Source organism: Panicum hallii, chromosome 5 (genome assembly GCF_002211085.1).
Source record: "Panicum hallii strain FIL2 chromosome 5, PHallii_v3.1, whole genome shotgun sequence".
Taxonomy (NCBI): Eukaryota; Viridiplantae; Streptophyta; class Magnoliopsida; order Poales; family Poaceae; genus Panicum; species Panicum hallii.
Genome location: NC_038046.1, coordinates 47102175 through 47167973, shown reverse-complemented (window position 1 = coordinate 47167973; position 65799 = coordinate 47102175). Strand labels below are relative to the sequence as shown.

General features: G+C 46.1%; 3 protein-coding genes and 2 long non-coding RNA genes across 8 annotated transcripts in view; all 5 read left to right on the top strand.

Moving 5' to 3' along the window:
- The first annotated feature begins 21242 nt into the window (after positions 1 to 21242).
- LOC112894264 lies at positions 21243 to 26735 on the top strand. Of its 2 annotated transcripts, none has more exons than XM_025961913.1 (7): positions 21243 to 21415; positions 22919 to 23057; positions 23154 to 23224; positions 23348 to 23839; positions 24664 to 25191; positions 25272 to 25484; positions 25690 to 26735. In XM_025961913.1, the coding sequence occupies exons 2-7, from the start codon at positions 22970 to 22972 to the stop codon at positions 26401 to 26403; spliced, it is 2106 nt and encodes a 701-aa protein (XP_025817698.1). In that variant the 5' UTR covers positions 21243 to 21415; positions 22919 to 22969; the 3' UTR covers positions 26404 to 26735. The 2 variants fall into 2 exon arrangements, with proteins under 2 accessions (XP_025817698.1, XP_025817697.1); XM_025961912.1 differs by having other exon boundaries at positions 23151 to 23224.
- Positions 26736 to 28062: 1327 nt separating this feature from the next.
- Positions 28063 to 30981, top strand: LOC112895841 (GDSL esterase/lipase At1g09390-like). Its single transcript, XM_025963840.1, has 4 exons — positions 28063 to 28954; positions 29514 to 29699; positions 29782 to 29936; positions 30079 to 30981. Exons 1-4 carry the CDS (start codon positions 28573 to 28575, stop codon positions 30607 to 30609), a joined length of 1254 nt encoding a protein of 417 aa, XP_025819625.1. The 5' UTR covers positions 28063 to 28572; the 3' UTR covers positions 30610 to 30981.
- A 13929-nt stretch (positions 30982 to 44910) lies between these two features.
- On the top strand, positions 44911 to 45606 carry LOC112895094. The gene is made up of 2 exons (XR_003229135.1): positions 44911 to 45108; positions 45193 to 45606. It is a non-coding gene; the product is annotated as an uncharacterized LOC112895094 (long non-coding RNA).
- A 12735-nt stretch (positions 45607 to 58341) lies between these two features.
- LOC112892675 (GDSL esterase/lipase LIP-4-like) lies at positions 58342 to 62544 on the top strand. Its single transcript, XM_025959808.1, has 6 exons — positions 58342 to 58346; positions 58436 to 58893; positions 60913 to 61098; positions 61239 to 61396; positions 61624 to 61894; positions 62004 to 62544. Exons 1-6 carry the CDS (start codon positions 58342 to 58344, stop codon positions 62234 to 62236), a joined length of 1311 nt encoding a protein of 436 aa, XP_025815593.1. The 3' UTR covers positions 62237 to 62544.
- Positions 62545 to 64161: 1617 nt separating this feature from the next.
- The window catches only part of LOC112895780, a 2125-nt gene continuing 487 nt past the window's right edge, over positions 64162 to 65799 (top strand). The window contains exons 1-4 of one of the 3 annotated variants that reach the window (XR_003229268.1): positions 64162 to 64402; positions 64971 to 65025; positions 65116 to 65597; positions 65682 to 65799. The exon at positions 65682 to 65799 is cut by the window's right edge and continues 13 nt beyond it. This is a non-coding gene — a long non-coding RNA (uncharacterized LOC112895780). Of the gene's footprint in view, positions 64403 to 64970; positions 65598 to 65681 lie in introns of all 3 variants that reach the window. The other 2 variants (XR_003229269.1, XR_003229267.1) reach the window with 2 other exon arrangements.

Here is a 65799-nt window from a genome sequence, read left to right as displayed (position 1 = left end):
CGGCTGTGAGCCTGGTTCCGACTCTCACCCACACGCTCTTCCCTGATGGTGGAAGCTGGATTTTATTGATTCAACTGGATCCAGGCCCTCTACGCGTAAAGGAGTGCTTGGCGCACGTCCGGATCGTGGCTGCGCTCAAGGATGGCCGTAACCCTGGCAATGTTAGCCACCGGGGTACTGAAACCCCGTTCACTTACGGCGACAAACTCAGGGTCAAGCTCGCGATACATAGATCGCCTACGCTCGTTGGTCCTCCTTCGACGGATCGCGCGGGCCCTGTTCCTGACCCTCCGCGCCTCGCGATCAGCGTCGTTCTCTTCGCCAGCGTTGGCAGTGGCCTCATCTTCAGAGACCGCTTCGAAGTCGACGGCAGGAAAACCGCCATCATCCTTGCCTTCTTCCGCCATTAACACCTGGCGGGAGGTGAGCTCGTGAGAGCTCGTGTCGACTAGTTCAGTCGACCCCTCCGCCGCAGTAGCCAATAGCCTGCCCTCTTGAAAGGGCAGAGGCTCAAGGTGAGCCACAAGTTGACCTTCTGCCTCGAGTAGATTGGAGAGCGCCATGCCCCTCCAATGCACAATGCGCCCCTCCGGCATAGAGGTGATCACCAGATCACTGCGCCAAAACAACCCAAAGCCCCCCGACACGCGGTGGCTTCGAGCCTTCCGTCCTGGAGCAGAAAGTCCAGGTCCTTCTCTAGCATGGAGAGGGACCCAGAGACGTTGGCCTCCTGGAGATCAGTGGCCAATTTGCATGAACTGAGTTGGGATCGGTTATGCGGGTCCCTAGATTGGAACGAGTCCAACCTAGGGGAAGTTGCTGCGACGCTGGAAGAAGTCAAGCGTGGAGCAGACTCCATCTCGATCTTTGTTGTAGAAGCACAGGTTGACAAGTTGTCGAGATCATCAACGAACTTGTCGAGGTCGCTGTGAAGATCCGCAGTGGAAGTCTTTGGCTTCATGTCGACGAGGAATCGCCGAAAATCGCCCACACCATCTGCGATGCAGACCCACGAGCCAAAAACGAATGTCGTGCCCTGAGAGGGAACTGACCTGGAGAATCTGAAAGTCGCCATCGAGCTCGCCGATGGATCTTCGACGCGTTCCCCTACCTGGCGCGCCAGCTGTCGGTGTTTAACCGGCTGCCCACTGAGGGGTATACCCAAGGTGGTAGATTTTGGGTTAGGGAACGCCGAGATCAGGAACTCGAAGGTACAAGAAACACAAAGCTTAGACAGGTTCGGGCCGCTAGGTGCGTAATACCCTACGTCCTGTAGTGGTTTGTATTGCCTTAGGTGTAGAATGATCCAAGGATCACGTTTTGAGAGGGGTCCTTCCTCCCTTATATATCTGAGAGGTCAGGGTTATAAAGATACTAACTAACACCAGCCAGGGAATCGTACCAGAGCATATCTCGAATAAATTCCCTCTGTACCGGTTAGCTCTATCTCCTACTTAAACGGGATAAATAAGAGATAAACGAGATAAATAAGAGATAAGACGGACTTAATCTCTTTAACTACACTATGTACACAGCCCCGTTGCCCCAAGTCTGACAGTTAGTTTGGACTTTAGAACATCAAATAAAACTACATCGGAAGCTTGTCAACTTACGGGCTCAACGCAATGAAGCATGAGGCCCACAACGTGAAAAAGGTCCATCAGTTTGATTGAAGAGACAATAATCCTATTTGGCAATAGCAGAGCCTCTTCAGGGTTACAGAGGGCTCCGACCCCTCTTGTTATGGATAAATTTTTAAAGATTCTACGGTTCAGTAATTTATATTTGACACGTACATCAGCAGCAGATCATGCATAACCTATATTTACTGCATGCGCACTACTCCCGCGCATCTACGTGACTGCATGCACGTATATATATAGGTTGTTTGGATGCAGACACTAATTTTTAGTCCGAGTCACATCGGATGTTTGGATGCCAATTAGAAGACTAGATATAAGCTAATTATAAAACTAATTTCATAAATGGAGACTAATTTACGAGATAAATCTATTAAGCCTAATTACTCCATCATTATCATATGTTTGTTGTAGTACAGCATTGCCAAATTATAGACTAATCAGGTTTAATGAATTCATCTCACGAATTAGTCTCCATTTATAGAATTAGTTTTATAATTAGCCTACGTTTAATACTTCTAATTGGTATCAAACATCCGATGTGACGGAACTAAAAAAATTAGTCCGGAGGATCCAAAGGGCCCAATATTCTCCTATGCATTTTGACTTCCATCAAATAGTTCATTTGCTAATTTGGATATTAATACCACCGCATTCCAGCTAGTCCATATTAGCATCAGTTAGTTAATCATCAGTTTTGTCTGCTTCTCAACTGTAGTTCAGATTTGCTTCTTTATTTTTTTCTTGCTTCTAAAGTTTAAACCTCGAGAGCTACTTCCTTAAAAATCATCTATTTCCTAATTTGTACAATTTTTATTAGGCGTTAATACTAGACAATAGGCACGGTATATTGTAGCAATCAGTTCCCCCTTGGATTGACTGCTAGCTCCGCCACTGCTATTCGGTACTCCTTCTGTTCCAAAATATAGTTCGTTTTGGCTTTTATAAATTTATAGATTTTGCTATGCACTTAGGCATACATTATATCTTTTCTTTTTAAGAAAAAAATATAGATTATATCTAGATGTATAGTAAATACTATGAATATAGAAAAGTCATAACAAACTACATTTTCAAACGGATGAAGTATTATTTACTTATTGCAACTGGCGACGTCGTGACAGCTGCTACAAAATTGCACCAACCAATAGCATAATACTACAGGAGAAGTTGAAGCAAACAGTTCTATGGGAGAATGAAAGTCAGAACACCATAAAAAAGGGCATTTATATAACTGGACTAGGCCTGAGGCTCAAAGCGGAGCGGGACACTTTCACAATTCTTTGTATGCCAAGTCTAAAGGTTGAGGTATCTCTGTACTAGACTGGCAAATCTTGATGAAGTCATCATATATGTCTCGATGTCGCCAATACGTCACATACCACATAAAAAAGAGTGCTAATTCCTATAATTAATTCAGAAAAATATGAGCATCCTGCCAAGTGGGGTCGAGTGAGGATTGAGAACTCGAATTCGGATAGATATGGTCCAATCACAAGGATAATCTGAACTATTCTCAATTCACTCAGGTTTTCTTTGAAAATATTGTTGTTGTTGAACACACCATTTACAATTTAACTGCTTAATAGCTTCCAAATGGATTTACTGTGGATAGTAGTATAATACTATGTATTTATAAGAGGTTAAATATGTACTAACAACAAAATCTAGTTAAGGTTAAACACTAAGATTAATCCCCGTCGCTTATATAGTGTCATTCTTTTAAGGTTACCATATTATATCTTTACCTATTTTTAAAGGGCGCAATGTTTCTTACAGAAAATTTGGTTTGGTTCAACGGTGTTACCTATGAGCGGGTCCAAGCATATATATTAGGAATCGAACAACAATGTTATATATAACCTAAACAACTCGAATACAATAATAAGCTAAATGACTCGAATACAATAACAACATGAAAACACAACAAAAATGTGTTAAAGAAAATCCATCATAGGAAAAAATATCAACCACCATACTCCCATGAACTTCGACCGTGGCAACATATAGACATATTTGCTAGTATCTATGAGGATGATACAACTTACAAGACACATATGTTGGTTAATTGTTGCATGTGTAATATCTATGATAATGGATCCATAACAATTGCATGTATAAGTTTTGTTAGTCCAGGATATTGAGCCCTTAAAACTGCTTTCTTATCTCCTTTTTAAATTCTATACCATGTCAGTAAAAAAATGTTTTATATGGAGCTCATTAAATAAGCCCGATGTTGTGAACTGTTTAGTCTAAAAATGGAATGATGACAAGTATTTAGAAAGAGGGAATATAATTTTATGCATTATCATCGTGCTTTTGGAGTTATGTTTAGATGTTTCTAGACCCTAATTTCTCGATCTAAGAGTTTGCTTGGTTACCGGCCACAACTCACCACAATACTTGCATAGCCCGTGGCGGGTGTGGTGTTTAGAATTAGGGCATGTTTGGTTGTATGTCTAAAGTGGTAAAAATTATTTTCTGCCACACCTGGCTAAGGTTAGGCACTGAAATTCTGCACCACACCTTGGCATGCCTAAGGGAATCTTGCCACACTTTTACAAGTTATTGACGAGTGGGACCTACACAGTAGAAGAAAAAAATCTTGCCACGAATGTGGATACAAACCAAACGTATATCTAACTCGGTCAAACTTGCCTAACCTTAGACGTGACAAACTGTGGCAACTGAGACAGCGAACCAAATATACCCTTAGACTAACTCCAACAATGATATGCAATTTTGAGAGGTAAATCAGGGTTGCCTCACGTGTACAGTAAATGCAACACGCATGTATTTAGTGACATCTCCAACAGCCATAGCATTTCCCGCTCTCCCGGCAGTATCAGTTTCATTTCCCGCCAACTCCCGGAACTGAAGAGGCATGGCCTGGCGATTTCAACAGCTCGGCGACTGAGCAGCATCGATCCTTGACTGCTCCTGTTGCTGGCCGGCGGTTTCGGCGGCTCCGCGACTGAGCAGCGTCGGTCTTGGACTGCTCCTGTTGCTGGCTGGCGATTTCAGCGGCTCCGCGACTGAGCAGCGTCGGCCCTTGACTGCTCCTGCGCTGCTTCACCAGAGCTCATGGTGATGGCCAAATCTTAGATTTGTGATTTGTCGGCAGAGGCTCGTGCTCCTTCCCGGCGCCAAGTAACACTTCTTCTTAGGATCCGGTCTGCATATTAATTTTCCTCATTTATATAATGTTTGTCATTGGATATGTGGCTGTGATTTTAGGGATGGCGATGAGGTATATTAAGCTTTCAAACTGTGGAACGGCTGCCAGTCAGGGGAGAGATGCCGATGATGTTGAGATGGCTACAACAGTTCTCGTTGTTGGGACAAAATGTCGATGGGGAGGTTCAACACCGGGTCACAAGACATACAAGCGCGACCGTGAAGGTGCTAACAAAATATTGAATGCTCAATATTTTGTTGAACATCCAATTTACAACCCAGATCATTTCCGCAGGAGGTGTGTACGTGAGCTGAAACATAACTTTTACTATATTGTCAACCAAATATGCAGTAACTAATATAAATTGGGTGGTAGGTACCGAATGCGGGAGAGTTTGTTCCTTTGGATTGTCGATAAGGTTACTGAAGCGGACTCCTACTTCAAACAAAAACGAAATTGTGCTGGTCAACGAGGATTTTCCCCCATCCACAAATGCACGATTGCAATTAGAATGCTAGCTTATGGTAGCATTGCTGATTCATTGGACGAGTATCTTCAGATGGGTGAGAGCACTGTATTGGAGACATTGAAGTATTTTGTCAGAACAATAGTAAATGTTTTCGGGGAAGAATGGATTAGGCCACCAACAGAACTGGAGTTACAGCATATACTAAAGGTTAATGAGGCAAGAGGATTTCCTGGAATGGTTGGCAGCATAGACTGTATGCATTAGGAGTGGTCTAGTTGCCCCACTGCTTTGCACGGGATGTACAAGGGCCACAAAGGGAAGCCAACTATGATTCTAGAGGCTGTGGTGACTGAGGACCTCAGGTTTTGGCATGCATACTTTGGATTACCTGGATCCCATAATGATATTAATGTGCTGCAGCGATCACCGGTCTTTGATGATTTAGCTAATGGCAGAGCACCTCCGGTTGAGTTCAATGTGAATGGCAACATTTACAATATTGGTTATTACCTAGCTGATGGGATATATCCAGATTGGGCTACCTTAATCAAGACAATTAGTGCACCCATAAGTAACAAGCACAAGGTGTATGCAGAGCGACAGGAGGCATGTAGGAAGGATGTGGAGCGTGGTTTCGGTGTTCTTCAGGCTAGGTGGAAGATTTTGCACTCCCCTGCTAGGTTGTGTCACCAAGAAGATCTAAATTATATTATGAGGGCTTGCATCATCTTACATAACATGATCATCATGGATGAGAAAGGTGTGGATCTTCCTAGAATTCATTCATCACAGTGGCCTGGTAGGGAGAACCCTCCTGTCTGTAATATTGCAGATTTTATAGATGCTCAAACTTATATCCGGAACAAAGAAACTTGCCACCATCTTCGTTCTGACCTTGTCGAGCATATATGGGGATTGTACGGTTCAGGCACTGGACCTTTTGCTCGAAAGGGAAGCATATGAATGTTCAAGCAGATCAGCTACTTTTTGAAGTCAAGCTTTTGAATGGTGTTGATATCAGGTGGAGACAACAATGGATGTAATTAAGTAGCATGTATCCCAGAACTTGCCACCTTGTAATGAAGTAGCATGGGTCCTCAAAGTTAGTCATATATGTAATTAAGTAGCACATGTCAGGAAGTATAAGTCACTAATTTTGTTCCACTTTTCGTTCTGCTCTACCACATATATAAAACTGATGTTGTGAAACGATCATTACAACAGAACTTACAAAATTGAGTTCACACATAGATTTGCAGAACTTACAAAGTTTAATTCACACATAGACTCTCAAACATCAACTCTGAAATATAAATACCCTCAAACTTAAATGAGGATTGTTCAAATGACATAGTTAACTCTGAAACATACACACATAGTAATTCAACTCATGCATCTTTTGGGTCCGAGCTAGCAAATCCACGACGTTCCATGATCAGGCGTTGCATGCCAATGTAATAATTCTTCAGATGCGGAGCTACCTTGTCAATATCTATTGCCATGATTGCAGCTTCAGCAGTCAGCAGCTATGCCTCAGCTTGCTTTGCTACATTATCAGCCTCTTGTTTTTTGAGAATTAAATTCTCCTCACGCTGCTGCTTCTTGAGATCTAGATATTCCCTTTGAAGGCTGAGTTTCTCATCTTTCCTAGTAAGGATCTGAACCATTTGCTCATCTTCTTTCTGTTGGCACTTCTCCCTGTTGTCGTGAATGCGTTGAAGCACATCAACTGCTGTGCTGGATGAGGAAGCATCTGCAACTCTCTTTCTTTTAGTACTATCTCTTCCTGCTGGTCTAGCAGGAATGCTATTCTCATTACCTTCCTCTGCCACTGCAGTAGGAGCTGTGTTTGCTTGTGAAGAACCTTACCCCCTGTCCCTGCAGAGTTGCTGTTGAGCTCCAAAACCTTGTCATTCCATTTTGATTCGTTTCGGAGGATTTTCTAGCAATGCATGAATTGGAAAGGTTCCACAGCCTCGTACATACGGACTGCATCGTCAATCTGCAAAATTCAGACATCTCATCAATGGCATGTGAAAAAATTCAGACCAGCACTAAGCTTAGTTTTGAAAAATGACTTGTAAAGAATACACTTTAGATCAGTTTAAAGTACAAGATCATACCCTGTCTTGTTCATTCTTCCCACTCTCATGAAGACGATCAACAGCAGACTTAAACCCACAGAACTTGTTCACCGATATTTGATTGGTGCCCCACCTATACTGGACAGCTAGTTGGCTGCGGTTACTTCCCTCTGGCTTAAAAGTATTATAATAATCATGCAACTGTTTGTAATAACCTTCTTGAGTCTGATTGACACTTGCATATGATCCAAAAAGATAGTTCATACATATATAATAACAAGGCTTGACTAAGGAATTGTTGCTTGACTAACCGGTTATTGCATCCTTGCTTATGTTAAGGAAGGCGAAACAAAGGACTCCATCTTCTTCTTTTGTGAAACCACCACCCCTCCGCGACACCTTCTTCTCCTTGCCTTTCCGTGTTGTAGGAGGTTGCACAATCTCCACATCTTCGCGATAAACTTGCGCACCCATGACATAATTGAAAGTGCATCTAGGCCTAATGACCTATTTTGGTGATTAATAACAATCTAAATGAGTATCTAATGTTTCAATTGAGTATAATGAGCAGGGGTCAAAGAAACCAAAAAGGAGAAAAGAAAAGGAGTGAATCTCGACGATTATTCAAAGTTGGAGAACGGTACCGGATCAAGAAAAGAGTTGCAAGCGGAGAAAACTATTTGTTTTATGTTTTCTTGAGTTTAGGTATACCGTAGTATCAAGGGGGATGTGGAAAGTGTGTGGAAGATCACCAATAAATCAAATCCGGAGTGTAAGTCCTGTAGGAATTTATGCAAATCCGAGAGCTCCTGGCGGACGGCGCTTAATCAGCCTAAGTCCGAGAGTTCCTGGCGGACTGTCCGCCAGGCCAGCCTAACGGCTAGTTTCCAGTGAGGAGATATTTATACCCCACGACCCCCAAACGCAAAACACTCTTGCCTAACCTGTGAAACTGAGTCTCAAGCACATTCTAAGCACTCCAAAGCTCCCCAAAGAGAAACTCTAGTTTCCCCACTCCAAATCTTTGGTCTAGGGTTGAGTTTGAGCAAGATCCAAGCAAGATTCAAGTTCTTCCCAAGAGATTCACCTCTCTTGGGCATCTCTTGGCACTCTCCATCGCTTTCCACATCTATTACTCTTGGAGCTTGGCTCCTAGACGGTTAGAGGTGCTCAAGAACAACAAACTCGTGGTGTGGTTGGATTGAGAAGTTTGTATTACCCTTGTTGCTAGTGAAAAGCTCAAGTTTGACCTTTGTGGTTGCTTGAGAGAGGAAAGGGTTGAGAGGAACCCGGTCCTTTGTGGACTCCTCAACGGGGACGTAGAATCCTTGAGTGGATTCGAACCTCGGGTGAAAATCTTGTGTCTCTTATGCTTGATTATCTTATTTCATTCTAGTGTTTTTGTTATTCTTACCTTCATCTAGTATTCTTACCCGATCTACTTGTGTACTTACTTTGAGCTAGATTTCTTCCGCATTTAGTGTTTCTCACTTGTTTTAGAGTCTTTCTATTCAAGTGGATTTTGGTATACAAGTTTTATTCTTCGAAAGATTGCATTCCATTCCCGAGACCTCCCAGCGGACGTTGGAAGTGCCCAGCGGACACTCCCAGCGGACAGTCCGCCAGGCAGCCTCGGGCTGAGATTTTTATGTGCAGGTTTTAAGCGACGAACGCCTATTCACCCCCCTTCTAGGCGTACTTTCAAGTGGTATCAGAGCTTGGTTACTCAAATTTGAGTCTAACAACTCAAGGAGATCATGGCCGGAGAAGATTCACACAAGAATCTTGAGAAGAACAAGGACAAAGAACGTGAGATGCACAAGGAAGATGACAACGCCAAGTTCGATGTATCCGATTGCTCCAAGAAGAGTGGAGATCACAAGACAAAGAGTAAGAGCAAGAGCAAAATTAAGAGAATTGTGATTGAGTCATCCTCATCCTCAACATCAAGTAGTGATGAAGGGTCCATCTACATCAAGAGAAGAAAGAAAAAGAAATCGGTTACTTCTAACTACTCTCGCACTCCTTTTAACTATGATAACATGAGTTCCAACAACAATTTTCTTTCCGTTTGTCTTGGAAAACCTCCACACTTTGATGGAACTAACTACTCTCAATGGAGGACTAACATGAGATGGCACTTGTTTTCTCTTCACCCTAGTCTTTGGGAGATTGTTTGTGTAGGTATTGAGCAGCCGGATAGTGACGATGAAAGCTTTGGACCAACTATGCAACAATTGTTCCATCGCAATGCTCAAGCTGCAACCATCCTCCTTTCATCCTTGAGTAGAGAGGAATTTGATAAAGTGGATGGATTGCAAAGTGCAAAGGAGATATGGGATACTCTCAAAGTGGCACATGAAGGGACCAAGACCATTCGGAAAGCAAGAATTGAGATGATTGAAGGAGAACTTGGGAGGTTTGCCATGTTGGATGATGAAACCCCACAAGAGATGTACACAAGGCTCAAAAAGATGATCAATCAAGTGAGGAGTCCTGGAAGCAAGAAGTGGACCGACCATGAAGTGGTCAAGAGGATGATTAGGGCCTTTTCGGTAAGGAACATAACCTTATGTACCTTGATAAGGGAGAGTCCCAACTACAAGAAGATGACACCGGAAGATGTACTTGGCAAGATCATCAACCATGAGATGATGGAAAGTGAAGCCAAGTATGTGAAGAGTTTGTCCAAGGGAACCTCAACCTCAAGAGGGCAAGACATTGCCCTCAAGGAAAACAAGAAGGAGAAGAGCAAGAAAGTAGTGCAAGAATCCTCATCAAGTGATAATGATAGCGATAGTTCAAGTCTTGATGATGATGACATGGCTCTTCTCATGAAGAACTTCAGCAAATTGATGAGAAACCGCAACTACAAGGGCAACAAGAGGCATGAGAGCTCCAAAAGGAGGACAAAAAGAAATTGCTATAATTGTGGCAAGAGTGGGCACTTCATTGCAAATTGCCCATATGAGAAGAAAGAGGACAAGTAAGAGAAGATGAAGGACAATAAGGAGAAGAAGTACTTCACCAAGGACAAGAAGTTCTTCAAGAAGAAACAAAGTGGTGAAGCACATCTTGGCAACGAGTGGGACTCCGATGATGAGAGCTCTAACTCGGATGAAGAAGAAGTGGCCACACTTGCCTTTAACAAGACTTCTCTCTTCCCCAACCTCAAGGATGGGAAAAACATCACTCACACTTGTCTTATGGCAAGGGGAGGTAAAAGAAAGGTAAAAAGCATCCCATGTTCTTCTCCTAAGTACACCACTAGTGATGATGAAAGTTCATCTAGTAGCTCCAGTGGAAATGATAATGATATTGATATGATTGCCATGCTCAAGAATCTAGATAAAAATGCCATTGCTAAGTTTAACGAACTCATGGAAGAGTTAAATGAGAAGAATGACCTCCTTGAGAAACAAGAGGACTTGCTCATTCTTGAAAAGAAGAGAAACCTTGAACTCAAGGAGCTCATAACTAAGCAAGAAGAAAAATGTAAGGCCTTGGACAAGAAACTTGTGGAAAGCAAGGAGACTAACACTAGTCTCAAGAGTGCAAATGTTGCACTTCAAGATGAACTTATTTGCTTAAACAAAAGTTTTGAATTGCAATTTGACACTCTCTTGTCCAATGCCTCAACATCTCAACATGACCCATCAATTAGTCTCTCCATAGCACAATCATGCATTAGATGCGAGGATATTGATGTTGATGCTTGTGCTACTAATGTAAAGTTGATTGAAAGCTTGAAAGTTAAGATCACATCCTTAGAAGGTGAGGCACAACAAAAGAAGAAGGATCTTGAGAAGGAAAAACTCAAATATGCAAGAGGTGCATACTTGAACTCAAGACGCCCCAACATCAAGGATGGTATTGGTTTTCAACATTTTGAAAAGTATAATGCAAGAGTCAAGATCAATGGGCATGAGTTCCCTAAGTTTGTGAGGGAAGCAACAAGTGGGAAAATTGCTTCCGGTACTGGGCACCTGAGAGTGCCTGGCGGACAGTCCGCCAGGAACCCTCGGGTGGCAGATTTCCGGCCTCCCGTCCCACTTTATCTACTGCATCAAAACTTCCTATTATGCATTTTCATGAGTTTAATGCATCATATGTGATTATGAGGAACAAGTTTGGTAGAGTCTTTGCTAAATATGTTGGGACACACCGCAAGAGTCCAAAGACCTGTGTGTGGGTGCCCAAATCACTTGTGACTAATGTGAGAGGACCCAAGCAAATTTGGGTACCTAAAAACAAAGCCTAAATTTGTTTTGCAGGGCTATGCCTCCGGTGGATCGAAGTGGATCATTGATAGTGGATGCACTAACCACATGACCGGAGAAAGAAACATGTTCTCAACTTATGAAGAGAACGACGATCCAACCGACTTAATCTCCTTTGGCGACAACAGCCAAGGAAGAGTATTGGGTGTTGGTAACATTGCTATATCTTCCGAAACAAAATTTTTTCTTGTTGAAACCTTGGACTACAACTTATTATCCGTATCACAACTTTGTAACATGGGCTATAATTGTATTTTTACTGATGAGGGTGTGATCGTCTCTAGGAGAAGTGATGGTTCATTTGCGTTTAAGGGTGTATTAAAAGGAAAGCTTTATATAGTGGACTTCACTAAAGATAAAGATCAACTTGATACATGCTTAATCACAAAGTCCAACTTGGGTTGGTTGTGGCACCGCCGCCTAGCCCATGTTGGTATGAAAAATCTTCACAAGCTCCTAAAAGGTGATCATGTCATTGGACTAACCAACGTTGTGTTTGAGAAAGATAGGCATTGTGGAGCATGTCAAGCGGGAAAGCAAGTTGGGTCAAGCCATCCCGCCAAGAACATCATGACAACAAGTAGACCATTGCAACTACTTCATATGGACTTGTTTGGTCCTATTGCCTACATAAGCATCGGCGGTAACAAATATGGTTTAGTCATTGTTGATGATTATACACGTTTCACTTGGGTATTCTTTTTGCATGATAAAAGTGAAACTCAAGGGGTTCTCAAGAAGTTCTTAAGGAGAGCTCAAAATGAGTTCAACTTAACGAATCAATAAGATTAGAAGCGACAACGGGAGCGAGTTCAAGAACACTCAAGTAGATGACTACTTGGATGAAGAAGGGATCAAGTATGAGTTCTCCGCTCCCTATGCACCTCAACAAAATGGGGTGGCGGAGAGGAAGAACCGCACGCTCATTGAGATGGCAAGGTCAATGCTTGATGAGTACAAGACTTCCGACCGGTTTTGGGCGGAAGCGGTCAACACCGCTTGTCGCGCCATCAACCGGCTATATCTTCATCGTCTACTAAAGAAAACTCCCTATGAGCTTCTCACCGGTAACAAACCTAATGTTTCATACTTTAGAGTTTTTGGAAGCAAATGTTATATTCTTAACAAGAAAGCTAAGAGTTCTAAGTTTTCCCCTAAAGCTATGGAAGGTTTTTTACTTGGTTATGATTCAAACTCATGTGCATATCGAGTATTCAACAAAATCTCATGTGTTGAAATCTCATGTGATGTGGTGTTTGATGAGACTAATGGCTCTCAAGGAGAGCAAGTTGATCTTGATGAATTAGATGATGAAGAAGCTCCAAGTGCAGCCTTAAGGAACATGTCAATTGGAGATGTACGTCCTCAAGAATCAAGCAATGATCAAAGCCAACAATCTTCAAACAAGGCATTTCCTCCAAATCAAGATAATGATCATCAAGGAGATGGCAATGATCAAGGGGGAGGTGTCGAACAAGATGAAGAAGAAAAGGATGACGAACAAGAGGAGTCAAGAAATCAAGTGCCACATCCTAGGGTGCACTAAAGTGTTCAACGGGATCACCCCGTGGACAACATCCTTGGTGACATTGCAAAGGGAGTAACTACTCGTTCTCGTGTTGCTACTTTTTGTGAACATTATTCCTTTGTTTCTTTTCTTGAACCTCTTAAGGTGGAAGATGCTCTACAAGATGCGGATTGGGTAATGGCCATGCAAGAGGAACTCAACAACTTCAAAAGAAATGAAGTGTGGTCATTGGTGGAGCGACCCAAGCAAAATGTTGTTGGAACCAAGTGGGTGTTCCGCAACAAACAAGATGAACATGGTGTGGTGACAAGAAACAAAGCATGGCTTGTGGCAAGTCGAAGGTTTGGATTTTGATCAAACCTTTGCACCCGTAGCTAGGCTTGAGTCAATTCGCATTTTTGTTGCTCATGCTACTCACCATAACTTTAAGTTCTATCAAATGGATGTCAAAAGTGCATTTTTAAATGGCCCAATCAAGGAAGAGGTATATGTAGAGCAACCACCGGGGTTTGAGGAAGAAGCATATTCTAACCATGTTTACAAACTCCATAAGGCGCTCTATGGGCTTAAGCAAGCTCCTAGAGCATGGTATAAATGCCTTAGGGATTTTCTCATTGAAAATGGTTTAAAAATTGGAAAAGCTGACTCCACTTTATTCACTAGAAGAGCCGGTGATGATTTATTTGTTTGCCAAATATATGTCGATGATATTATATTTGGTTCTACTAACAAAGCTTGTTGTGATGAGTTTAGTCAAACAATGATCAAACGATTTGAAATGTCTATGATGGGAGAGTTGAACTTCTTCCTAGGATTTCAAGTCAAGCAACTCAAGGAAGGGACATTCTTATGCCAAACCAAGTACACACATGACATACTCAAGAAGTTTAACATGGAGCATGCAAAGCCAATCAAGACCCCCATGGGCACAAATGGACACCTTGATCTTGACATTGGAGGTAAATCCGTGGATCAAAAGGTATATCGATCCATGATTGGCTCACTACTTTACCTTTGTGCATCTAGGCCCGATATTATGCTTAGCGTTTGTTTTTGTGCAAGATTTCAATCAAACCCTAAGGAATGTCATTTAAGAGCTGTTAAAAGAATCATGAGATATTTAGTTCATACATCTCACCTAGGTCTTTGGTATCCAAAAGGTTCAAATTTCAAACTAGTTGGCTATTCCGATGCGGATTATGCCGGATGCAAAATTGATAGGAAAAGCACATCCGGGACTTGCCAATTTTTGGGTAAGTCCCTTGTATCATGGGCATCCAAGAAACAAAATTCTGTAGCTCTTTCCACGGCCGAAGCGGAGTATGTTGCAGCCGCACATTGTTGTGCTCAACTCTTGTGGATGCGACAAACTCTAAAGGATTACGGTTATACTTTTAACCGTGTTCCTCTCCTATGTGACAATGAGAGCGCCATTAAAATAGCCGAAAATCCATGTGAGCATTCTAGAACCAAACACATAGATATCCGGCATCATTTCTTGAGAGATCATAATCTTAAAGGTGACATAGAGATCTCTCATATGAGAACAAACGACCAAGTTGCCGATATCTTCACCAAACCCTTAGATGAGAAAAGATTTTGTGCATTAAGAAATGAGCTAAACATCATTGATTCTAGAAATTTGGAATGAAGTGTTGCACACCTGCTTGTCTAATGGTAAACCTTTTAACAACAAAATGATTTTCAAAATATTGTATGCCTTGTTTGTGAAAATCTTGGATTCTCTTGAGCGTTTGGATCGAATTGGTTAACATGGTCATTTTTATATGATGTTCTCTTGAAAAACCATGTATTATATCCCAAATGTCCAACATCATATACATCCAATACACTCTCTAAGTTATTTGAATAATTGGATGGGTTACGTGAGGGAGGAGAGTGCTGCTGGCTGAGAGCTCCTGGCGGACAGTCCGCCAGGCCTGGCGGATAGTTCGCCAGGAGGTCTCAGGGTCAGCCAGCAGAACAGGCCCACTTCTTATCTCTAACACGTCTTCTTGTGGCCCCACTGCCTCATGTCCGTGGGTGTGTGTCCTAGAGGCCCTCCTCCTTCTTTGTGGCTGCTCCTCTCCCCATTCTCACTCAAACACACAACACAACATCAACTTCTCTCACTCACTCTCCCTTCCTCCCCACGGACACCACCTCCATTGTCCGTGAAATCAAGGCCTCCACCCATCCACGGCAAGGGAAGCTTCTCTTCGTGCGGCAAGGACCTTCCCTCCTTGGATTTCCATCCATTGGAATCTCTCTCTCGTCCAACCTAGGGCAAGAACAAGGTATATGCAATCTTCCATCGATCTCTCTACTCGATGCATATCTTGAGGAATGCTTTTAGCTATGGACTCCTGCTAGGTAGAGCATGCTATTCCTTGAAAATCTTGAAGAATGGATGGCTAGGTTTAAAGTTCACTTGTTCATGCACATTTCATGCCTAAAACTTTGATTTCACCCGATCTCCAAATCTATCCATCCCAAGTTGTTCAAAATTTGTTTCTAGCCTTCCATTATCATCTAGAATATGCCTACAATGTTTGAACCTCAACAAACTAGTGCTTAACATCACGTGATTTCGCGGGAAGGTTCAAAACCGAACCCTCCTGGCGGACTGTCCGCCAGGAAGGGTCTGTTCTATTTTTTTTCCCGCCTACTCCCGTGGTTGTTAACATTCATTCTTTCATTTCTTCTAATCAAGCACTATACTTCCTATACGTGTCCAGATGGTGCATGAGAGGTGGACCAAATTCATGCATGATCCCGCTTCCGACTCAAATTTGGATGAAATTGAAGAAGTGGAAGTCGTTCCTCCACCGAAGCGCCCCAAGAAGCCAACTCGCAAAATTCCGCTTAGTCGTGCTAGCCAAATGGGTCGTTCTAGCCATGAGGCATCGAGCCGTAGAGGTCAAAGGGCTGCTCCTCCACATGAAGCTGGACCTCAAGAATCGGTTCCTCTTTTTGATGACTATCCCCCACTTCAACCCTACCAAAAGTATATTATGCACAGACCGGAGTATACTAGGATCAACTTCGGTGAGGTTGGAGTGAAAAGAATTGATTACACCACAAAGCAAGGAGGTGCAGTCTTCAAAGAAAGAAGGGAAAATCCTTATGATTATGAGAAATACATCACGGATAGGAGATTTTGGAGCAAATTCCAAGCTGATTGGTACATATCCATCTTTATTGAGAAGAAGAATGCTATCACCGTATCCAAGTACATCAATTGGGTTGAAATGGGTGAGAAAAATAATCCAACTTTTGACTTGGTCATAAGAGAATGTGAGAAGAAACGCCTCTATGAATTCTTGGCCCTCAATCAAAATTGGAACAATGAGCTAGTTGCTCAATTTTGCTCCACTGCTTGGTTTGAAGGTGAGGGCAAGAATTCCTTTATTCACTTCAATCTTCAAGGGCGTGCTTTCTGGGTTTCATACAAGCAATTTGCCACTATCCTCAAGCTTGATGACACTCTAGATGAGATGGAGATTCACGATGAAATCAATCCAACGGATGAAGCTCTTATGACTCTCTATCGGGATGAGGATCCGGATTTAGCGACGACTCATGGACTACATCCATATATGAAGATTATGAACAGATATTCTGGGAGACCTTGACTCCCAAGAGGGGTGATTGCACCAAGATTCATGGTACGGTCAAGTTGCTTCTTTTAGCTATGGACTTCGATCACCCGCCCTTTAGTGTCTTTCACTTTTTCTGGACGGAGTTGAGATACATGCTCCATCATGGCAGTAATCCCATTATCTATGCTCCATATATCCAAAGAATGATAAATGCCATGACGGGAATGGAGTTTGGATACGACACTGTTCATGCACCATATTGTCCACAGCCTCCCAAGGAGCAAGAGTTTCCACCAGAAGGCGAGTCTCCTCCATCAGCTCATTCTCCACCCCAGCCCGCTATGGATATGCCCTCCACTTCGGCGATGCCTTCCTCTTCTAGGACTCATCCTCGAAAGAAAGGCAATGCCTTTATTTCTAGCTTGAAAGCTCTCTTCAAGGTATGCCGCAACATCAATGATGTAGTTCACGCTCACGCTCGGGCCAATCAGCAGAGCATCAACAGGATTGAGCGCCACCTTGGCATTGAGGAGACGGATTGGCCCGCATTTCCACCTTCTCCTCCTAGGGACTTTCCAGCTGAATGGGAGCATTATGATGTAGGTGATGATGATGATGATGATGATGATGATGAGTGATTGCTGCTCCTAGCTTCCATTTGTCTTTTCTCTTTTTGGTGCTTGATGCCAAAGGGGGAGAAAAGATTGTATCCTAGCATGTGTTCTTAGAGTCGGTGTGTGTTCTTAGAGTCGGTGTGAGCTTGAGTGTCGTCAAAAACTTATTTGGATATTCGGATGTATGTGAGACTATGTGTTTATTGCTTATCTCGTATTTGAACTAAGTTGGTTTGTAACAACTTATTTATGGATGATGCTATGATATGATTGTGAACTTATTGCTTATCCTTATTTATCTAATCTTGGTTATATCTCATCATGGTGCTATGACTTTATTTGAAATGCTCATTATGAAATGGAGTTCATGAATATCTTGTGGATGCATGGATTTAGGGGGAGCTCATCACATATATATTTCCTCAAGCTCTATTGAATTCATTATTTTTATTGGTTCATTTGGGTTGTCATCAATCACCAAAAAGGGGGAGATTGAAAGTGCATCTAGGCCTAATGACCTATTTTGGTGATTAATAACAACCTAAATGAGTATCTAATGTTTCAATTGAGTATAATGAGCAGGGGTCAAAGAAACCAAAAAGGAGAAAAGAAAAGGAGTGAATCTCGACGATTATTCAAAGTTGGAGAACGGTACCGGATCAAGAAAAGAGTTGCAAGCGGAGAAAACTATTTGTTTTATGTTTTCTTGAGTTTAGGTATACCGTAGTATCAAGGGGGATGTGGAAAGTGTGTGGAAGATCACCAACAAATCAAATCCGGAGTGTAAGTCCTGTAGGAATTTATGCAAATCCGAGAGCTCCTGGCGGACGGCGCTTAATCAGCTTAAGTCCGAGAGCTCCTGGCGGACTGTCCGCCAGGCCAGCCTAACGGCTAGTTTCCAGTGAGGAGATATTTATACCCCACGACCCCCAAACGCAAAACACTCTTGCCTAACCTGTGAAACTGAGTCTCAAGCACATTCTAAGCACTCCAAAGCTCCCCAAAGAGAAACCCTAGTTTCCCCACTCCAAATCTTTGGTCTAGGGTTGAGTTTGAGCAAGATCCAAGCAAGATTCAAGTTCTTCCCAAGAGATTCACCTCTCTTGGGCATCTCTTGGCACTCTCCATCGCTTTCCACATCTATTACTCTTGGAGCTTGGCTCCTAGACGGTTAGAGGTGCTCAAGAACAACCAACTCGTGGTGTGGTTGGATTGAGAAGTTTGTATTACCCTTGTTGCTAGTGAAAAGCTCAAGTTTGACCTTTGTGGTTGCTTGAGAGAGGAAAGGGTTGAGAGGAACCCGGTCCTTTGTGGACTCCTCAACGGGGACGTAGAATCCTTGAGTGGATTCGAACCTCGGGTGAAAATCTTGTGTCTCTTATGCTTGATTATCTTATTTCATTCTAGTGTTTTTGTTATTCTTACCTTTATTTAGTATTCTTGCCCGATCTACTTGTGTACTTACTTTGAGCTAGATTTCTTCTGCATTTAGTGTTCCTCACTTGTTTTAGAGTTTTTCTATTCAAGTGGATTTTGGTATACAAGTTTTATTCTTCGAAAGATTGAATGGATCCAATCCCGAGACCTCCCAGCGGACACTCCCAGCGGACAGTCCGCCAGGCAGCCTCGAGCTGAGATTTTTGTGTGCAGGTTTTAAGCGACGAACGCCTATTCACCCCCCTCTAGGCGTACTTTCAATAATTCACCCATCCAACAACCACTAATGCTTATGAACATAACTTCATGATGATAAATAACTTTATGAAGTACCAGCTTACCTGTTCGGACTGTGGGCACTCAAGGGGGTCTATGGAGGATTGTAGCTGATAGGGCCATTGATCAGGAGCATAATACGGCTGGTCTTGAGAGCCCTGCCCTCCAAATCTGGGAATCTGATTATCCATTCTAAAATAAAGATAGAATGAGTGAATGACAATATGAATCGTAGACATCAAGAGCTATCTAACCTTGAATACTAATTTGAAAATAATATGTAATGCCAAATTTGATACAGACAGGATCCACAATTTTGCAATCTCTGCATACACGGATGGTATTCTACTTGTAGAAATAAAAACCTAATGAGTGATGAATGGGTGCACAAGGATCCACAATAAAGACCTCACAAATCCACAGATCTACCCTACCCAAAACCTACAGAAGCATGGAATCCACCAAAGAGGTGTGCGAACTGCATAGAATCCACCAAAGAGAAAGGGAGCTGGATGGAATCCACCAAGAGAAAGGGGAATGTGAACTGCCTGCAGTAGTTGACACTCACCGTCGCAGGTGTTTCTTGTGGTTCAGTCGCTCGCCGCCACTGCTCGCCCCGTGCGCCGCCCACCTCGTGCACGCAGGCTCCGCCGTCGCTAGCCCAGCGTGCCGCCACCGCCCGCCCCGCGTGCCGCCCGCACAGGGTCGCCCAGCCCGCGGGGTGCCACCTGCTCCGCCTCCGGCTACTCTTCCGACCCTCGGTCGTTGTCCCCTCCTCAAATGCCTTGCAGGAGAGAGAACATGCATTTTTTACTTCGTCTCTCTTTTCAAAGGCAAAATGCTTGCTTCTTATGCCTAGTCTGTTGGAGGTAATTTTATGATCCACAGTACGAATTGAAGAGGCATATTTAGTTTACCTTTCCTGATGCCCATGCTATTAGGGTCAGTCCTAGCGCCGCAATCCTGGGGCGTGGCTTCCCATGGCTAGGAACCAAGCACGCCCTAAATTACCAGCACCTAGCAGCAATAGTGACGAAGTTTGCCATGGGATGTGACACGCTGGCACTTCCATTTAAATAATCTTCGAAGTTCGAACAACACCCGTGCCGCCCTGCCGCAAGTTTACGGTTTCTGGAAGCCTCCCGATCCGCACCGCACGGTCCGAACCAAAAAGAACTTGAAATTTCAAACGGGCAAACACCTGCATTGACATGGAAATCGCACACTGCCAGGTGGACCCCGCATACCCGCGGCCCCGCGTGCCAGCCTGACTTTTTTTTTGTGAAATAAAACCAGCCTGACTACAGCACAGCACCCCGGCCCCCGAAACCGGAGGGCGCCGTTCCGTACTTCCGTTATCCACAGCTGCCACATTTCAAACCGCACCGAGGGGCATTACCGTCCCGCCGCGCAGCCCCCGAGTGGACGTTTTTCAAACGCGGCAGGAGTAGCGTCGCCAGCAGACGCCTTCCTGGTCTTCCTCTTCCACCACGGCGTGGGCCCTACAGGTGGCCCACACGTCAGCGGCTTCCTCGTCCGTCCTAAATTTCGGAGCCTTTTCGCCGAATCCGGCAGGAGAAAAGGGATAATTTTCAAAAGCATACGCTTAAACTTCGTGTAGAAGTAAAGTAGTTCGCCACTGCCAGTGGGTCCAGCCTAGAGGGAGGCCCACACGTCACTGAACGTATCCGGAAGCCACTCCTCACACTTCCGGGCCCAGCACAGGCAAGGGACCTTTCAAGACAAAATAAATGAGGAAATAAAAACTATAAATATATTTTTTGCAAAAAAATATAAATATATTTTAGCCTAAATAAAAGCAGGTCCTTTTCCATCAGAAACTGCCTTAACTGTCACGTGGGGTCAACCTAAACCTGGACCCACTGTCATTGAGGGAGCCGATTTCTCCGTTCTTCCAGGCCGCCTATTCCCACTCCCACCCGGGAAAGGGAACCCTGCAGGTTTCCAACGGAGTTCTGGCCTGATCCGCGGCGGGCCCCACGTGTCACAGGCATCGACCCGGGCCGTTCTCGAACCGCCTTATGTACCGAGGGCAGAACCGTCCAACCGCAGAAGAGATCCCAAAATAAAAGCAAAACCAGGGAGAAGGGGCGCGGCCGAGAGAAAAGAGTTGTGTATTTTTTTTTGGCCTCCCCCGTCCCCGACTCCGCTCGCATTTCCCGCTTTGTTTCCGCCTCGTCGCTCTCCCTCTCAGCCTCGCCGCCGCCTCCCGCTCAGCCTGCGCGCGCTCTCTCTCTCCTAGGGTTAGGGTTTCCGCCGCCGGCGACCGGGATCGCGTCCTGATCGGTGAGTACCCTGCCCCTCTCCTCGCCCTCTGCCCCTGTGTTCTCTTCCTGGTCTTTGCCCCTCGAGATGCCGTTTGCTGGCCCGGCCATGTTTGATGGTTGAGAAGGGGATCTCATGGTTTAGGGCAGGGCGCGACGTTTCGATGCACGCGGTGCGGGATCTCTGACGGTGCCATGTCCATTGGTTTTCGGATCTAGGGTTCCGACGCGGTCGTAGCGTATAAATTGGAGATCTGCTGTTGAATTCGGTGTTTTCTTTAGGCTTTGCTGTGGACGGTTCGGCATGAGGTGCCAGTTTTTTCTTGGTTTGGATTATGGTCGTTCATATGATGGTTGCGCTGGCAAATTGGTTTCGCTTCACGAATTGATCCTCCTAAAAGTTACCAGCAGTATTTTCGTTGCTTTACTGATGATGCGTGTTATAATTTTGTACACAGAAATCTGCTAATGCTTGCAAACTGTAGATATTAACGTTATTAAATACTGGTAGTATCTTAAGGTTAATGCATGCTGTTATTAAGAAATGACACATTTTTTTTGACATATGCACTATTGCTCCATCATTCTATTTCTTTGAGTGAAGCATATCTCTGGTAAGGAATTTTGACATCTGTACTATTAGTCCATCTTTCTGAAGACCATACTAGTTAAGGAATTTCAACCCACTTGCAATTTGCTCAGCTGTTACTCTGTTAACATAGTGTTGTTGGTATATATTGCCATCGTTGAGATTTAAGAATTTCTTGTCTTCACACCAGTAGAAGATTACTATTGGTTTGTACCTTCCAGGCATTTTTACACAAGCAATGTGAAACATTGTCCTAAGTCCTAACATGTTTGTGACACGCGAGCATTATTCTTCTGCATCATTTCACGTAGGAAACATCTAAGTATGAAAGGAAACTAACATGGGCATTTACTTTCCATATGGATTTATGTGTTTAGCTACTTATTGTAGATAGTTGAAGTCAACATTAGTTTTAGGCCTGATATGATGTGATAACCTTCAACAGCTTGAAAGTATGCCTTCTCTTTGTTGTAAAGGACTGCATCTAACTTCTTCTCTTGTCCAGTGTAACGACCTTGGCAGAAGCTCTGATTTAAATGTTTTATAGAACTTGATTTTATAAATACAGACATGAAGTTGTGTTCACTTTTTGTGGATAAAATCTTCGGTAAAAATGCAGAGATCCTATTGCTTGGTCTAACCTTTTTAGTGACAGCAACCTTGTTGTTGATGACATATGTTTCCAAATCTTCCATATATAACTTACTGCATGTTCTTTTACATTTTTTGGGTCGTATCTTTTTACAGGCTTCTCATGCACATGCCACTTTGCCTACCTATTGAGCAATGACATAAAATCAGCATGAACCATTATGTGTTGCTTTTTATGCAGTGCACCTTTCTGTATTTTATGTTGTCATGAGCTTCATTTTAATTTTGTTTGCATTGATTACATTTTTAAATTGTCAATAACATCACTAACACTATGAATTCCAGCTGATTTTGAACATTGGAGTTGAACAAGACACTTGTTCCAAGGTGAATTGAATGGAGATGGGAATGACCCCTGAACTAATGTATGGACAAAATGTTTTTGTTCCTGCTGCTGCAAATCCCTACCCATATGGTTACACAGGTAATGAGATATCCTATCTTGGTGTTTGCTCTGTTGTTGGTGTTTGCCTCTTTTGTATATTCCATTTGGTTGTAACCAATTTTTCAAATGCAGAAGTTGGACAGCCTATGGAGTGGTATAACCACCCAAACTCTTTAGGATATGATGGTCAAGATCCTTTTTACACGGTTAGTACAATATAAAAGTCTTACTCGATGCTTAATTAATGCCCTTTACAATATTGCATTTTAAAATGTTCTTTTCCTCGAATGTGTGTTCTAAATTGTTCCTTCCTTTCATATTGTTTGCAGACCGAAGGCATGCAATGCGTATACTATGCTGCCCCGGACAATGGATCTATGCATCCTTCCTGCAGTCCTTACCCTGTTGATCCTTCTTTCATACCTGATGGATCATTTGTGCCCCAGGAATATATTGCTGACCCTGCTAGCTCCACATGTCAAATAGCCACCACACCCTATTACATTTCAGCTGTTCTTCCTTATGCACAAGATAGTGTCCCAGGAAGCGCGACCGCACCTCTTCACTGCAATGTTGCTTTTCTCCCTGGCATACCAGGTTATGCTGCACCATCGCCAAATGCAGCATTTCCTTTAATTGCTCCTGTTACCACCAAAAGTGACATTGCTGTGAATCCACCTGTACAGTCTACTATTGTCTCTTCAAAGCAGTTTCAGGACCATGCAAAACCGCCAAAGGTTCAACTGCATAATTCAGTTGCACACAAGCAAGAGTTGCCAGATAGATCCATGGCACCTATTAAACCCCCTCATGCTTCACAGGTAGGCAAATTACAAGTAATTGTTGGGCCTTTCTTTTGTCAGTTTACTGTTGTTCATAATTGGAACTATTTAATTTCCTGCAATACTGTAGATTAACCTTTTCAGATAGTGGCTCTGCTGAGCCTCCTGCACATGTCATTACCCCATATGGACATTTTCACGTCATTATTATCAAGGATAAATTTTGAATGGAATGCTTGTTAGGTAACATCACCCAATGCATCACGACATCACCTCTATTTGGCTGGTTGTCATATTGAGTTTTTCTCTGGAATTGTGTTGGGTGGGGTGTTTATTATAGCATCTTTAGCAAGTAGCCTAATAGCCCCTTCGTTCCTAAAAGAATGCAACTCTCGCTTCCCGAGAAGTTAAACAATTTTAAGTTTGACAAAATCTATACAAAAGATTACTAATATTTATGTCTCCAAATGGATTTAGTATAAAAATATACTACATAATTAATCTAATGATACTTATTTTGTAATATAATTGTCAATATTATTTTGTATAAATTTGGTCAAACTTGAAATTGTTTGACTCCTTGGAAAGCGAGAGTTGCATTCTTTTGGGGACGGAGGTAGTAGTTATTTAGGAGAAAGTTAACTTCCAGTAACTTATAGGGGCATTACCTTTTTTCTTTTTGGGACTGCTACAGCTAAAGGAATTCAGAAATTACAAACATAGCTTGATTTTTGAACATGATTTTGTTTGGGGCTCGATGTAATTGAAACATGAAAATAGAGTTTAAGGTGACCTTGGGAGTAGTTTTCCTTTCTCTTCTATGTACTATCTCATCTAACTGGTTTGTTTTTTGTTTATGACAGGTATCAGCACATTTGCTTGAAAGGCCAATATCTGCCACCAAGCCTTTACCAAAGGCAAAATTGTCTGGAAACAATTCCTTTGGATATGCTGCATCTGATCTTCAGAAGTGGGCTGCTGCTGAGAAATTTCAGCCTTCTTCAAAGTTGAGTGCTCATCTAAATGCTCCTGGCCAAAAGGTTCATTTGTTAAATGAACATAGCGTAGCTGATTCCAGGAAACCAAGCAATCAGAGGAGCTCTGCCATAATTGTGAAATCGTATACGTCAAGGCTCCCTGTCGGTAATCCGGAGGGGACAATCCTTTTGAGGACCGATGAATACAACCGAGACGATTTCCAGATGGATTACACGTATGCAAAGTTCTTTGTTATCAAGTCAATTGGTGAGGCAGATGTCCACAAATCAATCAAGTATGGTGTATGGTCAAGTTCCTCCAATGGAAACAGCAAGCTGGATAGCGCATTCAGGGATGCTGACAGGATATCGAGGAGGAATTCTACCAAGTGTCCGGTTTTCTTGTTCTTCTCTGTGAGTGTTTATCTAATGAACATCCATAAAATTATTTGTGCTCAGTGTTCAACTATTTAATTTGTAATTGTGTTTATCAGGTGAATGGCAGTGGGCACTTCTGTGGCATGGCTGAGATGGTTGGTCCTGTCGATTTTCACAAGGACATGGACTTCTGGTGTCAGGATAAATGGACCGGATGCTTTCCTGTGAGATGGCACATTGTTAAGGATATTCCAAATTATTTTTTGCAGCATATCACACTGCAGAACAATGAAAACAAGCCTGTCACACACAGCAGAGATACACAAGAAGTAAGTGTGCCATGTCCATTTTTTGCATTGAAGATTGTTTAGTACTGTTAAACTGTTCAATTTTAGGAAGTGTAATTTTCATGGAGTTCCATAAGATAATGTTCATTTCTCTTGAGCATTTCCTTTGTCACTTGCCATAATGGCTTTGCTCTTTTATGAGCATCTAAGTCTCTTCTCATGATCTCTTGCAATGTCTCATTGGCAGATACCATACATCCCTGGAATGTCTGTCCTCAAGATCTTCAAGGACATGAAAGTAAAGGAGTGCTTGTTTGATGATTTCATGAAATATGAGGTGGAAGAAGCGCAATATAGACCTCACCGAAGGTGCAAGCTGAGCTATAATGCCCCAGATTTTGTACCTGTCTCACAGCGTACAAAGGATGCGTCTGACACTAAGCAGACAAAATCCAGGAATGTACTGATAGACAAAACATCAGAAGTACAAAATATGTCAGAGAAGCAACATGATCCTAAGACGATCAGATCTCAGGAGCTATGTGTAGAGCTCTCTGAAAAACAGGCGACTGAGACTGGGAAAGAGAATGGACAAGAAAACCACTGCAGTGGCAATCAGGGCCAGGAGGATGCAGCAAAAACTGTAACTAACCAGCCACCAACTTCAAGCTTGATGATAGGTGCGGATGGGAAGCAACAATACTGGAAGAAGGTTGAGAACCCACGGCAGCACACAGACAGTGCTGCTCAAGGTTCATCAAAGCCACCCGAAAAGCGTCTAAATGGAGTCGGTAGCTCCGCTGGTGCAGTATCAGAGAGCAGCGAAGAACAAAAGATCACCACCAAACTTGGTTCGCTCAATATCAGTTCCAAGACATGGGAGGCTGACGGAAAGAGCAGCACAGTTGGTGTGGTGACAATTGGCTCGATGCCGGTTCGGGTTGACTGTTCGGAGGTGTAGAGGTGGCTAGTGGGAGCCTTCTGTTTTTGTTTCACAATTTCACCTTCCGAGTTTATTTTGGGTCCCAGGTTTTAATTTTCTTTTGGTAAAATGTCTGTCTTTGGTTGGTGGTTTCCCAGCTTTGACATGGCATCAAAAAAGAAAAAAAAGAAGAAGAGGAGGAATGGTTAGATTCTAGTTCCCTGGTCGAGAGAATAGTTTTGCAGCATTATGCTGAGGGTTTCTTTTTGGAAAAGAAAGAATAGACAATATAAGATGTGTCTTTCTTCAAATTAAGAAAAAAAGAGGAAAGAAATTGGGCTTATGGGGACACTGGTGTGCGATTATTTTCTCGCCTTTTTCTTGTCTGATGAGATGATTTTTACCCATGGACTTGTGATGGGACGTGTATGTTCCTCTCGTACGATGAGCATTGCCCAGGAATTATGTCGGCTAATTGCAACCGTAGCTTGTGTGATCCATGTCCTGTACTGTATGTTCCGAGTGTATAAGCTGGGCAATTTTATTCTTCTCCGCAAGGTCCCACCCTGACGCGTATAGCGAACAGTGTAAGTTGGATGAGACTTAGCGCGGATCGATTGGTGGTCTCGTGTGGTTGCGATGCTGGCGATCTCTCCAGTTTCCGGACACGTCCTGAAGCACTGTGGCTGCAAAGGCGTCGGTCGGCCTCACCGCACATGCCGCGGCGCTGTTGGCTGCCAGGCGCGTCCCACCCCACGCGACGTCGACGCATCTTCGCTCGCGGTTGGGGACCCCACCATCTTCCGACGGTTGAAATGCCCGACCCGTCGTCGATCCGGCGATCGTCGGCGCGTCCCTTTCCGGCTTCCCCCCCGGCCGGCCGGCGCGCGGGGTTAAAAACATCCGGGTTGCAGAGCGACGTCGCACCCGCCGCGCGGGGGATCCAGTGCTCGGCACGCACGGCCGCCGCCTGTGGCCACCGCTCCTCGCTCTCGTCACCGTTGGTCTTGACATCTCGCAACGCCTGCCACCTGCGTCCCGTCGCCATGCCGGACAAGGACGCTGCTGCGCGCGCGCGCGTGCGGTGTGGCCACTGTCTGCGGCTCAGCTGCGTTCGCGTCCATAAAGGTGGAGACAAACCTGCCTTCCAGTGTGCTGGATACGAATTGTCTTAAAAAGAAAAAGCGTGCTGGATACGAACGAGATACCATCACATCGACGGGAACCGTAGGTCACACTCTTGTATCGCTCCATCAGGTCGGTCTCGAGCGCGCGACGTGTCCCAGTGCGAGCGCGGCGAACGGGATCGGTCGAACGAGAGCCTCCTCACGCAACTCCGATCCTCTTCACTGGTAGTGGTAGATCGAGCTCGATCTGTATGGATAAGTGGAACGAGCGAGTGGGCGCGCCGTGTGAGGGTGAGCACGCGTGAACCCTGAACGGCCGCTGTCGCGCGCGCTGGCTGGCCGGCCGGCTTTCCTTGCCGCCCCCGCTGCAGAGGCCGGCGATCGAGGCTACGCTACGTGGACCTACCGAGCGAGCTGTTCATGGACCGATCGATCGGCATCCCCGGTCCTCCGCCATTATTAACTCGCGCGCCCAGCCCTTTTTTCCTGGCCGCGGCCCGGCACCTACCTGATGCCGTCCCGCCCGCCCGTCGGAGCCGATGCGGTGTCGCCGTTCCCGGCCGCGTCCCCCGCACACCCCCCCCGCACCTTAATTATCCGCGCCCCGCCACCAAACCCCCCTTGACTCCGCGCGCGCGCGCGCGCGGTGGATGACGATCGGTGCCGCGCCGCTCCCTCGGGGCACAGTCATCACACGCGGGCCGGGTGTTAATGCGCCAATCGCCTTTACCTTTTTATTTTTCTCCTTTCCCTCCCCCCTACTGACGACGACGGGCCATGCATCCGCAGCGCGCCGTCTCGACCGTCGCCTCCCAGCGAAGAGGAGGTGGCGCGCGGCGAGCTACTGTCGGCTACCTAAGCCTGACGGCGGCCGGCGCCAACCGCCCTGTACCGTACCTACATACTGCGGCCGGGCAGGTCATCAGGTACGCAGGTACGTGCCCGCCCACGCACTGACACGCGCGCACCGCCCGGGACACTGTTGGTTTTATATACCCCGCACGGGCATCAGCCGCGCGCCGGGCGTCAGGTACACAGAAGCAGACAGAGGGAGGGGAACGAGCTCGTCGGGTAGCGGAGGATGACCAGCGGTGGCGCCGGCGGCGGAGGCAAGGCCGCCGCGGCGCTGCGGCTGCAGCACTACCTCATCATGGCCGGGGTGGCGGCCGCCGTCGTGCTCGCCTGCCTCCGGTACGCGCCGGCCGCCGCGGGGTACGGCTTCCTGGCCGTCGCGCCGCCGGCGGGGGCCGGACGCCTCGTCCGCGCCGCTGCCGACGGTGGTGCCCGGGATCCCCCTCCGTCGCCGTCGTCCGTGGTGATCTTCAACTTCGGGGACTCCAACTCCGACACGGGCGGCATGGCGGCGGTCAACGGGATGAACCTCAACCTGCCGGAGGGGCGCACCTTCTTCCGCCGGCCCACAGGCAGGCTCTCCGACGGCCGCCTCGTCATCGACTTCATCTGTGAGTCCAGCTGTTCCCCCTGCTCCGTGCTTTCCCGCCACGCTTCGAAACGAACGTTTAAGCGACCCAGCGAAATTCTTCGTCTCAATTTCATCCCAGGAAAAGTGCTGGAAATCCTTCAACTAAACTCTAAGAGCCCAGATAATCTCAGAACTGAATACAACAGTGTGCTAGGCTCCTGCTAGCCCCCTACTTTCTTCACACGAAAAAGTCACCAGCAAATTACCAGATAAAAAACAGTCTAAACCACTTTAGAAAGAAAAAAGAAGAAGATGGCATTGGGATGGATGGAAGTGGAGGAAAAGGTGGTGAGGATATCGGCGTGTCAGGCATCGCCATGATGGGATCACGAAAGGAGATTTATGTCGGCCTCAAGGTACATTCATGTACACATGTCTGCACAGCAGGAACTGCTCCCAGCACCAGCAGCTGTGGGAGGCAAAAATCCAGTGCAAATCATTGTCGCAGCGATCAGCTACTACCCTCAGCGCCAAGCGATCTGCGATTCATAACTTTGGGTGATTTTTGGAGTGAAAATGTTGTGTGCCGTGATCTGCAGGTGAGAGCCTGCACACGCCGTACCTGAGCCCGTACCTCAAGGCTCTGGGCGCGGACTTCAGGAACGGCGCCAACTTCGCCATCGGCGGCTCCACGGCGTCGCCGGGCGGGTCGCCCTTCTCGCTGGACGTGCAGCTCCACCAGTGGCTCTACTTCAGGGACAGGTCCATGGAGATGATCAACCTAGGTAACCGGTAAATCGATCAATCTCTGTCGTCTGGCAAGTGAACTAGCTTGTTGATTTGTTGGGAGATCGATGCGTGATGCAGGCCAGAAGCCCCCCGTCGACCGCGACGGGTTCAGAAGGGCCATCTACACCATCGACATCGGGCAGAATGACCTATCTGCTTACATGCACCTGCCCTTCGACCAAGTGGTTGCCAAGATCCCCTCTGTGGTCGCTCAGATCAAGTACACCATCGAGGTAAACAAATCCAATTCTCTACTACTATCTCTGTACTAGATGCTACGGTTTCAGTCTGGACTCTGGTGTCTGGACTGGAGGATGACTCCTGAACCAACCAAAAAGTCGACCTGACACCTTGCTGCCTGACACCGACTGACAGACGCTGTACGCGCACGGCGCCCGCAAGTTCTGGATCCACGGCACCGGCGCGCTGGGCTGCCTGCCGCAGAAGCTGGCCATCCCGCGGGACGGCGACGCCGACCTCGACGCCCACGGCTGCCTCAAGACCTACAACGCCGCCGCGCGGCGCTTCAACGCGCTGCTCGCGGGCGCCTGCGCCGAGCTCCGGCGCCGGATGGTGGACGCCGCGCTCGTCTTCGTCGACGTGTACGCCGCCAAGTACGACCTGGTGGCCAACCACACCGCGCACGGCATCGCCCGGCCCCTCATGGCGTGCTGCGGCTACGGCGGCCCGCCCTACAACTACAACCACTTCAAGGCGTGCATGTCGGCCGAGATGCAGCTCTGCGACGTCGGCGCGCGCTTCGTCAGCTGGGACGGCGTGCACTTCACCGAGGCCGCCAACGCCATCGTCGCCGCCAAGGTGCTCACCGGCGACTACTCCACGCCCAGGGGTATCACCATCGCCAGCCTCGTCAACTCCACGCTCATGGCGAGCAACGATGGCTAGCTCGTTCGATCGGTTTGTGCCCATGGGAAGTGATGGTAGAAATCTGGCCAAGATTATTGCAGCGAATTCGTGGAGATCGATCGAGCTGGTTCACCGCTCGTCATCAGGATCGTGTTCAATAGAGGATTACTGTTGACTAGAAGCAGTTCCGTGACACCATTGATTATTGACTAGAAGAAAATGAAATGGTGGCTCAACCTGCTAGTGGTTTTGTGGGGATCATTGGCCTTCAGCTTGAGGCTTTGTATACACCAAACATGATAACATACACATGCATGTGTGTAAGATCCACGGTTCTTTTCTTTTACTAGTTTCCTGATGTTTGATCAGCAGACTGGGTGCTAAATTTACTTGTCCTTTTCGCATTTTGTAGCACGGATTTTGGGCCTCCGTGGTCTGCACATCAGCACATGTCTGGATTCAGGATAACAGTGTATGTACAGCAAGGCGGATCCCGCAACAGCAATTTGCTTTCCTGTAACAACAGTAATCCATCGGGCTTCATCATGGATTACTGTTGCCCTTTTACGGGTGGTCAATTCAACCTGTTACTGCCATGTGGGGTCATTTGGGCCAATGACAGTGGGCTAGGATGGTAATTGGACTGCCGTTGACTCCGTATAGTGGCAAAAAATCAGATTGGTCTGGGAAGCTGGAGCAATTTTTTGCCACTTCTACGGGTGGTCAATTCACTCTGTCACTGCTATGTGAGGTCGCTTGGGTCAATGACAGTGGAATAGGGTGGCAATTGGACTGCCAATCACTTCGTAAGAGTGGCAAAAAAATTAGATTGCTCTCTTTATGGTGATAACATAAACCGGTTGAACTAACAATGGTTGTTTAGTATACAAGCAGGGCGTACCAAAGTTTTGGGAGAGATTTGTCCGTGGGACACTAGAACACCGTGGTTTTGTGTGGAGGATACCACAATCGATCTGTATTCGTGCGGCACACTGCAAAACTGCGGCACCTTGTCTGCAATACACCGCAACCCATTTCTGGCAAGGATGGTGAGAGAAGTTTTGGTAAATGACGGTCATGGCCCTGGTCGACCCGCTTGATCCATTGCAGCGAACGGGGTTCGGTACGCGGCAGCCCTAGTCTTATCCGCTCACTCCAGCGCCACCCATTGTCAGCTCGCGTCTGTCGCCCCCCTTCTCCATCTATTCCGCCTCCCCTTCTCCATCGCCGTGGGACACTCCCGCCCCCTTCTCCATCTATTCCGCCTCCCCTTCTCCATCGCCGCACCCAGCGACTCCACCCATCCTGCCCCCATCTTTCCTTGCACTGTGGGCAATGGCGGAGGAAGGGGGCAACTCCGGTGCTCGCTTGTCAAGCTTCGGGTCCCCATCGAAGCCGCGGGTAGGGGGGGCAACTCCGGTGCTCGCTTGCCAAGCTTCGGGTCCCCGTCGAAGCTGCGGGTAGGGGGCAACTCCGGTGGTCGTCTTACAAGCCTGGGCTCCCCATCGAAGCTGGATCTATCATGGGTTCCTAACGGGTAAGCATGATTCACTGTTACAGTAGATGTGACATTTTCTCGCATAATCTGACTTGAATTCCCTTTTCCATTGGGATTAGAATGGATTCTAGCACTGTTTGCAGAGTTTTAATTCGGGTTCCTGATTTTTGGGGTGGAGAGGGTGCCGATTGGAATGCAACCAGAGAGATTCGGGACACTGACGTTGTATGTTGGATTGATTTCTATTCTGACTTGTGTGAGAACGATAAGAAGGTATCCATCACTTATTGGGACAAGAATGAAAGGGTGTACAAGGAAATAGAGTCAGATTCAACTTTAATGTCTGCATTTGGCATGTATTGGGATATTAGGAGGCTACCTCTCTATTGCAGTATCGTAGAACCTGTCAAACAACCTGAACCATCGAGTGCTAACACTGAAGTGGACCAAAGCGCTAACAATCTGCCAGAGCAACCTGATGAACAGTCTCACAAAGAACCTGACAAAGAACCTTACAAAGAACCTGAACCATTGAGTGCTAACTCAGAGCCAGAAAATATGTGGGGAGAGGACGATGAAGTGGAGTATGTTGGTGCAGATGATGAGCAGAAGATGTACAAGGCCATGTTGTCAGATGATGAGCAGAGTGATTCTGAGTTCATTCCTGATTCAGACGAGGAGGATCATGATGATTGTGTTGGAGCTGATGAAAAACCTGAGGATGATGTTCTTGTCGGTACATACAGACAGGGTACCTCCTACTAGTGTGTCCAGCCCGACGGACGCGAGGTTATCCGTAACCTCGCACTAAGCCCTTGGGCGACAGGGCGTACGGCCCGGGCCTGACAACTGGGGGCACGGTCTCCGGACCTCCCCCCACGCTCTAGCAGGTCCGGCTTAGCCTGGGCATAAAACCCGAGCCCGAAGCCCGAAACCCGAAAAACCCGAGCCCGAACCCATTTATCCCGAAGTCCGATACCCAATGGGCTCCCGTGGGTATTGAATCGTGAAACCCGAATTAATTTCGGGCTTGTTCGGGTAGTAGGCCGCGGTACCCGAATTACCCGAATAGCCCGAAATATTTCAGAAGCGGGAATCCAGCGAGCCCACTTTTGACCTCAGCCCACTGGCCCATCTAAGCCGCTAGACTAATCTACTATTCTACTGTTCTATGCCTTTACTCTTGTTATGAACTTCTCTTAGTCTTATTTTTGTTGACTTGCAGTCTTGCATGCTCTTTAATACTCGTTTGTTTAGTTGTTGTTACTACTGATCATGCTTTAAATCTGTACATGTAATACTGATTTCTAACCTGATATCAAATTTCGGGCCAAATCGGGCTACCCGAACCCGAACCCGAAATATTCGGGTACCCGAAATTTCGGGCTTAGCTTTTGAAAACCCGATTTCGGGTAGCATTTTTGAATACCCGAATTCCCCAAAAGCCCGAAAAGCCCGACCCGAAAAATTCGGGTAGCCCGAATGCCCAGACTAAGGTCCGGCGCCTCTACGTGCCCGTGAGGACAAGGTGCTCAGGAACGGCTACTGCGGGCTCGGACCACCGTAGGGTGGTCTTAGGCCCCTATGTGTGGAAGCCAGACCCCCAAGGGGCCTGAGCACCTAGGCTAGCCAAGGGGGCCTGGACCTCCCTTCTCACCGGGGAGGAGGTCCGGTGCTGCCACGTGCACCTGAGAAAGCGGCCGCTAAACCAGCACCGCCACGTGTCCGGTGGCTGCCAGCCTTCTACGAGAAGGCAGCCCAACTACCGCCTTCTCGGGCATGGGCTGCCCACTGACACGTTGGGCAGGTATGCTGACACCATGGTAAGCCCGCCAGTTACCGAGGCGGCACGTCGCATAACCGCACCGCATGCGCGGGCGAGGGGCGTGTAATCAGATCACAGCGCCGCGTGCGTGAGCAAAGGGTTATTATGACCTGCTGCAGGAAGGCCACGGCGTGCGCTGCTACAGTGCGCAAAGGCTAAAGCACGACGAGTCAACATAGCCCCGTCGCCTGTCAGCGGAAGCTGACTCTACAGCGACAGCACGACTCCCTCAACGCATGTCACTGGCAGCAGACGCTGTGCTAGCGAGACGGCATATGACCATACCCTGACGGAGGATACGCATGGGGGCCGAAGAGAAAGATTTCCGAATCTATGGCAATAAAGGCTCTAATGTGTATGTTATTTAATATATCGCCGGGTCCACCTGTCGGGACCCCGTTCAGTGTACGCGCTCCCCTTGAGCTTATAAAAGGGATAGCGCGCACGCTAGAACACAGGTTCCATGAACTCACTTGCTCTCACATAAGCTCTCTCAAGTTCCACAAGTTCACACACACAAGGAAGTTGACACTCATGCAGAGCCAGTCATTCCTCACCAAAACAAGCAATACATCTCACGGTGGACGTAGGGTTTTACGCTCCGACGGCCTGAACCACCCTAAACCCTTGTGTACTTTCTATGTTCATACGCGTCTTGATCAAGCATTCCTTGACTTCCCCCAAACTCATCCTAAACTAGGATTAGGCGGGTGCACTCCGCTACTCGGCTGGAGAAATCCTTCGACAGTTCTTGTCACTATAACTGACTTAGATAATCCAAAAATTATTGTGGGTGTTAAATTTGAGAGTGGAGTAATATTAAGAAGGCTATTAGGCAGTATGGTATTTTATATGAGGTACAAATTGAATCTCATTATAGTGAATCAACTAGGTACAGAGGGTCTTGCAAGGCAAATAAGTGCCCCTGAAAGATACATGCATCACAATTGCCGGATGGAAGAACTTGGCAGGTATTTTATTTGTATGTGGTTATATTTTTTTGATTCTAGTACTATTCTTATACTCATACTCATATTGACACTTGAATGCAGATAAAGAACATGGGGAAGCACTATTGCAGCAGTACAGGCAAATTGGAGAAAAATTGCATGGCAAATCAGTTCTGGGTCAGAGATCAGGTTTTGCCGTTGCTAGCAGAGACTCCCACACTAGGTGCTGCCGCCCTCCTTAAGGAGCTAGAAAAGAAGTATCTGATCAAGCTTTCTTACAATATAGTTTGGAATGGAAGAAAACTAGCACTTGATGAGTTGAATGGGAAATGTGATGATGCATTTGCTCATGCATTTGCTTACAAGGCTGAATTAGAGAAGAGATCTCCTGGGAGTGTAGTTCAAATTCAGACAGAGTTGATTGGTTCTAAGATTAGGTTCTCAAAGTTTTTTGTTGCTTTCAAGGCTTGCATTGATGGATTCTTGACAGGTTTCAGACGTATCTTGGGATTGACTCAACAGTACTAACAGGTACATGGAAGGGTCGACTAGCTTGTGCAGTGGCAATTGATGGACACAATTGGATGTATCCTGTAGCATATGGATTGTTTGAGTCTGAAACAAAATACAGCTGGAAGTGGTTCATGGAAAACCTGCACAAGGCTATAGGCTCTCCTTCTGGTTTAGTCATCTCAAATGATGCTGGGAAAGGTATCGACCATGCAATTACTAATGTATTCAACAATAGGGTTGAGCACCGGGAATGCATGAGACATTTGTGGAAGAATTTCCAGTGCAGATTCCGTGGAGAAGTGTTTCAGAGAAACGTTTGGCCGGCTTCAAGGGCATATAGAAAGACAGTTCATCTGAGGCATTACAATGAAATGAAAGCAGCATCCTGCAGCAATAAAGTGGATTGAAGACACTCACAAGCATGTGTGGGCCATATGCTATTTCTCAACAACAAGCAAGTGTGATTATATCACTAATAATATAGTAGAAGTTTTTAATAATTGGATTAAAGATCTCAAGTCTCTGCCACCAATTGAGTTACTAGATGCTATCAGGCTGAAGATTTTTGACAAGTTTTATGTTAGAAGGAAGCTTGCTGACAAGTTAAACGCTAAAGTGCTCCCATCTGTTATGAAACAACTATATGCAGATAGTAGGGGACTTGTTGGCTATGTTGTCCATAAGGGTACACAACTCACAACAGAGATTAGTGGTGTGCACAAAAACCTCACTCCATGGAAACACAATGTTGATTTAGCTAAGAAGGAGTGCAGCTGTAACAAATGGTCATTAACTGGTTTGCCTTACACTCATGCACTCTGTGCTATAGGTGGTTACAAAAATTTAGAGATTGCTAATTTTGTGAACAAATTTTATTCTATGAAAAAAATTCAAAGCTGCTTATGCTGGGAACATACCTACAATGACAGATAAAAGTGAGTGGGAACAGGTTGAAGTTGGTTACAAGTTGTGCCCTCCAATGCTTAACACATCTGCTGGTAGACCAAGGACAAGAAGGTTCAAGGGGTTTGAGGAAGGTGGTACAGGGAAGAAGAAGATGCATAGATGCAGGAGGTGTGATCAATTTGGACACCAACAGAGAACTTGTAATGAACCAGTGTATGACTCTGATGCACCACCACCGGCTCCTCCAAAGCCTAAAAGGGTCGGGAACAAGAAAAAAGAGGTAGTGACAGCAGAACCATCAGGTCAACTTTTGATGCTAGAAGCACCACCACCACCCTCCCCTTCTTTCAACAGTCCTGGTGCACTAACAAGAGGGTAAGTAATGTTCTATCTAGTCTGTTCTTTATTACATACTACATGTTCTTGTCCTTTAACAATTGTAATAGTCGGAAAAGAGCACTTATGGAGGAGGGCAGCCCTGCACCAACCAATTCCAGTGGACACCAAAATGTAGCAGTGCACAAGGACAAGAAATGCAAGAGAGGGAACCAGAAGAAAGATGGAAGCAAATAGTTTACCCAGCTTGTGATCTTGGTTAAAGACTTATGTTATTTCTATGTACTTTGCTATCTATGGTTTGGAAAAATGTTCTCTAGGTTCAGAACTTTGTTATCTGAGGGTCAGAAAATTTACCTATGCTATCTATGCGTGTGATGACTATGTATTGTGACGACTGTGTGTCATGACTATGTTATCTTTGCTATCTATGGGTCAGAAAATTATTCATTCAACCTGTTTTCAGACAGATATAACTTAACAATCTTCTCATCCATTTCATTCCATTCAACCAGCAATGACAAAATAACATACATTTCACTTTCACAACACCAGTGCCACTATCACAGCTAAAATAAATAAAAGTACATTGAAAGCTTGTTGGTTCATTACAGCAATCTATTGTCTCAAATCTTTAACCTCTTCTTGCAGCTGATTAACCTTCATCTTTGTCTCTATGCCAACCCGGATATCAGGATCATGCTAATGATGGCCAATGTCGAAATCTGCCAGGAAACCATTATCACCCAAATACTCCATGTATTCCTCTTCCCACATGAAGAACTTACACTCTGTTGTCAACTACAAAGTGGAGGAAACAAAACTCGTATTAGAACAGAAACTAGAACATAAGGATCAACATCTAAAAACACGAACCAAAACTTCATGAGTACTCAAGCATCGTACCCTCGCATTCTTGGAGCACTGGTAGAACCTTCGGCCTGGGTTGTTGGCTATGTTTGAGGTGTGCACAACTACCCTCAGATCAGGGTGGTGTGGGCACTGAATCAACGGCAAGTGGGGGATCTGAACACTCGTAGCCGACCTACTCTGGCGAGATGAGGTAGCCCGACAAGTGGCCTCCGTCATTTGCGCCGTCGATGGAGACGAGGGAGCCCGCAGTGGGGTCCTTCCTGACGGAGAGGTGGTTCTCGACGTGGAAGAGACGAGGACGTGCGCCGTCGATGGAGATGAGGGAGCCCGCAGTGGGGTACTTTCTGACGGAGAGGTGGTTCTCGACGTGGAAGAGATGAGGCCGTGCGCCGTCAATGGAGACGAGGGAGCCTGCAGTGGGGTACTTCCTGATGGAGAGGAGACGATTCAGGCCGCCAGCCAGGTGGTTCTCGACGTGGAAGAGACGAGGCCGCCGGCGAGATCCGTTGTCGACGTGGAGGAGATGAGGCAGCCGACGAGATCTTGGGTCCGCGGAGAGGAGAAGAGGCAGCCGGCGAGATCCGTTCTGAGCCAAATGGAATGGTCGGGCCATGGTGAAAAGGCAATGAAGGAAGGGCAAAATTGTCTTTCGACTCAAGATCCTTGCCAAAATTGGGTTGCGGTGTGTTGCAAATAAGGTGCCGCAGTTTTATAGTATGCCGCACGAATACAGATCGATTGCGGTATTCTCCACACAAAACCACGGTTTTCTAGTGTCCCACATACAAATCTCTCAAGTTTTGGTGATCTTGGTGCGAAAAATAAAATGAGGACCTATATTTTAAAAATAAAATAATCAAAAAATATTTGGATTTTATTATATAACTTGATACATTTTGCAATATTAAGAACTGCCAGACTAAGAAAATAACTCTAGAAGGCATGGCAAAATCTCTGTTTCACGATTCACACAAATAGAACAAAGCTAGATTAAGAATACAGATGAAGTTCACGGTAACTAATGAAGGAGAAATAATTGCTTGGGATCGAACCTCGATACAAACACGATGACATGGAGTTAGTTAATAGAAACTAAGCCCAAGCATCCATGGTCCATAAGATGACCAAACACACCTTAATTGAAAAATAAGAAATTAGATGAGAGGGCATGAACGGATGGAAAGAAACCAGATGTTGATAAATCACTGATGGACTCATGGGCTTGAGATTTGGTGATTTGAGACAAGATTCGTGGTAGGGGCTGACTCGCTCTCACTGAGTTCGCAGCTTGCGGCAGCCCTAGGATGGCAGGATGACAATTAAGAAAAGAAATTTGACTTTGAAAACATGTTTCTATCATTTTTAAAATTCACAATACCAAATTTAACCTAAGAACTACGAAAAATAAGATGTCAAAGTTTTATGAAGCAAAATTTAAGCTAATTCTAGAATTCAGCATCACAAAATTGGAATATTAAACTCCACTGTTTTAACTTTGAAATAAATATTTTAAATAAATCTTTTGGTTTTCCATATTGTTTTATAAAACTTTTAATCCGAAACTAAGAAATAGTAGAAATTTAAAATCGCCAAGATATCCTGTGGGGTTTGCTTTAATTATCAATAGATTTTGCTAAACAAATCCATTCTTAGAGTATGCATTTATTATATAAAATTTGTAATTACACATTGTTGGCGACGCGGGAACGGGGTCCCCCCAGCGCTGGACAAATCAAGAATAAATGCTCTAAAAGGTACTCCTGGCCCATCAGCAGTAATGGGCCAAACTGAGACGCCTTCTAGAGGACCCGAGACCGTGGGAGGCCAAGTGCCTCCCCGGAACGGGGCGGTTCCTTCGTGGAGAAGAGATCGCCTGATGGCGCATTTAATACTCCTGCCCTGCTACAACCGGGCGAGGCCCATGGGCGGTGCGCCTTCCCTGTAAAATAATATGATTACAGGGGAGGCGTGTTCTTAGACGTTGCGTCATCTGGTGATGGGCGGTGGGGTGCCCCCCCCAGTTCACCTCCCGTCACACCTGATAGACATGGAGAGGAGCGCTTGCGGCCCCGGGCAACACATAGTAAAGACCCCGGGTGATGCACAGAACCCGGGAGAGATCTCGGAGCATCCTGGGGTCCCTCGAGGAGGACCTCGGGTGACGACAGTCCTGGCCCACGGCGCAGGACCTTGCCTGGCGGGCGGGCGCCACTTACAGGCCGGTGCCCCTCATCAGGCGCCGCATTCACACTTAAGGAGGTAAGACTCTTCCCGGGGCCCACGGGGAGGGCTATAAATAGAATAGACGGGCAATGTGTAAAAGGGATTGAATCCAATCGAATCGAACTTAGATTCAGCTGAATACCACCACCAGCTCCACACAGGATGTAGCTCATGGCAGCCTGAACCTGTCTAAACTACCTTGTCTCCCGATCTTTATAAGGTCAGAATCCTATTGCGTGTTACACCCCTGGCCGAATATCTAAATGGGGGTTCCCACGAATCCCTGCTTGCGGTACTCACCCACCGACAGCTGGCGCGCTAGGTAGGGGGTGCTGGCACGTAGGATCTCTGTCCCCGACGAAGAACCTTCAAGAGAAACCATGGCGAACCGCTCTGACCGTTCCGATGGTGAGAGCAACGATGATCAAGCCCTCAGATGGGGGCCATCCAATGTGCCGCATAGCGCGGGGGCGGTGGAACCACATCCCCTCGCACCAGGCAGGCGCTGGCTCGGGTCAATCATCACGGTGTCGCCTCGACTTGACGCTTCCAAGTCCGCCTCCAGAGGCACCGCCTCCACCAATGTTAGGTTCGCCCAGTTTCGGGTTGAGGCCCGGAAGTGGGCGGCCCTACAGGCGTCCAGGCCATGAAGGCGCCTCGACCTTGGCGGCATTCCCCTGGGGAAGCACTGGTGGCAGTCTGTGCGCTTTTGCGCCACCCCCCGGTGAGAGCAGAGCCTGGAATGCCCAAGGGAAAGTGGCTCAATGAGCTAGCTGGTCTTGTCGGGAAGGCATGCCTGAGGCCAGGGGCTCAGGGCTCCCGAACTATCACCGGAGGTCCCTCCTATGTGGACTCCCGGCCGCTGTCGCAGCAGCCCACTTTGGGCCGATCAGGCACCGGCGGGTCACGTGACTTGAGCTCCCGCCTCGACGAGAAGAGAGCCGGCGAAGACACCCGGACTACCCTCGAGCATACACGTGAGTGGCGCCGAGATGTTGAGGAGGATCACACCTCCTCCAGCTCCCCCGCGCAGGGAAACCAGAGGCGACGCAGTTCCGTCGAGTCGACTGACCCACCAAGTTTCGGCCAGATATCCCGAAGAAGTATGATGGTACCATCGACCCTGAGGAGTTCCTCCAGATCTACACCGCAGGCATCCAGGCTGCCCGTGGGGGGTCTCAGGTCACGGCCAACGACTTCCACATGGCCCTAGGGGTACCGCGAGGTCCTAGCTGATGAACCTCCCGCCGGGATATGTCGGTGTCCTGGGCTCTTGGCCTCGCGCGGCTTCCCGGAACAGCTGGGCTGATGCGACCCCGAATCGCAGGGCCCGAGCTGACTGGCCCCGAGTTGCAGCAACTACGCAAGCTGCTCGCACGTTGCTGACTCAAAACCTCAAAATAGCTAAGTATTTAATCGCTTAATTGCTAATTGCCAAGTCACCTCCACTCCTTGCTTATTCTTGCTGAAAGTACCCGGGTAGCGTAAGCCCCAATCCGTGAAACCTCATCTCTTGTGTGACGCCTAAAATCTCTATGCATGCATGAGTATCCGCTCTCTACGCTACGAGCCACGACTAAACAGGGACTGAGCGCTTGAGGTAATGGGCTAGTTATCCGGGGAAATTATAAGATATTTGTTGTGAGAAGACATGCCCGTTTTCCATGAGTAGTGCCCCAGTCTCTCGCTTCCAAAGCCAAAGAATAGGCCTCGTACCATGGCAAGGGACCATATTTCTCGCTCGAATTAAGAAATTAAACTAATCTACTATTCCGTTCACTTGTTGCTAATCAAATTAAAATGCTAGTTTGAGCTTTGTGGTATATGCAACGCAGGTGCATAAGTAACTGCGCGTCTGCGCCCAATGTTCCAGGCCACTACATGGTGGGGCTGCTTGTACGTATACGAGCCGCACGAGAACTGAGATGTGGCAACGCCGCCGTGCTCAGCAACCTGCATGCATACCTGTGTGCCCTCGGGGAGTCGGGGAAGCCTTGGTCCCCGTGCCGTTCCCCGGAAGCGTTCAGCTGCTGAACGGCTTACCGCTCCCAGGATGTTGGCAGCCTGCGACAGTCGACGCGGAGCTCCTATTCCCCTGAGGGCCCAAGGTGGCTTGCCCCAATGAGGGGCTCGAGGGCTGTACCGGGATCTCTGTCCGCCAATGCCGGCATCAACGATGGTACCTGGGGCTTCGCCGAACCACGGTGATGGCGGCGGCGTGGCTACAACAGGGGCTCGACAATATTAGCACCACTCGGAACCGCTCCGGCGGCAAACCGACTCCGGTGGCACAAAGCCAACTTCGATCGCACTAAAGCCCGCTCCGGCTGCAAAGCCGACTCCAGTCGCACTAAAGCCCGCTCCGGCGGCAAAGCCTACTCCGGTTGCATCAAAGCTGACTTCGATCGCACCAAAGCTGACTCCAGTCGCACTAAAGCCCACTCCGGTGGCAAAGCCACCTCCGGTCGCACCAAAGCTGACTCCGGTCGCACAAAGCCGACTTCGGTTGCACTAAAGCCCGCTCCGGTGGCAAAGCCGACTCTGGTCGCACCAAAACCGGCTCCGGTCGCACAAAGCTAGCTCCGATCACACAAAGCCAGCTCCGGTCGCACTAAAACCCGCTCCGGCCGCAAAGCCGATTCTGATCGCACTAAAGACGCTCCAGCGGCAAAGCCGACTCCGGTCGCACTAAAGCTGACTCCGGTCGCACAAAGCTGACTCCGGTCGCACTAAGTCGACTCCGATCACACTAAAGCCCGCTCTGGCGGCAAAGCCAACTCCGGTCGCACCAAAGCCGACTTCGGCTGCACTAAAGCCCGCTCCGGCAGCAAAGCCGACTCCGGTCGCACCAAAGCCGACTCCGGTCGCACAAAGCCAACTCCGATCGTACCAAAGCCAACTTCGGTCGCACTAAAGCCCGCTCCGGTGGCAAAGCCGACTCCGGTCGCACCAAAGCCGACTCCGATCGCACCAAAGCCGACTCCGGTCACATAAAGCCGGCTCCAGTCGCACAAAGCCAACTCGAGTCGCACTAAAGCCCGCTCTAGTGGCAAAGCCGACTCCGGTCGCACTAAAGCCCGCTCCGGCAGCAAAGCCAACTCTGATCGCACCAAAGCCGACTCCGGTCGCACTAAAGCCTGCTCCGGCGGCAAAGCCGACTCCGATCGCACTAAAGCCCGCTTCGGCGGCAAAGCCGACTCCGATTGCATCAAAGCCGACTTCGGTCGCACAAAGCCGACTCCGGTCGCACCAAAGCCCGCTCTGGCGGCAAAGCTGACTCCAATCGCACCAAAGCTGACTCCGGTCGCACAAAGCCGGCTCCGGTCGCAGCAAAGCCCGCTCCGATCGCAGCAAAGCCCGCTCCGGCGGCAAAGCCGACTCCGGTCGTACCAAAGCCCGCTCCGGCGGCAAAGCCGACTCTAATCGCACCAAAGCCAACTCCGGTCGCACTAAGCCAACTACCAGTTGCATTAAGCTCACTCCGGTGGCTCACTCTGGCAGAAAGCCAACCCTAGGTCCGGAGAGGTAGGGTGGTAGTTGAAGTACCGTCCACCTCAGGATTAGCCCCACACCTGGCCTTCGGTGTCTTCGACCAGATATGGGGCCGGGGACTAATGTCGGCGACGCGGGAATGCCCTCTAGCCTTGGACAAATCAAGGATAAATGGCCTAAAAGGCCCTCCTGGCCCATTAGCAGTAATGGGCCAAACTGAGGCGCCTCTTAGAGGATCCGAGACTGTGGGAGGCCAAGCACCTCCCCGGAACGGGGCGGTTCCTTCGTGGAGAAGGGATCGCGTGACGGCGCATTTAATGCGTCCGCCTTGCTACAACCGGGCGAGGCCCGTGGGCGGCGCGCCTTCTTCGTAAAACAATATGATTATAGGGGAGGCGTGCTCTCAGACGGCGTGGCGACCAGGACAGAGGGAGTCTCCCCTCCCGGGTCACGTCACGTCATCTGGCGATGGGCGGTGGGGTGGCTCCCACCACTCCACCTCCCGTCACATCGGATAGACATGGAGAGGAGCGCCTGCGGTCCCGGGAAACACACAGGAAAGACCCTAGTGCTCGGGAGAGACCTCGGAGCATCCAAGGGTCCCTCGAGGAGGACTCCGGGTGACGATAGTCCTGGCCGACGGTGCAGGACCTTGCCTAGCGGGTGGGCGCCACTTGCAGGCTGGCGCCCCTCATGAGGCGCCGCATTCACGCTTAAGGCGGTAAGCCTCTTCCCGGGGCCCACGGGGAGGGCTATAAATAGAATAGACGGGCAATGTGTAAAGGGATCGAATCCAATCGACCCGAACTCAGATTCAGCTGAATACCACCACCAGCTCCACACAGGACGTAGCACGGCGGTCCGAATCTATCTAAACCACCTTGTTTTCCGACCGTCACACGGTCGAAATGCTACTGCGTGTTACACCCTGGCCAAATCTCTAAACTGGGGTTCCCACAAATCTTGTGCTTGCGGTACTTACCCACTGATACATACGTAGATAGATTTTGATGAGATTCAGCGTGCATCTTAGTAGCGAACTGAATACAACGTAGTTAGTTTTTTTGGTGAAACCTGTCTATAAGGTGTTCATGTGTTTTGAGCAATTATTTTTTAATGATAAATGGCGTGTTCAGTGGAGATACCTATAATGACTTTTAAGATCTCAACTTTTATTAAAAAAACTTCAAGATCTGCCAACACGAAGCCGCCGACACCGCCAAAAGAAACTCGATCTTGTCCCGATCGCAGACGAGCATCACACCTTCTTTCACTTCCAGATCGTGACGGTGCCGTGCCATGCCATGCTTAGCATTATATTATTCCCAAAACTGAAGCATCGCAACGCACAGTATCCTACCCACCAGCTCACGTCACGTGTACGCATATGACAAAGGTCCGATCATCCATGGCGCAGGGATGCACGCAGGATTGCAGGGAAGGGACGGGTGATGCAGGATCACGTGCACTCCCCTGTCAAGAGACGAGTAGAAAACCAGTCAGGAGAAGGACTATTCCCGTGGGCAACCGAGAGAGATGTTTGCTCGCTTTCTGGGCGAATCTGCTCGTCTCCCAAAGGCAAATCCCCTATTCCGAGGAAAGGAGTTGGCTTGTTCCCATTTCAACTTTCAGGCCTTTGGGACAAGAGTTTCACACGAATCAATTCCATCATCCAAGATAATAAGAGAACCACTTTATGTAAGGGCATCCACAGTGTACAGCATTCTGGGTAGTGCTAAAATAGGACCCACACCCAAGATGCTAGCTCGGTAAATTTTGCTCCAGCGTGTAGCAATTCGTGTGGGACCCACGGTAGCAGGTAAGACAATAAACAAAATCTGTTTTCTCTCCGCACCGTCCCCCGTGCTTATCTTCTTCCTCTGCCCCTTCGTTCCTGTTCTCCCTACGGTCTCCAGAACATGGTACTTCATCCAAATCTAGCACCTACTCCTTCTCTGATCTATTGCAGATAGCTCAAATCGATTGCTCTCGATCACCTTTTCCAGATCCACTTACTTGGGTGGTGGGAGCCCCATCTATGCCTCAAGCCGAGCTTCTCCATGGCACAAGATGGAACTCATCCACCGTACCAGGCTGAGATCCTCCATGGCGTGACGAAGAGCGTCCCTGCTGGTCGTCCTGCTACCGAGGAAGCGCAAGACGATGGCCCCCATCCACCACCGACTTGACCTTGGATGGTCTGCTTCCATGGCTCTACAAGCAGCGTCCAGGCCGAGATGCAGCAGCGCCAGCAAATACGGAGACACAAAATATTTTTTAATCTAGGAACCGGGTGCAAAGTTGGGCACCACGGAGACAAAATATATATTTTTTAATTTAGGAACTAGGTGCAAAGTTGGGCACTAGGTGCTGGGACAGCACCCATACAAGATTATCTCTAGTGTATTGCAATCTCTCCATTGTTTTCTCTCTCTTCCTAGCACCTCAAAAACCACACTGGAGCTGCCCTAAGAGGCTTATGAAACCACACGTGTCAATGCTTTCAAACATATGCACAAAAGTAAATAAATGGATATACTTTATCTATATATCTATATGTCTAGAAGAGAAAAAGTACGTCGTTGCTTATAATTTTGGGCTAAAAATGTATAAGAGCTAAATTGGATTGTGAAGAGAGCATTCGGGTCATGATCCGTTACCATGCTATCTGTGACAAATGATTTCGCCTAAGGACACGATTTGGTCGGTGTCTACCTAAACCACATGGTAGAGATACAAGCTCTTGCAAATCACGAGGAAACACAGGAACTAACAAGAACTAGTGGAGAGAAAACTCTTAATTCTCAAGGGGGCACATATGGCACAACCCTAAGGACAAGAGCACTTGGCTTCTCTATTTTTCTGACTACAAGGTGGAGTGAAGGTGTTATTTATACTAGCAACATTCCTCCTAGCTAGGCTGAATGGGTTGGTTTTGCCAGTTTGACATAAACAGAGTTATGGATTAGTGTTCACCAAAATAAGCATAACTCGGCCCACAAAATTCCAATGAACATGTTGTTTGTTCCATATGAAAGTAGACTTCACCAGATCCATATATGATACTTGGGTTGGATCCATCGAGAGTGGTGTGAAATTTGGAAGTCAAAAATTGGAACAAACAACACGCCATCTTCAAGTTGCTTTTCTTTGAGCGCTGAGTGATCTATCCATATATTGCATATTCTTCAAATCTGAGCACAAGTAATGCAACACTATTAAGTAGTAAATAATTCATAGTAGATGCATATAGTAAATAATTCTTAGTAGATGCATGTTCATAACGCGAGTTCACCTCATGTTGCAAACGCTGCATTCTCACCCGGGTTATTGGCCCCTTGTTGACATTGTTGTCTTGTTTAGCACATGGTTGTATAGTGCAGCGAGAGTCATGCTCTTCAACAATAGTTTGTGGACTACCATTGGGTATGTCCTCATTATCCTTCCCTTCTTGAAGAGGAGTCGACCTCGACTCTGATCCCTCTGACTCAAAGGAAGGAGACAAATCAACAATATTGAATGTGTTGCTCACAGTATAATCATCAGAAGTTCAATCTTATAGGCATTGTTATTTATCCTTGCAAGGACCTTGAATGGTCCATCTCCTAGAGGCAGCAGCTTTGACATCATCTGGTCACGTCTGCTGCAGGCATTGACGGTGATCGAAGGTGATGTTGTGATGGTATTGATACCTGCAATCTTTGCCTGGCACCTTCAATTCATTTTTTTTCTGGAAACCACTTTTTTCATGTTTGGATTAGCATAATAAGAGACGATTCGAAGGTTAAGAAGTTTTGAGAATCCTGCGAGAGAGAATTTCTTGCATGCAAGAATCATATTGTAGGCAGACATGTTGATATAATGCATATAGGTGCATGCACTTCGAAAATGCAGTTAAGTCAAATAGCTCGGTCATAGCTTATGAAATACCTTAAGCAGATGATACAGCTCTACAATCTGATAGGAACAGTGAGAAAAGCCCCTCAAGCGGAGTGTTAGATACATAAATTTATATTTAAGCGAAATAGCAAGATCGCTCGGAAAAAAATGTGAGGTGAGTGCAGCTTGTTGAATCTTGAGTGGTGCCAAGGGTTAGAATAAATATCCTGACACGTGACAACTGTTGAACATTCAGTAATTAAAACACATACGTGTGGGAGTCAAAAATTGAAAAGTGAGTGAAAGCGAAAGGTACGCTGCATATGCACTAAGCATTGTGCCTGTAGCCGCTCGGTGCTTGCTGGCATGCAAAGGTATACTGCACCCGACCGATCGAAGGTAATCTTGTGATCGAGATGCCTGCATCTTCGACTCTGACAGCTTCGAAGCTTCACCAAGACCTTTTTCGAAAAATTGTTAACTTCTTTAGAGCTCAATACATATGCGTGCATAGCTGCTCCAAAAAATGCTAACCTTCTCCGGAGGTTAATATGTATAGCTCTGCATTTCTATAACATTAGTCTAAGTATGTAATAAAGATATAAGGACAGCAAGGAATCCGTTCCTTAATGCTTAGTTCTGTGCATGTTAGAGGGAACAAGCATGTGCCAGGTTCGAAGCTTTGCGGGTGCATGTTTTTGGCCGAAAAAAGGTTTACTTATCTGGATTACGTCGTGTGAGAACTGCGAAGCTGATGCGTTGCTGCAGGCTGTATGCAGCTCGAGCAAGGATGACAACGAAATAAACCTTACTTCCGAAACCTTCGTCGTGACTTTCGCAGTCGAAGCTGCAGCTTACCCTTGCTCGGAGGTGTCGAGCTGCTTGTGAAAGTTTGTAGTGCCGCTCAAAGATGTTGTGCCGACCTTAATAGGTCGATTTGCAGCCTGGAAGCTTCGAGCAGTTCACGCCTTGTTGCTTGCTCGGCGGCTTCGCTTGGCGTCGCTGAGAAATGAACGTGGCAGCTTCGCTCGCGCCTGCACGGCCACCGGCGTGGAGGTAGAAATGCCTGTGCGCCTTTGCCAACCGAAGGTTTTCACGTTGCGTTGTGCAGTTGTACTGTGCTTTTTTTACTTTTGCAAAGCAAAAATGGAAAACGAACGAAGGTGGCGGGATAAAGAAAAATGTATTATGGAGAAAATGAACGTGACCTTCGATTGAAATATGTGTGGATTTGGAGAGGTGGAACATAACCTTCGATCGGTGTTTAGACTCTGTATTCGCTTTGTATTAGACGATCGGCATGGTTGTGATTAAACTTGGTGCTAGCGCATCATGAGTTGCCTTGCTTCTTGCCGTGAACATTAGCTTCGATTGACTTGATGTGTGCATGAGCATGATATGATGCTCGCATGTTGTCTGCCACCTTCGATCTTATAAGCGCTGTGTGCAGTATTTGACATAGTTGACCGCATCTTCGACTGGCTCGATGTGCGTCTTGAGCGAAGGTGACGTCGAAACCTTCGATCATTGAAATTCCTGGAATCCACCTTTGCTAAGCTGGGATAAGTCATCAAAAGAGAAACAAGAAATGTTTTGGAGGTTAACTATTGTAGGCCTGTAGCTCTGAAGTTGAAACCCCGGCCCATAGCAAAATAATTTTTTGCGATATTTAACGAAAGGGTTAAATTACTTATCTTATTGAATGTGCCTTGTTGTGGAATTTAGAATTTCGTGATAAGCTAGTAACCATCGATTGTTCTTTTCTTTTTCCATTATGCTCATCTCTATCCAACTTTCAGTAACTGACGTAGCCTGTCTCGAGCGAAGGTGGCTCTGGCCTTCTCTAGTTTTCCCTTTGCGTGGCATGATGCTGTTGTTCGAAGGTGATGAGCACCTTGTCCTCTGGTAGCTTCGTTGCTTGACTGTAAACGGCAGCTTCGTCGCGGCGGTTGTGGTAGCCCAAGTGGCCACAGAGGTGATATATATGCAGCTTCGATGATGCGTGTAGAGGTTATTGATGCTTTGCTGCAGCAATGCTTCAGAAACCGAGGCTGGAAGCTTTGCTTGGATTAGTATGCTGATCTCATCATGAACGTGAGTTTGCATGGTAGTGCGTCCTGCTGCACGGAAGCTCTGCAATCTGCATGCATGCTTGCGTGGGCTGGGATCTTGGGACGCAGAGGTGACCGGCAGCTTCGCGTCGTAGATGTAGCATGTCGAAGGTGAGTCGGAGCTCCGTGCCTCGGGTATGCGCAGGTGTGGGACCTTCGTTGGTTGAGCTTGAATAACGTGCCCAACACGATGCCAAACATTGTGATAATCGATCGAAGGTGAAAAAGGACACCGGGTGCTTGAATATGTGCCTCGGGGCACCTTCGTCCAGCCATGCATCATGACTTGCGGCACTATTGGAACTTTTTTATCGTTGATTTGGTTGACATGAGCAACAGCGGACAAATATAGAATTGCTCAGCCGCACTAAGCTCCGCTCTTATTTTTCTTTTAACCTCAGTATCATCTCTCTAAAGAAAAATAGGTGCCTTAACATGGTGGGTGCTAGCTGTTGGGGTTGCATCCCGAACAGACGAGAGATGAGATAGAGTGAGAGAGAGAGAGCAAGTGAGCAAATAGGTAAAAGTTCTCTCCTCCAAGCTCTTGGGCTCTATTTATAAGGAAGAGGAAACGATTGTTTATATTTATTCCATTGGTGGGTCAAATATTACAAGTGGATCCCTAGAATTTACAAAGAAGTCCCTAGAACTTACAAACAGGTCCCATAACTTTGCCTCTTTAACATAAAGGGATCCCTAGCTTTAGGTGATAGCCTAAGGCGCACCCCAACAGCAAGGACCTTGAATGGTCCATCTCCTCGAGACAGTAGCTTTGACTTTCACTTCTTAGAAAATCTATCCTTTTCGGAGATGCACCCATACTAAATCCCCAGGATCAAAGATCATCTTTTTGGGGTTCTTGTTTGCCTTAGCAGCATAGTACTTAAATTTTTCTCAATCTCTTGCTTCGTGTTCAAGTGTATTTTCTTCACATATTCAGCCCTCTTGGAAGCCTCCATATTTCCACGCTCTTGAAGTGGTAATGACAGCAGGTCAAAGGATGTGATTGGTTTGAAACTGTACACATCGTCAAATGGGCAAATTTGCGTTGTTGAGTGGACTGCCCTATTATATGCAAATTCAACATGTGGCAAGAAAATTTCCCACTCTTTTAAGTTCTTCTGGATTATTGTCCGCAGCAGTATGGAGAGAGTACGATTCACCACCTCCATTTGTCCATCAGTTTGTGGGTGACAATTTGTTGAAAACAACAACTTTGTTCCAAGCTTGACACACAAAGTCTTCCAAAAATAGCTCATGAACTTCACATTACGGTGTGAAACAATAGTTTTTGGCGCTTCATGTAGTCTCACAACTTCCCTGAAAAATAAGCTAGCTACATGCGACGCATCATCGCTCTTACAACAAGGAATAAATATGCATTTTAGAGAACCTATCAACAAAAACAAAAACTGAATTCTTCCCCTTCTTAGTTCTTGGCAATCCCAAAATGTCTTCTCACGGAGCATTTGGGATGGGAAGTGGAGTGTACAAACCGTGGGGTTTCTATTTTGATTTTACCTTGTGACACGTGGTACATCGTTGCACCACCCTCTCCACGTCACGCCTCATCTTAGGCCAATAGAAGTGATCACTCAGCAGCAAGTAAGTCTTTTCTCTCCCAAAGTAACCCATCAATCCTTCCATGTGTGATTCCTGCAATAACAACAAACGAATAGACGAATGTGGAACATACAATTTGTTAGCTTGAAATAAGAAACCATCATGAAAATGGTACTTGTCCCACCCTTTTTCTTCTTGATATTTTAAATATGGTTCTGCAAAAATAAGGTCAGTGGTATATAATTTTTTTTATGTTCTCTATCCTGGAACCTTCACCTCCAATTGATTTAGAAAAATACTCTTTCTAGACAAAGCATCAGCAATAATATTTTTTTCCCTTTCTTGTACTTGACAATGCAAGGAAAGGACTCAATGAACTCAACCCACCTGGTATGCCTACGGTTCAGTTTTGCCTAGCCTTTCAAGTATTTTAGAGCTTCATGGTTAGAATGAATGATGAATTCTTTAGGCCAAAGGTAATGTTGCCAAATTTCAAGCACACGAACTAGGGCGTACAACTTCTTGTCATAAGCAAGATAATTCAATTGAGCACCGCCTAGTTTCTCACTAAAGTATGCTATGGGTTTTCCTTCTTGCATCAAGACACCACCTATGCCTATCCCACTAGTATCACATTCAATCTCAAAAGATATATTAAAATCAGGCAATCCAAGCAAAGGAGCTGACATTAAATATTTCTTTAGCTCTTGAAAAGCATCTTCTTGTGACTTACCCCATGCAAATTCAACACCCTTCTTGGTTAGCACATTCAATGGTGTTGCAATGGTGCTGAAATTTTTCACAAAGCGTCAGGAGAAGCCTGCAAGACCATGAAAGCTTCTGACTTAGCTCACATTGATAGGAGTAGGCCAATTTTTGATAGCTTCAACCTTAGATTCATCCATCTCTACTCCATATCCTGAAACAACAAAGCCCAAGAACACAACCTTGTCGGTGCAAAAGGTGCACTTTTCTAGATTAGCATACAATTTCTAAGTTCTAAACACCTCAAAAATCATTTTTATATATTCAACATGTTCTTCCATGGTGTGTCTGTATATCAAATTGTCATCAAAATAAACCACCATAAATTTTCCAATGAAAGCCCTCAAAACATAATTCATCAAGTGCATTAAAGTGCTGGGTGCATTAGTTAAACCAAAATGCATCACTAACCACTCATACAATCCAAATTTTATTTTAAAGGTTGTTTTCCATTCACCTCCTTCCTTCATTCTAATCTGATGGTATCCACTACGTATGTCAATTTTTGAGAAAATAATAGCACCACTAAGTTCATCAAGCATGTCATCAAGCCTAGGGATGGGATGACAATATCAGATAGTGATATTGTTAATTGCTCTACAAGCAACACACATTCTCCAAGTACCATTTTTCTTTGGAACAAGAATAACAGGGACAACACAAGAACTAAGGCTTTCACACACATACCTTTTCTCAAGTAGTTCTTGCACTTGTCGCTGAATTTCCTTTGTCTCTTCCGGATTGGTGTAGTACGGTGGCCGGTTTGGAAGTGAAGCTCCTGGAATAAGGTCTATTTGATGTTCAATCCCACGAAGTGGAGGTAGGCCGACAGGTATCTCCTCAGGGAAAACATCATTGAAAGCCTGCCGCACATTAGAAACAACACTAGGAAGAGAGGTCATGTCATTAGTAGAAAGAATTGCATCTTTGTATAGCAGCACAAAATGCATCATGTGGGGGTTGTCTCTCATTTCTCTCATTTCTGATTTTGTGGCTATCATGATCCTCCTTTTTACCTCAAGCTCTATAGTTTTACCACTCATGCTGGGCTTGTGGCACTCACTCACCGATTTGTGGCCAGCACTAGAGTTCTTCTTTTCAACTTCACTCTCTCACTTTCTTTTGATGTTTGCTGCTATGATTTGAGTGGGAGTCATAGGCAACAAATTAACTCCTTTCCCTTGCCATCTAAAAGCATATGTATTGTCATATCCATCATGCATAGCACGTTGATCAAATTGCCATGGTCTCCCCAAGAGCAGGTGGCACACTGTCATGGGCACAACATCACATTCAATGGTGTCGGTGTAATCATGTATGCTGAAGGTAACCTTCACCATATATTGCACTTTGACATCTCCACAATCACTAAACCACTGAACATGATAAGGATGAGGATGCTTTATCATGGTAAGTCCCAATTTCTCACATATTTCTTTGCTAGCAAGGTTGTGGCAGCTACCACCATCAATGATTAACTTGATCAACTTATTGTTTACCTTGGCTTGGATCTGAAACAAATTGAACCTGTCCTCTTTCTTCCTCTTTGAGCTGAACACTTAATACTTTGGTGACCACAATGGTGTTACTGGCCTCAAAAAGATAGTTCTTGTAGTCACCATCTTAGCTTCTTGTGCATCATCAAACTTGTCATTTTCAGCAGAAGGTTTGCACTCATCCTCACTAGCTGAATCATATTCTCCACATTCTATAACAATCATAACTCGATTGTTAGGAAAATCCTTGATGACATGGCCTCGGCCCAAGCACTTACAACATTGAATCCCACTACTCCTAGAGGTGGAACCCACTGCAGTATTGGCCTTTGATGATGTTGGCCTAGCAGATTTCTCCATATTTGATGATGCATTGGGATTGTCAGCGTGGTGGAACGAGCATTAGAATTGGAGCTTGAACCGGATGAAAACATGCCTCGTCCCAAATCAAACTTTGCTATTTTTGGAGCACTTGATGCTCTTGAGCTGAAAGTTGAATGCTTGGTTGGTTTAACATCATCATGCAATTGCCTCTCAGCCTTTTGTGCAATGTGCACTAGCTCCACTACAGTGTTGCAGGTCTGAAATTCCACAACACGTTTGATTGGCTTGTTTAGACCGGAGAGAAAGTGTGCCATGGACTGCTATTCATCCTCATGCACACGAGCTCTAATCATGGCTTGCTCCATTTCCTTGTAGTATTCTTCCACGGATTTGCTTCCTTACTTCAAATTCTGCAGCTTGTCAAAGAGGTCACGTTTATAATGTTTTGGAACAAAACATGCTCTCATTTCCCTCTTGATTTTGAGCCCATGTTGCTACCGGAAATCCACCATTCTCCTCTCTTTGATTCTGAATTCGGTCCCACCAAATGAGAGCATATCCATCAAAGTTAAGTGCAGCCATATGCACCTTCTTTTCCTCCGAATAATTATGCACACGAAATATCTTCTCAACCTTCAACTCCCATGTGAGATATGCATCGGGGTGAGATGTGTCTTCAAATTTTAGCATGCTGAATTTCAGCTTTCCAAGCTTCTCTTCATTGGGCTGATCGTTGTTGACATTGAAAAATATCATTGCAATGTAGCCTGAAAGTATTTGGATCTGTCATTTCATCTGCAGTATCATTACCATGCCCACGGCCTCTTCCTCGACCAAAGGCATCACCACCTCTTCCTCCTCCACGCCGTCACCCGTGGGCCTTCTTTCTTCCATGCTCTTCCCGCAACAACCGAGTTTCATACTCCTTATCGGTCTCATCTAGCTCTTCTTCATGAGAACCTGCAGCACCTTGTGCCTTCAAATCCTTTACAACTTCAGCGACCATATTCGCTTGGACTGCAACCATGTTCTCATTGAGTTGGGCATTGAAGTCTTGCACTAGCTTCTGTAGTTGCTCTTGTATGACATAGCTTAGTGGCTATGCTCCATCTTCACTTGCCATGGTTAGCGCGAAAAAAGAGACCAATTCAAGTTATGTGGCTTTGTGGAAACACTCACCTTCTCTTACCACCGAAGTTCTTATGTGTCCTTGCTGAAGTGAGAGCTGCACTCACCTTGGTGGTAGTAGACATGATAAAGTGATAAAAGTGATAGACCAAGCGAAATCAAAGTCATAGTGCATCCTGAACATAGGCTTGTTTGTGAAGCTTGGAAGGTTATGTATGTGGTGATACAATCTTAAACTTCAAGCTATTGTAAGGTTAAGTAAGAATCCAACCAAAAGAACAATGTCTAGTTGCTGAACTAAAAACAAATGAAAATAAGGAAAGTGTTTAGCTACTTACACACAAAAATGGGGAAACTTGGTGCATCCAAGGAAATGAGCTAAACTGAAGTTTTGATTGAAGATAAAGCTCTATGCTACACAGGTTATGGAGAGACGCTAGCTGATTGCTCACATTAACGAAAAGCTACAAGATATTGCACAAATGATGACTATATGTGAAACTGAACAATCGTTAAGCAAAGTCAATCAATGTAGTGATCTCAACACTTAATCCCTTTGTTTTGTTCTTTTTCTTTCTTCTCTTTTGTTTTTCTTGCCTTCTTTTGCTACTGAGATCAGCACACCAGATTGTATAGAAATTAGTGTTTGCTATTTAGACAATTTTCAGATTGAGTAGAGTGTCATGGCCAAATCAGAACATAAATTCAGGGTTAACAACTTAGCATAGATTTCTGATAGCCCTTCAAGTAAGCTTTCCAACGAGCACAAGAACAACCCAAACGGAGTTCGAATGTAAGAGTTATGCTTGTTTTAGTGCGTTGTGCTCAAACTGCAAATCTGAGCGGAAAATGACTTCAGGATGAAAGATGACTTGCCCAACAACATAAGAATGAAAGAGAAAACATAGATCTTGATGGGGGACAAAGGGAAAAAGTAGATCAGAAGTGGAAAATGAAGGGGAACACAAAGATTCAACAACCAACTTGATCTATTGGACTATAACTTAACCAAACTCACTAAAATTTCAGATCGGGTTATAGGTAATGGAAACTTTTGGTATTTTCAGTTTAGAATAGTAAACTAAAAGGGGAACTAGGGGGTCAAGATCCTACCGAGTAAACTGTAGCTCTGAATATCAAGATGATGCAATGCAGGGCGCTGTTGGATTTGCCCGATCTTCTCATCGTAGGATCGTGGGGATAACTTCACACGTGCAACCTGATGAATCGATGGCACCAACAACTGCTCAAAAAGCCACATATGATAAATGATTTCGACCAACCACATGATTTGGTTGGTGTCTACCTAAATGAAAAGGTAGAGGTACAAGGTCTTGCAAATCACAAGGAAACACAAGAACTAGTGGAAGAGAAAACTCCCAATCCTCAAGGGGGTAGCTATGGCACAACCCTAAGGACAAGAGCACTTGGCTTCTCTATTTTTATGACTACATCTCGTGGCTAGGGTTTCAGGATGGAGTGGAGGTGCTATTTATACTAGGAACATCCTTCCTAGCTGGGCTGAATGGGTTGGTTTTGGCCCAGTTCGGCAGAAACAGAGTTATGGACCGGTTTTCACCAAAATAAGCATAACTCGGCCCACAAAGCTCCAATGGACGTGCCGTTTATTCCATATGAAAGTAAACTTCACAAGCTTTCCATCCATAAATAATACTTGGGTTGGATCCATCGAGACTGGTACAGAATTCTCTGTGAAACTTGGAAGTTAAAATTTAGAACAACAACACGCCATCTTCAGGTTGCTTTTCTTTGAGCGCTGAGTGACCTATCCGTACATTGCATATTCTTCAAACCCGAGTACACGTAATGCACTACTATTAGTGATGGGTCCAGAGACCCAGGGTCCCAGCGGGCCCACTCTCTGCTGCCTCTCTGGTGGTCTAAGATCACGCATGGATCAAACGGGCGCCCTCTTGGGCCGTGACTTTCTCTAGGCCGTCCAGGCCCACGGTCCCGACCGGTTGGCCGGGCGACTGGAGCCTCGGCCCGTGTCCCCGACCGAGGGGATGACCAAAGCCTAGGTCTGTACTATGGTTGTCCCAATCTAAGACGCCAACCGAACTCCGCCACGCACGTGTTACTTTCCCCGACTGACAAGGTTGGGGGCCGGCTGGGCCTCGCACGCTGACCGTCCCTGGAGCCAGGTGCTAAGGATAAGGACGGACATGCCGGAGTTAGCTTGCCGTACAGGCCAATCACTCCCTCCATAGGGGTTACAGTCCCCTCTGTTGCCACAGTGGGGGATACTATTCCACCTGCCCGTCCTCGCGAAGGGACGGGATGCAACATCATCACGACGTGGCGAACACGCCTCCATCACAACGGAGTGACGAAGCGTAGCGCCAGGGATGGAACGTGACTACTATACCATACTTATCGTCGCACACTCGCCCCCCGACCGATGGAGTATGATGCACAGGGACAAGATAAGACGGCCACCCCATGACGCAGGAATTGGACGGTGGTCATCGGAAGGCCCCGACTGACAGAGTTGACAGTCCTGACTGACAGAGTTGGTGACTCTGACCGGCGAAGTAAGAAGCACTCTCTCTTTCTACCTTTGGTTCCTCTGTAACGAAGACCCTCTTTGGACTATAAAAGGGAGAGTCATACCACATCATCCACTCGCAAGCTTGTAAATCCCCTAACTCTCACAAGCACCTGGGCTCAAGCAATACAACCGACTGACCCCGACTGGAAGTAGGGCATGATTGCCTAAATCAGTATAAATCTTGAGTCATTATGTACTAGACCACCTCCGATCACAACGCGCGACATACAATTCGAGTTGGTTTAGCTGCCGGCCATTTCCGGAACCGACAATTAGATAGTAAATAATTCTTATTAGATGCATGTTCATAATCAGTAAGAAGCGAGTTCACATCATGTTGCAAACGCTGCATTCTTGCCCGAGTCATTGGCTCCTTATTGATATATTGTTGTCTTGTTCAGCACAAGGTTGCGTAGTGCAGCGAGAATCATGCTGTTCAACAATGGTTTGTGGACTACCATTGGGATGTCCTCATTAATATCTCAATGGGATTTGGAAACACCACCACAAACATGCATAAAACAAATATTAATGGCTATCATATAATAATCCATGCAGTTTTACATTAGTTAAACCATTTATATTGTACAAGAGTTGTACAAGAAACTGGTGTTTCACAAACCTTTTTAAGATGATATCAACTTTGTACCAATTGACTGTATACACGGATAATTGATTGTCAAATTATACTTTCGATCTTACACCTTTTCAAATTCTATTACATAGAAATGGAGAGAGAAATTTAGGGGGTATTTGGTTGCATGCGCTATTTGGTGCCTGCATAGATGATCCTGGATGGTGTGATTCAACCAATTTCCTGGAATCATATGGTTCATTACTCTAATAGAAAGTTATATTAAGTGGGATGGCTTCATCCTGGATGAGTTATGCAGTTCATCCAATCAAACACAAGGATCACCATCTAGCTTGAACCATTTCATGCATGAACGAAATGATACATGCAACCAAACACACCCTAATTCCCCTAAATCTTTTGTGAATGAGATCTTTGAAATTCTAGTGCACCACTTACGTTTAGAGTTTGGAGATATGGATTTGAAAATATGGGTAATTACATTAGCACCGTAGATGGATTGCCTTGGGATGAGGTTTTGGGGTCGCTGCCTCGTAGTGGCAAGCTAGGAATGAGGGTATAAGCTTTGGTGGTGGCATTCTTGACGCAATCATCAGTTGCAAACAAGGATTACGTGGAGTAAGCTAGCCATCAGCGCCGGTCGCTAGCACAGACGACAACGGCACTCACGCCGCCATGATTGCAGTGCGCGTTACTCCGGCAGCCGTGTCGTAAATGGCCAAATGGGGTAGCTCCATCCGCCCCCTACCCCCCCTTCCCACCACGTACACCGCATATATACGGCCACGGGCCACCCCCATGATGCCATTCCCCCAGTCCACAGAATCCGGTGGTGCCAGACAGCGACCACCACCTCTATCTCCTTCGGCGCCGCGGCACCTCCTCACGTGCCGCGCGGACAGACAGGGTTCAAGCCAAGCCAAAGCCACCCCCCCGCGCCCACGCGACGCCGCGGTCACCAATGTCGGCGGCGGCGGGTGCGGGCGGCAGCGCGATGCGGCGGCGCCGGGCCGTACTTCCGGCGGCGGCTGCAGCGCTGCTGCTGGCGCTGGCAGTGTCGGCGCTCGCGGTGCCGACGGCGGCGGCGGCGAGCTCCGGGTTCAGGTGCCGCCCGGGCTCCCGGCCGGTGCTGTTCAACTTCGGCGACTCCAACTCGGACACCGGCGGCATGGCGGCGGCCCGGGGGTGGCACCTCACGCGCCCGGAGGGGCGCGCCTTCTTTCCCCGCCCCACCGGCCGCTTCTGCGACGGTCGCCTCACCATCGACTTCCTCTGTGAGTCCACTCCGCCGCCACCTATGCGGCTATGCGTTCCTATCCTTTCCTGTTCATCCAATCCCCAAACTTGCATTCTGAAGAGCATTCAGTTCTGTTTCCGAACCAGTCTTTACCTCCGTTAATCCGTGTCTGCATTTTCGTGAAATCATTCTTGTGACTGAAAAGTGAGAACAAGCTAGTGCCGAACGGCATCTCCAGCAACAATATCTGCGTAGCAGCTCTTGCACTCTCCGGAAGCTACAGAGCAAGTCACCGACAGATGACATTCATTGGCAGCCGGCCAGCAGCTGTTGTCCTTACAAACTGCAGATGCGGTGGGGATCCTTTGTGTCCACAGTATCATCAGGTGTAAATGCTCAACTTAATCATGTGGGCTGCCCACCAGAGTACACTCACTCAGCCACTAAGCAATACGGCTAATTAGGATGATCTTGGCCTGTCATGTGAAGCACTCTGGAGCAGTCTACCTAGTTTCATTTATTCCGCTGTCCTTGTGATTTGTGAACTTTTATAGCTCCAGCTTAGAGCAGACTATGTGCTTACTTGACATGGGGGAGGGAGGAGAAAGTACCCCTCTCTCTCTCTCTCTCTCTCTCTCTCTCTCCCCCCCCTCTCAATATTTCCGGTTACTCCTCTATATTACATATTAAAGGTGTTTGGATCCATAGACTAATTTTTATTCCGGATCATATCGGATGTTTGGATGACTAAATATAAGCTAACTAATGCATAAGCCGGGGCTAATTCACGAGATGAATCTATTGAGCCTAATTAATCCATCATTAGCACATGTTTACTGTAGCACAACATGTCAAATCATAGACTAATAAGGTTTAATGGATTCATCTTTCAAATTAGCCTCCATTTATACAATTAGTTTGTAATTAATCTATATTTAATACTTCTAATTGGTGTTCAAGTATGCGATGTGACGGCATTAAAGTTCCGGTGGGAACAAACACCCCGTGAAAATGTTGGTTGTCGCTGGGCGCGTGAGCAGAGCATCATGCCCAAACTTTGCAAAGATGGGCAGAAATGAGGCCGGTAGTACTAATGCATCAGCTCTTTTTTTTTCGAACAAAATGTATCAACTTTTTTGCTGTGAGCATTCAATACTCGTGTGCTTTCCTTTTGAATGGGGCAGCCTGGACCTGGATCCATGGACTGGTGGCATTCATTCACTCACGGACTCAGTGCAGCTCCTGCACATGGCCACATGCCCTCAGCTGCATTCGTTGCAGCACTGAGCACCCCACCTTCATCAGAAAGTTGTAGTTTTTCTCTTCTGATTCAAAGGAGTATAAAAGAAGTGTGATTTTGATATCTGAACCGGATACATTTATAATTGTTTTGTTAATAATTTCATAAGATTATGATGTATATATTACTGTTTGCACCTTATAGTGGAGGGCTTAACTTGCTCATATAAGAAAATGGTGAAATCAATTTCTTGTATAACCTGATTTCTCTAAACAAATGGGGGCAACTCTTTCAAGACACTTCCTTCTTTAAGAGAAACTGGATACTATGGCTTTCATTAATCGGCAAGCCTTTTCAATTTATCCTGCTCCAGCTGCATCTTGTAATCTGCACATGCTCTTCTTCTGTACTGAATGAACAATGAAGTTCATCAGGGACTTCAGAATATTCCCAAATAAATTGCCACGTTGTTCCATATACTATCTTGTAAGCACTTTTGGAATATAGAGGTACACCAACAACACTGAAGTTTTTGAATGAGGTGTACCATCGAGTTATTACTGTCGGTTGCATACGAGACTTGTGACTGTGTAAGTAAAAGAAACCTTGGCAGTCATATCATATTGCACAATGCCATCAGATAAATGCATGGTTTTTAGGTAGTATGTGGTGAGCAAAACTGCATTCTACCTTCATATAGCTCTGATCTTCAACCTTGTTTTGCTCATGTGTCTCTTCCATGTACATGAGAAACACTAATCAATGCTAGGAATAGATCTCCTTGCTAACATTGAGTTTGGTCCGAATTTCATCCAGGTGAAAGCTTGAACATCAGCTATTTGAGCCCATTTTTGAAGGCGTTGGGTTCCAATTATAGCAGGGGTGCAAATTTCGCCAGTGCTGGTGCAGCAACACAACCACGAGATGTTCCATTTGCATTGCATATACAAGTCCAGGAATTCTTATACTTCAGAGATAGATCCTTGGAACTCATCGATCAAGGTTTGTTGAATGCTGATCAATCCCTCTCCTTTGAATCAATTAGTACAAATGGAGGGAAGATGAGAACCACTTAAACTGAGTGAGAGCTCCAATGAACAGTCGGCCGTAAATTTACTGTCTTCTATATTTGTTAAATACAGGTCTTAGTGGTCCAATTGATGCACAAGGATTCCAGAATGCTCTATATATGATAGACATAGGGCAGAATGATGTAAATGCTCTTCTGTCCAACCTGCCCTATGATCAAGTTATTGCCAAATTCCCCCCTATTCTTGCTGAGATTAAGGATGCTGTGCAGGTAAAGTATTCCTTTTTATCATTTTTCTGTATATATGATTTTGACTATTACCTTCTTATTGGACGCTGCAATTAGCAATCCCCATTACACATGTTCTTCTGAAGCATAAACTTGCTACATGATGATTTCATAAGTAATTTCTTATACCTATCTAGCTTGCAAGTTCATGTTAAAGCACAGTAGCACACTACCAACTCTGTATTTGTTTTGTTTTTGTCAAAACTCAGACTCTGTATAGCAACGGGAGCCGAAACTTTTGGATACACGGGACTGGTGCTCTCGGTTGCCTGCCTCAGAAGCTTGCCATACCGAGGAAAAATGACAGTGATCTTGATCAGTATGGCTGTCTTAAGACCTACAACAGAGCTGCAGTTGCATTCAACACAGCGCTGAGCAACCTCTGCGATCAGCTTAGCGTGGAGATGAAAGACGCGACGATAGTGCACACCGATCTATTCCCCATCAAGTATGATCTTGTTGCCAACCACACTAAATATGGTGAGTAAAGAAAAATATGTTTTTACTTTCCGACCGTATACTCACACACAGAACCAGACAATTCGGGAAAGCCTCGGTCACTCGTTTATTTGACATTTCTGCTCTTCAGGCTTCGACAAGCCGCTGATGACATGCTGCGGGTACGGAGGGCCTCCCTACAACTACGATTTCAACAAGGGCTGCCAGTCTAAGGATGTGACAGCCTGCGATGATGGCTCTAAGTTCGTTAGCTGGGATGGGGTGCACCTCACGGAGGCCGCCAATGCCGTCGTGGCCAAAGCGATACTGAGCTCTCAGTACTCCAAACCCAGCCTCAAGTTTGATCAGTTCTGCAGGGTCTGATAATTGTTCATACCTGATAGTGTGTACCTTTTAGTTTAGGAAAAAGTGGGGAGATGGTTGAAAGAAATTGATTACCTGGTTTATTTATAGGGGAGAGTGAAATCAGTGCAGATATTAATTTGTTGTCCCACCACAAAATGCCACCTGAAATGAGTTGCCTGTTTGATGAATCTGAAGGTGAACTGTCAGCTAGAAGGCCTGTCTTGTTTGATTGAGAAATTGCAGGAGAGGTTGAAATGTTGTTGGGCCGAAAGTCCCTTTGAAACTTTGAAAAACATTTATACGATTTTGAATTCATTCATAGGCCACCTTTTGTCCAGGGGTTGTAACCTTAATTCTGGATGATGCTCTAGGAGGGTTGAAATCAAAGCAGTTTCGCCCTGTGTTGACACTAGGGATATTCTTCCTTTCCTTTTCCTGCCCAGGGACAAATGCCCCTGTGTGGCTGGGTCAGAAAATTCGCCTTGTTCGTAGTTGACGAATATTTTCTGGTCCCTGTTTTCTCTGTTCTTTCACGGTGCGTTAGCATACAATCTGTTAGGCCAATCCTAATGGGTGGTTTCATTTGTTATTTCCAAGAGTGCCACGTCAACAAACACAAATGAAACCAGAGATGAAACTCAATCCATAATGCATTGTTTTATTTTAGCTATTTTATAGACTCTCATCACATTTAATGTGTATGAAATTCTCATGAAATCTCTGCCGGGAATGGCCTTACGGCCCTAGGGGAGGATTGGGCGCCAGAACAAGTGCTGCAGAATGTCGTTGAATGTGTGTGTATGGGCTGGAGTGGGCCTTATGTGCTTCTAGGCGTGAATAGTAAATGGGCCAGTGTGTAGGCCCAAGTTGTGACTAGAGTCCACAACATGGGATTTATGTCCGGCGGGCACTGAATCGGTCATGGAATAAACGAAGTCTTCCTCCCCCTGAACTTGTTCTTCTCTGTTCTTCCTCCCCCTGAACTTGTAGACTATCCAATCGGACAAGAAGCGTAACACAAGCTTAAGTCCTTGAGATCGATCACATTGGCGTTGATGATGGTTACATATACACCGGTGTCCGTAGCTCCATTGAGATGTTGCTTGGTCGCCTCAAGGTTTTTTTTATTATTTTTTTATAACATGGTCACCTCAAGTTGGGGAGCATGCACAACGTGGAGGATGCATCTGGAGCGGCAATGTATTATGATACTAGTATTTTCTTCGCAATTCAACGTGATCTTTATATGTTTTTATCTTAAAATTGTATAAAAAAATAAGAGCTTGTTCCTTTTACTATACCACAACCCCATATTAGCGTCAGACATCCGACGATATAAATAGAAATCATGGTTGGTCGGTATAGTTTCTCAACAAATTATTGGTCGGTATTTTACGTTTCGCCGAACAAACATCGGTCAATATATCTATTTAAATTTACCAGATAACTATCAGTCGGTAAATTTAATTTTTTTGCCTTGAATCATCGGTCGGCATATGTAGATGAGGCTCACTTCTTTCGACGTAGCCTGTCCCAACCTTTACACTCAAAATTTACTAAAAAAAATCCACATATCAATCTTTTATCAAACTACCTTACCTCCTCCAGTTTATCCATTTCCTCGCCGCCACCCCTATCTTGTCTCCCACCTCTCCTAAATCTGCTCTCCCCTTCCAGAACCCCTCAAGAGCACTCCAAGTCTCAAGTGGCTGTCGTCTGCTCCCTCACGCCGAACTCCAAATCCACTCCCGTCCGTGGCCGGATCTGCTCCTGTCGCCCGTCCAGGCTGTGCCTCATCTGCTCCCGTCGCCCAACCAGTCTGCGCCGCATCGGCTTCAGTAACCCATCCAGGCCATTGCCCGGTGACGGCTGCCCCGAGGCCGCGGCCGCGACACCTCAAGGCTGCCACCTCGATGCTGCCCTGAGGCTGTCGGCCCGTCCAGGCCGCCGTTCCAAGGTCGCAGCCCCGATGCCGCCAGAGAGTCTGACGCCCCGACGCGGCCGCCCCGCGTCGAGGCCCCCCGCCGATGCCCCGACGCCACTGTCCCCGCCGTCCATACAGGAAGCTGCCGCCTCCCCGACTTGAACACGGAGCAGGACACCGCTGCCGCCTCTCCGACCTGACTAGCACACGGCATCCCCAACCTGACTAACCCTCGCGCCACTTGAGTTTTCCTTATACAGGTATATGACACATCTGTTTTCCCACTTTGGGCTTTGTTTTTGCTTGTAGTCTACAAATGAAGTAATCGTGATAGCTTAGACACATGAGGATTTTTAAATCTGCTGCACTATGAAGTTATCACGTCTTTGTTTCAGATTGATGGCTTGTGTTATAAGCACTTCCACTCCTGTATATGCATTTATTTCTTAGTGTCAATTAGATGCATTAAGCACTGGATTTCAGCTTTTACATTAAACAAACTGAAACGTAATTAGTTAACCTGTATGCAATCCATAATTTATTGGTGACAATCTTCTTCATATTATACCTCTGTACATATTATATGACATGTTGATATCTTTTAAGGCATACCTTCTTTTAACTGGTTTGGAGAGAATTTGATATGCGATAACTTGGCAACATTCCACCAGTTTCTCATTAAATTGACTATAAATTATTGATTATGTTATGTGTACTGTTTTAAGATCCGTAGAGGTCCAGTTCGCCAATAACCACCCAGCTTTACTATGCATCTGGTTGTCAATAACAGTAGGCTAGGTAAAACTGATCTGAAGTATTGGTTGACAGGTGTGTCTTTAACCTTTGACCCTTTGTGAAGGCCTGGAGGGGTATTTCTGTAAAGGTGCGGTTTGATCTTACATTGTTATGCTTAAAGTACTACTGCAAAAAGCTTGTTATTGAGATTGTCAGCCTTTGGAGTTTACAAACGTAGGATGCAGAAATGACTTTAAAGTACTACGGCAAAACAGCAAAAGGCTGGTCCATGGTTGGCGCTTGGGACAAGACATACTTGCAGCTGCTATGTTGTGAGAGATTACTTTTCTGTGTTTGTGAGGTGATTGTGAGTAATTTAATTTGCTGTGATTCAGTGCACTAGCTTAAAGGGCTCATCAAAATGTTCTGTGATAGATTCTTACTTTATTCTTTGATGGAAGTGTCTTTCACTTTAATGGATGCCCATCTGTTTCGTTGATTGATTCAATAATGATTGTTGAATTGTAAACTTTCTTATTTTTTCTGTCCTCTCTGCTGATCAGTACATCCTTTCTAACGGTGGCTACTTATTCCTTGATTAGCTTGCGCACCAGCGTTTCCTAGCTCTGCTTCGGATTCCAGGTTACTTGTGGCAAATGGGACCTATGCACTAACTGTTGGTAACTGTGTGGAGTGCAGTTGTGGGCCAGCAAATCTCAAGTACTGTTATAATCTCCTCTGTTCAATGCGATTTTCTTTCAGTATTCTGTTTTGGACTATAAGCCCCCTCTTTTTTCCTTACAGTTTGTACTGCACGCCAGCGCCAGCTTCGTTAACAGCATCATGTTCAAGTATGCAATGCCCCAATAGCAGCCTAATCGTTGGTAATATGACTGCACAACCCACCAGTGGTGGCTGCAGT

What these genes read in the sequence shown, in the direction of transcription:
- LOC112894264 (XM_025961912.1), top strand. Translation starts at nt 22,970, where the DNA reads ATGGAGATGGGAATGACCCCTGAACTAATGTATGGACAAAATGTTTTT. An exon ending in GTCAAGATCCTTTTTACACG is followed by an intron (nt 23,225 to 23,347) that starts GTTAGTACAATA and finishes TATTGTTTGCAG; the next exon opens with ACCGAAGGCATGCAATGCGT. An exon ending in AACCCCCTCATGCTTCACAG is followed by an intron (nt 23,840 to 24,663) that starts GTAGGCAAATTA and finishes TGTTTATGACAG; the next exon opens with GTATCAGCACATTTGCTTGA.
- LOC112892675 (XM_025959808.1), top strand. An exon ending in CTTGGAACTCATCGATCAAG is followed by an intron (nt 61,099 to 61,238) that starts GTTTGTTGAATG and finishes TGTTAAATACAG; the next exon opens with GTCTTAGTGGTCCAATTGAT. An exon ending in AGATTAAGGATGCTGTGCAG is followed by an intron (nt 61,397 to 61,623) that starts GTAAAGTATTCC and finishes GTCAAAACTCAG; the next exon opens with ACTCTGTATAGCAACGGGAG.
- LOC112895841 (XM_025963840.1), top strand. Translation starts at nt 28,573, where the DNA reads ATGACCAGCGGTGGCGCCGGCGGCGGAGGCAAGGCCGCCGCGGCGCTG. An exon ending in CCTCGTCATCGACTTCATCT is followed by an intron (nt 28,955 to 29,513) that starts GTGAGTCCAGCT and finishes CGTGATCTGCAG; the next exon opens with GTGAGAGCCTGCACACGCCG. An exon ending in AGATCAAGTACACCATCGAG is followed by an intron (nt 29,937 to 30,078) that starts GTAAACAAATCC and finishes ACCGACTGACAG; the next exon opens with ACGCTGTACGCGCACGGCGC.